This window comes from Oryzias melastigma, linkage group LG9 (genome assembly GCF_002922805.2).
Source record: "Oryzias melastigma strain HK-1 linkage group LG9, ASM292280v2, whole genome shotgun sequence".
NCBI classification, from domain to species: Eukaryota; Metazoa; Chordata; class Actinopteri; order Beloniformes; family Adrianichthyidae; genus Oryzias; species Oryzias melastigma.
Genome location: NC_050520.1, coordinates 22,288,261 through 22,359,709, shown reverse-complemented (window position 1 = coordinate 22,359,709; position 71,449 = coordinate 22,288,261). Strand labels below are relative to the sequence as shown.

Below are 71,449 nucleotides of genomic sequence, written 5' to 3'. Positions count from 1 at the left end.
GTTTTTTCACTACCTGTACTTGATGGAGCCACTTTGATGAGGACAACATTTCAAACAAGAAGACTTAAAGTCCAGATGGCATGACTCAACTTCAACTATGACCGGAAGATTACAGGTTTGATTCTCGCCTTGCCTGCCCATTTGTTGGACAAGGTACTAAACCCCACCTCGCCTCTGGTGGAAGGTCCAACAGAGGTTTCACGGTTCCACGTCATATGTTCGGCAGCGGGGCTACAATCAGTGTGTAAATGGGTGAATGGGACTGTGGCTGTAAAGCGCTTTGGGCCTTTGAGGAAGGTAGAGAAGCACTATACAAGTACACGCCATTTACCATTTTACTTTTTTGTCATTTCTATTTTGACATTTTACTCCTTTTTTTTATAGTACATTTATCTGCTTCATTGTGTAAAAGTAGGAATAGAAATAGATCTGTCTTGCACTGTCTGAATTGTGCTTTGTAAAAACGGTCAATCTTTCTGTCCATACACTGGTTTTGAATATTTTGTCATTTAAATTTAAGTAGTTGGATAAGACATAGCAATGGGCCATTTGAAATTAAATTTCTTTATCGGTATAGGAATTAAATGGATTTGCACAAATGGGATTTATGCTCAACTGTTCACACCATGAAAAAAGAATTACCATATTTTCTGCACTTAAAAGCCTTAATTTTCTTCGAAAAATAATCAAACACCTTATAATGTTTAGTACCTTTTTCTGGTTACTGATGTTGCAGCGATTTTGAGAGGTACATGACGCTCTTTAAAACTGTGACTCTGTTTTTCTTTTATGACTTCAAAACAAGGTTGGGTGTTTTTGTAAAAACGCTAATGCGGCTAACATAGCATGTTTTTTTTCTGCTTTTTTATGTGTTAATATCAATGTTGGGAGTTAGCGTAGTCACAGTAACATTAGTTTTAGTGGTATAATTTTGTTTTTTAACATATTGTTGTTGGGATTTTTTTTAAAAATGCTAATGTGGCTAATGTGTAGCATATCAGACTATTTTTTTTCTTTTTTTAATGTGTTAATAACAAGGTGAAGAGTTAGCATAACCACAATAAAATGAGTTTTATCAATATATTTATTATTTATTTTTATATGTTGAAAACACGGCTGGGAGTTGCCAGTATTGTGAATCCTCAAATGCGTCAAACGCTAAAATAGCTAGCATGCTACATACATGTTCTAGAGTTACTATGAACACAATTAGTAAAGACTGACTGACAGGCTTATTTCTGACACTTTTGTCTCACTTAATGTGGCTTATAGTTCAGTGCTCCTTATATGTGATATAACTTCCAAAAAATACCATTCAGTGACAGTAAACCTTATGGATTGAACATTAAATTTTTTGTCATTATAGTCTGTTGATTGGGATATATAAGGAAAATAACCAGAAGCATTTATGTCAAAGTAAAGAGAAGAAGTATCCCATAAAGACACATTACAAAAACTTCCTTGAGTTAAAGCAAATGAATAAGACAGATGACAGAAAAGACTTTCAAACTCAAAAACCCAGAGACACCAGGAGCAAACCTGAGAAATATGGGCTGTGATGAAAGCTTTCTCAATGATTACTTGGGAATGGAATCGTTCTGGACGCAGCCTTTTCAGTATAAAAATTTAATCTTGTGAAATCATATTTATGGTTCAACATTTATCACTTGCTTTTTTTCTCTCTCCAGAAGACAGCTTTTGGTAAAATAAAAGAATGAAAAGTTAATCAAATTTCCCAGAGGATTTTCTGATCATTAGAAGAACACCAGTTAGAGTTTTACCAGAGAACAACTTCGATTGGAATTAAATGTTCAGAAACAAAAAAAATAAATAAAAAACAAGATCTTTTTTTTATTACCACAGATTTGCTACTCCTTTTGTCTCACAATTCATTACTTTTCTGAGCCTCTTTTCTTTCTTTCTGTTGAGCGAACGTTTCTCCTCAACAAGGGAGCAGCAGGGCCGAATAACCAATTAGGAAATTGCTCACCACATGAATTACAGTTTTTGCTGATCTGGCACATTTCCAGTAACTGTGGCACTGGTCTTTATTCGCTGGTGTTAACAGTCATATCATACCAACAGGCAAAACAACATTAGTATGTTATAAATATTTGTGCTGCATGGGCAGCTTATTATCCCTTAGATATCCCAAAAGAAATAGAAATAATCCTCCTGGCCTCCTATTAGGCTTCAACTTCAAGAGGCTTTTTCACATTCAAGTGCAATGCACGTTGCTGTTTTTACCGCATACAGCGTGATTTATATTCATCTCGTGAACCTGAAATGATGGAGCCAATCAGGATGTTATTTCCACAAATTTGGTTAAGATAATCTGAAAGTGTTGACCTTCAAGTAAGGTGGGCATAAATGTAATAGATTAGAGTGTAATCGAAAGGTATTTAAATGAGACAAATCTGCAAATATGCTACGTAGTAGGAGTGTACCTATTTTACATTTCTTTCTGAGTATTCAGATGCAGAAGAATGAGACTCTAATGACGAAAGTAAATGAAAACATCAGAGTACATCAGGCTGGTTTGGTGACATGCTAAAATAAGGATGGAGACATGTGATGGCAGAGCTGAGCTCAGTCGAAGGAGGTCCACGTTAAGAGTGGATGCAGACAGAGAGAGTGGCTTCCCCTTTTTTTATCCCTATTTACTGTCTGACTATTTGTTAAAGAGCTAAACAAGGTAAATCACAAGACTACACTGTAAATTACTTAACATTATATTAACATTTGAAATTTTAAAGTTAAAGTTTGCAAGATTGATGTTGCCTTTTTCTTCTTTTATCCCAAATCTCTCATGTCAGTTGTGTAATTTATTTCATCGGCTATTGTTGAAAGCCGTATTGATCACTCGACCAGCAGCTGTGATTTATAGTTTGGTGCTGATAATTAATTAAAAAGCTAATATCATAACTGTTTGTGAGCCAAGTTAACATTTCTGATCCCTATTTAATACATCAACAATGTTGTACTTGCTTTTTTTTTTTTTTTGCTTCGTTGGCACAACTCTTAAGAACTTATATCAAAAGTTTGCCAGTATTGTTTGCCTGTTTTTCTTGTTTGGTCCTATATGAAATGTATCTACTCTGCACGGTTGCAACCTGAAAAAAAATTGGCAATACGGTGCAATTGCCCTTTCTGTGGTCATCGATTCTCTATCTTTTTTTTTTTTTTTTACTGACTAGTATTGGCAGTGGCTGAGTAGCATGGTGCGGTTTAATTACCCCTCAAATAAATTAAGCATGGTGTGTCCTGATTGACTTGCAGTCCATGGAAATGAAGGCACAACTGCACAGTTGTGATAAACAGCAGAAGTTCCACCAAAGTTTCAACACTAGAGCTCTAGCAGCAGCTAAGATCATTTCTATATTTTTAGCTGTCAGCCACTAGAATATTCAATGTCAGAAGCTTTCTGTACAAAATAATTTAGATGGAACCTGGAGAGAATCTGAAAAATAGTCAAATTTGAACCATTTCCTGATTTTTGCAATTATTAAAGGTGTAAAACAATGAGTTTCAGAATCATCTCTTTAGTTCTATAATCTGATTTCTGGAAGTGGACGGTAAGTTTAGCTTTAAAACAAAGAGGAAAAAACCATAACAAATTTTTCAAAAATCAGTTTGGTGCACACTTGAAGAATTGGGGTGTTCCACTTGCATTTTTGTTCAGAAATCTGTTATTTCCTCCTGACTGAAAAAAATGTTGTCCAGCCATTTTTTTTCTTAAATTCATAAGAAAAAAACTAGAATTCCCAGAATCTCACCCCTTCACATTTGGTATAATTGATTAGCCCTAAACGTCCTCTGCAGAAACCAAAGGGAGACAAATATTGCGGTTTAGAGATTCCGAAATTTACATTCCTGGTAGTCAAGAGGATATGGGCAAAAATAAATGGTAAGTGGCATATATTTATAATGTGGTAATGAAGAAAAGACACTTCCTGTCTTCAGAACATGAAGCTTTTTTCACTTGTGTGCCAACTACAAAAAGGCGAGCAAGTTATCTTATATATAAGGAGCAATCAGGCCACACCCTCAACTACCACAAAGCTCCAGAGTGAAGATAACACCACAATACGGCGTTTTACTATCTTCTTAGAAGACCCAAACTGCTTGACAGTCACACAGGCATTCATGCACTGAATGTGTCTATCACCACCTATAACCACCAGGAGCAATGTGCGATTCAGTGTCTTGACGCATGGGCGGGCAGGGCTGGAATCAAACCTACAATCTTCCAATCAGAGGTCGACCACTCTACCAATGCACAATCAGATACTGAATGCTTGAACAACAAAATTGTTGCATTTCCTTTTGTTTGTGTGTAAAATGTTACCAACATACATACAGGAGAAAAATATGATAAAATAAGGTGTTTATTGCAAAATTGTCCTTTTTAAATGAAGATTAAAAATAAAAATTCACTTTGCTATTAAATGCTTTACTTTTGAATGAATACATTTTCTGCATCAAATTAAAATGTTAAATCAAATCGTATTATAACACTGCATGGATGAAGCTAATTACAATAACAGACCTTGACACCTTAAATAATGAAGCATTGGATTTATTTATTTTTCTTTTTTGAGGAGAAAAGGTATTTTGTGTATGTTTTACCTTTCCTTTGCTCATGGGGTTATCTCTGTGAACCCCCACCTCCTACTTCAGTCCATAAACACTGGTGTCAGTGTGCCTGGTGGTTCCAGGTTCTTTAGGGATCACTGAGATCATCTATGAATATTTTCACATACGGTGTTGTGTGGTGCTCACTAGCTGGTACAAAACCTCCAAACTCTGGATAAATGCAGGCTTATAAAAAGAACTAATCAAATTTTTCCGAAAGGTCACCAGTTTTCACAAGATAAATCTTTTTTTTTCCATAACCAAGATGTGGATCACTGCCTTGTTAGGAAATTATTCAGCGCCATCAGGAAAGCTGTTTTCCTGTAGAATTAAAGTGTATCGGTTCTACCTTTTCTGTTGTATCTGTTCAGAGATAGATTATCAGGTTATATAAACAAATATTGTGATTGAGTCTGTCTGTGCTGGATATATTTTCTTGTGTGACTCTCTGACTCAGATGACAAATTATTCAGCAAATTTGCATCGACACCAGAACCTTTGCCTGTTTTCTTTAACCCACCCCCTCCTGCTTTAGTGAAATTTGAACTACTTTCTCTCACTCCCCCTCTTGCAGGATATGTACACATCCATTGATTTTGTGTCGGCTCCCATCTTGCAATTAATCAGGTAAATAGGTTTTCAACAAAGAAAGTTGCCAGAAAAAAAATTGGGTCAAATTGGCAAAAAAATAAAAAACGTCATCTTCTTCAAATGATTTCTCTTCGACTTCACAGAGTTGAAATAGGATATGGAATAAGAACAGATTTTGAAGGAAAAAAAGATGTTTGTCACAGTGTTGACAATTTATAGAAGTGTAAAGCAAACTACTGTTCAATTGTTCCACTAAAACTCACCCTTCTCTTTGTGTGAATAAAAGTAAAGGAGATTGTTGCAGCTCCAGAGCCTTGGAACGGAAAGATCTTCTCTCTTTCGTACACAATGGTCTGGTTTTTTGGGGGAAAGGAGATAACAAAGACTCTTGTCTCTAAGTCTTTGAAAGTTTGTGTCAGTTACAGAGGGAGCAGTAAAATGTGTGACCTGTAATTGAGGGCTTTAAAAGAAACAAACTTTATGTCTTTATTTTCACTGACAGACTCATCCTCCAATTGTCATCCCTTTGCTGGCCAAACTGAACGAGGACCCTGACTGTCTTAAATTCTTTGTTTTGTTTGTAGAAAGCCGTTATGTGCTGAGACACTTGCCAATTCTTATCAGTACTGCTAAAATCTAAAATGCTTTGAAAATCATGACAGATTCAAAATCTTCTTTCAGATAATGTTGTGCATCTTAAAATGTGAGGCAAGATTTCAGCTGACCTATGAAAAAATAAATAAATAAAGGGAAAAAAATTAGACAAGAAGTGAAGCTCTACACATCACCATCAACTACTGTGGGTCTTCATTCTGAACCAATGGTTAAATTCAAGTCTTTTCTTCTCAACCAATAACATTGTTTTCCAGTAACCCATTAACACCAGTGCTCCAGTGTTTGTGTTCTTTGATTTATTATAACTTTTTAAACATTAGCGTTTAAAGCGACTCTGTGCCGTTTTTCTCCTTCAGAATCTGCTAGAATAACATTGATCGCATTAACAGTTGAAAAGTTAGAGTAAGTCAAAGATTGTGTGTTTGAGCATAGCCTAATTAGTCATTATTATTATTATTATTATTATTATTATTATTATTAGTATCTTTTTGACAATGATATTTTGGTATTTGTGGTTTCTCATCTGATATATTTTACAGCAACTTAACAGCGGTGAGGCTGACCGGGAACAAAACTGCATCTTATCCAGATGTGACGCGCGCTTTCAAAGAAATGCTGTTCATTTCTTAATCTCTTGTTATGCCGGTACTTCTTTTCCTTTGCAGCCCCTAGTGGTGAAATTGTGCATTGCATCTGCTTCTTTAAATAACCATTTCTCGTCACAGGAGTGTGCTAGAAACTTTTTTTTTAACATCCTTATATTTTTCTCTCTTCATGACTGGGTCAGATTGAACCATCTGGCGACCCGGATGCGAGCCGGATGTTTGACACCCCTGTGTTAAAGGGTTGTTAGTAAAATTGTGTCTTTATCTTCTAGACAGTTTTGCCAATCCTCCTCTAACCTGTTTTCCACCAGGAATGTTGCTTTGCCATGGTCTGGCCATCAACCACCATCAACATCTTGCCTCTGGGGTTTATTCATATGTGGTCCATGTTTATCCCAAGGATCCAAGTCATTATCTGCCCAGAGCCTGACCGCCAAAGACTTTTTTCATGCACACCTTTCTGTATCACAAATAAATCTTTTCTAACATTCCTAGGATCTCTCCTTACTGAAATATCATTGAGATACGGCTTTGGCTTGTCTGTGATGTGGAGTAAGGACCAGCTGGGATCTACCTGTAAATAATCCTTGTCTTTAAACGCATCTGTTTGCTTCCACACATCCTCCTGAAGCAGAACCCGCATTGACCAGCTCAAAAAAAAAAAAAAAAAAATCATTCTGCATAGCATAACATATTATCTGTAAACAGAAATCAAAGTAGTTTCTGCTGCGATTAAACCGTTAGTTGCAAATCTCAGTTTTTCTGAGTATTGCTGTTTGATTGGAGGCAGCACAGGACTTCTTGGAATCCCAGTGTGATCTTCCAAGTACAAGCGTGTGTGTTACTCACATAAGGGAATACTGAAGTTTGTATTTTTAGGTCTTTGCCAAGGGCTGTTGTACTTCCCTGGGTCTGTGGACTTTATGTATGCAGTCAGGCATACAGAAGAAAGGTGAACAGGGAAGGGGAGTGTAAGAGAGGCGGGGTAACAGTGAAGATAGGAAATATAAATGAACGTGAAAAAAAAGATGCTGAAGCATCTGTTTTACCCAAATGTCAGCCTCTCTCCTTCAGTGATGAACGCTAGGTTAGAATCCTAAAGCAGCGCTATGGCGGGAAAGATGGACTCCACATGCATGGCGTCCAGACCCCCAAGACCTCACAGCGTCTAAGCATTTATAGATGGCTTAAGCAAACTTGGAGCCAGGTCAAAACACCTTGTCTTACAACTACCTATTACACTGAACTCAAAAAGGGGAACATGAGAAGGATAAAAGGCAGAAGGGATGGCAGGGCAGCAGGGGAGGATGGATGGAGAGGTGCATGCAGAAATAACATGAACAGATGTAGCCAAGGAGAAAAAAACAGTTGTTGTGGGGTGATGTCCTGCTAAAGGTGATGAGAAGAGAAAGGGCTGTGCTCACCTTCTGGATTTGTGTGTGGAAAGTGCTGCAGAAAAGCAGTTAAAGGGAGAGAAACAGTGATGGAGGGAAACAGAGACAACTAGAAAAAAAGAGACATCTGAGAAATCACAAACCGGGCTGCTGAAGGTCATTTTTCTTTTTCTTTTTTTCCTTTTTTTATCACCTGATAAGTTTTCTGGACCTACAGCATATTCCCTGTGAATACTGATGCACAACAGAGCAGAGAGTTGAACTTCTGTTTGCCGCAGATGATACTATTACTCATCTTCTAGTGTAATACCGTCCACCTTCAACATGGACCAAGTTAAGATTTAATGAATTGAAATATTTACTAATTTAAATTGTAATAAACTAATCAAATTATAGTTCAGACGATTAAATTGAATGACCACAACCTGGCTGTTATTTGAGATTTCCTTTACTTTTTTTTCTTTTTCAATTATTTTCTCAGGTTTAAAGGTTTTTGGTAAATTTCCAAATCACTTTTATGTGAACAAGAATCTGTTTCCACTAGTAGAAAGCCAACCATCATTTTACACCACCTGTTTAAAACCTAGTGGTTAACAAATACAATCAAGTAAGTAATGCAACAACAAAAACAAAATAAACCAGTGCCGTATAGGCTCATGGTTAATTCACAGGCTGTTGCCAAATTTAAAAAATATGTCCCACTTAAAGTCTTAAAAATGGCTTCAAACATGAAATCCTTGCAGTTCATTAAACCATTTTTCATCTATTCTTTCATTAAGATTCGCTAATGCTGTGATCTACATCTGTACTTGGAATTTTTTTTCCAAAATAAAAAAACTGCTGCAGGCAAAAATATGAAATTCAGAGATAAAATATTACATTTGGAACACATTGTTTGTCCTGTTTTTGGATATTATTACAATAAATATAAAAAAAAAAGTTAAAAAAAAAAAAAGAGAAACACATTTTATTTTTCTTAAACCTTGTTGAAACAGTTGGATGTATGTTTTATAGGGTGTAATGATTCATTTTAACGATTCCAGTTATAATATAATTTGTGGTTGTCGATACAATTTATAGTTGGATATTTTAAACGATACGATTCGATACGATTCACTGATCTAAAATCGATCATTGACATCTAAATTCAGCCCACTGTTCTTATTTGTTCATCAAAATAACAGAACATTATGCCACACTGTATAGTCACGTCTTTACAAAATTCAGTGTTTCCACACACTGGCCCGCAATGATAGCTTGATCACTTTTTGCTGTCATGACATGTGTGTTGTCCACTGTGATGATACTTGATTGTTTTTACCTTAAAGTATAATAAACCTATCATGCCTCATACAAATAATATTTCCAATATTTCGATTAAAATTGAGTCAATAAAAAAAAACATATGCGCAAATAATAATATAGCTGATCTAAATCATTTTGAAACAATTGTATAATGTTAAATTTTGATTCATTTGACAATTTCCCTCAGACAGATTGATCTGATTGGATCGTAGAAACAGAAATCCATTAAAAAATAACACAAAGTGCTTTACATCAGAACAAAACAATATAAATAATATAAATGAAATGTAATCACAACCTAATAGTTAAAGTAAAAACTAAGTGTGTTTAGTATAAAGTCCAAATCTATAAAAAAAATGACAAAAACATAAAGAGCTTAGCAAAGAACTTAACACTTAGTAGGACTTTGGTTGAAAAAAATGTTTTCATTGTCATTTTGAGGACATAGTTGGCAGCAAAAGTAGCATTTTAACTGGGGGAAATTCCATTCTAGCGTAAATGAAAGAACCCTATTGATGTATAGAGTTGAATATGATTTCATCATTATTCAGTGACTGCCAGCTCACATTCAACTCACAGTGAATTACTGCACACTCAAATGTTGCATGGTCTTTAAAAGCAGAGTACTCAGGGAGCTGTTTCTTCCTTCGCTCAGTTTTTAATCATTCTGTTATAAAGGTAATCAATCCTAAAATTTGCTGTTTATTCACACAGAATTACTATTTTGTCATGCTGGCTGTTGGTCATTAAGAAACTAATTATTGTTTACTATGATGTTGTTTTATAAAAAGCCATGAGTCTTGTTGGAGCATAACTAGAAACATGTTCAGTTTGGGCTGAGTTGCATGCTGTTGGAATGAGGCCCATATCCAATATTTAAATCAATTTTCTGCAAATAAAATTAACACATATGCTCACACTCTTAAATTAAAAGACTGATTAAATTTCCACTCCAACTGTATTTGTTTCTATGGTAAAATTGTTAGCAGTCTTCTTTTCATTATCAATATGTAGCTTTGAGCCTAACTCAAATGTTTTTTCAGACGTTTGTTCTGTAGAGCAGCAGGAGCACTCTCTCCCACTAGCTTTTAGCTCCTCACAAGCGCAAGCTAACATTAGCATAGCAAAAAAAAAAAAAAGCTGCATGAGTCAGATGACAGCTCAAATGAGAAAAATGAAGACTTAGCTTTTCGTCTGCAAATGGATGTATCAGAATTGTAACAGAGAAAGGAGATTTTGGCCAGTCCATGACAGTTACTCTGTCTTTTAGTCTGCTCCTGATCCAACATGATATGAATAAAGAAATACTCGTAAACTTAGTTTAATCTAAATCCATTGTCAGAAAAATGATACAAGAACATGTTAAAAACACCAAAAATTTGATTTTTCCCAACTGGATTGTTTAACCTTTGGGGGTAAAGGTAAAAAAAACAGAGAAAACCTTTCTGAAAACATGGAGAATATGCAAACTGTAAAAAATTCAAACCTGGGATCTCCAGGCGTCCTAATGCAGATGACTGACTGACAAATTTATGATCACATTAGCTGACCACGCTGGATCTCCAAAATTTGCTCTGTCTGTGAGATCATTCTGCATCTTCCAGGCTGCGTGGTTGTCTTCCAGAAGCGCCACATCTTTACAGTTCAGCTACAGGACAGTAAGATCAAAATGACTCAACCTAAATCTTCAACATAAATAAAACCACAAACTCTATTTTGATCTATAGAACCGTGGAAACATAAGCATTCAGCTCTAAGGAGGCAGCTTTTCTCCATGTGCTGGAAAAGCCTTTTTTCTTTAGTCTGACAGAAAAAGTAAAGAGAACCATTTAGGTGTTTGGTTTATGTAAAACAGTTGCATCCACACTCTGCCATAGATCTTTAGGGGTGATGTGAGCACAGCCCAGTGGTTAAGGTTTGGGTTTGAGTGGAGAGCTGGTTTGCTTGCTTTTTGTGGCTCCAACTTTCCCTGCTTTTACTTCAACAGACAGGAGTGAGCATTGTCCATCATTATCATGTGTATATAAGAATATATTAGATATATTAGACCGTCCATGGTTTAACTACGTGCAGGTCTTTACTCGTGACATCCTGAAAAACAAAAGTAAGAAACTTAACTACATGTTTGCTTTTAAATAATTAATTAAATATCGTCTTGGCCATATTTTAAATCAATACAAGTATCGATAAATAATGTGAAGTATTGCGATATTTCACTGAATCGATATTTTTTTACACCCCCAAGAAAATATCAATCCTGTGAAATATGGTGATACTTTATTTGGCGATACTTATATTGATTAAAATTACTGCCAAGGTGATATTTCATGAATTATTTAAAAGCAAACATGTAGTTCAGCATCTTACTTTTGTTTTACACTTGAATTTTTCCAAAATTACCAAAAAAAGTAGCAAAAATTGCAGTTGCGCAATGTTCTGATCACTAAATAACTTTTATTTGACAACTTTACTTTTGTGAAAAACATATTAATATTCAGATAATTCTTAAGTCACAATTTAAATAAAATAGTTAAGTATTGTCCGTTAACGTCTAGAGATATATCGTGATAAGTATTGTATCATGATATGTGTATCGTGATACATGTCACATTGCTAAACTCTTGCAAATACACACCCCTACTACTTAGGATCAATGATTAATATGAAGTACATTATTTAAAAATAATAATATACCTGCCCTCATATCAGCAGGATGTTAAGACAGACACTAAACCAGAATTAAAGACAAAGATGCATAAACTACACAAAATGATGGTTAAAGAAAACCCTTAAAAAGATTCCAGATGCAGGTTCAAAGTAAAGACACAGCTGGACTTTTCTTCAGCACAACTCAAACAAGAATGTCACCATTAGACAAAAAGGAAACAGCAGCGACTAAATACTGATGGGAAACAGCTGAGATAATTAACTATCACCAGGTGTGACACTGACAGGAAGAAAAATTAAGCACAGCGCCGAACGAAAGACCTAATAGGGAACAACTCAAGAAGACTGAAATACATCCAGGGATAAACAGACTCGGAAGCAAAAGGTATTACAAATACACACCAAAAGACTTTTTAACTATCCCAGCTGTCAGTCAGTCAGTCAGTCATGAAAGGCTTTATAGATATATGCATGGAATTTGTAGATTTTGTTCTTCAAACATAAAAAAAAGCTAAGAAGCTGTGAGAGATCGAGCGGCCAATGAGGACAACAGAAGATTCATCCAAAAATGAAAAGTTTAATTTTCTCAAAAAAAAGGTAGATAATTTACAAACTGGGCCCTTAAAAGAGGTCAACAAAACAGAATTAACTCAGGCAATAAACTTGAACTTAACTTTAACCAACTGAACAGACCAAGTAACAGAAATGAACTGACCTAACCTAAGACACAACAGGGGAACATATATAGTGGGCGATCAAACCACTTGACTAACATGGGGGGAACTAAACACTTAACAAAGACAACACAAAATACTAAACACAAAAATACTGGTCTTCCAGGAGAAAAAGCAAGCAAAAGAAAAGTACACAAAAAGGATTAACAAATTAACAGCAACTCTTTACAGAATCAAAGTAAATAAACTTTAAATTAGTCCATGTTTCCCCCCTGGAGACTTCTGGAGGTGGCGCCTGCCAATTGCCCTGCTACAGCATTTAAAGGCTGTGATGGCGGCATTTCCTCCTTTGGCCCAACAGCACAGCTCCAGGAGCAGAACCCCAGCCACACCCGCAGCAACCAGCATACACAGCACTGGTAACTCAAAACAGGTGAAATGAATTAAACAACCCAAGATGATGAAATCAAAATATATGTCTTTACAAATAAACATGAAATAAATATATATTTTAACTCAAAGAAATGTTTGTGTTTATTTACAAATGAATTTTAAATGTTAAATGTATCAAATATGTGAAATAAAAGGAAGTGTGAAGTGTATTGAGGTTACCACCATTTTGTTGTGGGTGTGGCAGAGTATGCTGCCGTCACAGAAGCATTTCAAGAAGAAAATACCTTCACCCTAAGTAGGTGCTTCCCGGTTATCAACAAATTGACTTCACCTCATAAAAAGGCTTCTGTGGAGACTCTAAGATGGAAGGAAAAGATAGAGACTGAGCCGAACTTGGAGAGAGGGTAAACGTTCCATGGAAAAAGTGAGAGGAGGGGTAATTAATTGAGGGGGTCAAGTAGACTGAAAGAGCAGGCGGTTGCTTGTTGACGCTCGCAGTTAATGGGAAAGACAAGACGGTAATGGACAAATGCAAAGCTGGTGATTTGCTCCCACAGAAACGATGCCTCTAAATGTTTCCTGTCAACAGTATATTATTGAGAATGCCTTTTATCGCAAAGTTAAAGGGACAGTTGGGGCAAAATGACAACATAAAGGCTCCTTTATGATGGAAATTCAAGCATACAAGTATTTCCTTAGCTATTACTATCCAGAACACATCATCTATTTCCACAGCATTCAAAAACATCGCACACTCTTTGTTGGCCTTCAGAGTCGAATGATTTATTTAAGGACCAAATTGCCTTTGAAAATGTGGATACATCTGTGTAAATAATGCAGAAAAAGCAGTGCAATTATAATATATCCTTTTAAAACTTTGAAGATGGGAACAGTCTAAATAAAATTCTAAATATTAACAGGCCACCTGTATTGTGTGTAATCCAAAAAAAAAAATGTTGGCTAAAACATCCCAGTTTCTGAGTATCTTTAATCTTCAGCCTGCTTGGAAAGGAAATCCACTGACACAGAAATAAATATGCGTCTTTAGGGAAGGGATTGAGACTGTAAGGAGGTAAAGAGTGGAAAAAATCCAAACATCTAGCATTCAAGTGACAGTAGCAGGTTTTAGTGTGGCAGAGCCTTAAATAGAGGTATGATATTTACTCTCACTGTCATTTTCCGTTTCTAACTCTTTCTGCACTTCCTTCCATCTGCATGTCACAACAATGTAGTCGGTGAGTCTAGCCAATCTGACTCAGAATCTTTTGCTCAGTTGTTCTATTATTTCATTGCAGATTTTCGGGCTGCTGTACTGCATGAAAACCTGCGCCACACTTCCCAGGTCTGATCCCATACCGCAGAACCAAGGTGTAATGAGTGGAAAGAAAAAAAAAAAAGGGAGAGCAACTGCTGGCAATTGCAACTGAACATTAGCTTGAACCAGGCCTCTCACAGACCCACTTATCTGAAAATCACCTGTGTTCTGCAGGCCGTACGGCCTATTATGAGCCAAACCAGAACTTCAGAAACAAATCAGCACAGTATAGTCTTCTTCCAAATCCAGAGGGAATTTCTGTTATTTTATTTAACCTTTATCTACTTATGGGGATAATCTTGTTAGGATATAATGCATTTTTTAGGCTCTGGCTCTTCTTTTTGACTTACCCACTGAGAATGAGAACCACTGCAGCATGTAAAAAGGAGTCGTTTTGAATTTTTATCTCCGTGTTCCTGTGATGTTTCTCCACGTTATTAATAATGTTGTTTTGGTCCGATAGGATTGAGTTTGTATGAATTTCCTCACTGAACGCCCCAGCATCAGTTCAATATCTGCAGTGGTGTTCCAAGTCTGCAGCAGAAGAAGAAGTTTATCAAATATCCCAAGAGGAAACGGAAGTTCTTTCAGCACTTTTGGTCAAACTACTTTTGATGCAGACTGTGCTTGAACTTTTGACCTTTAGCCGTAGCTTAACAATAATAGAAGATTATTATCTGCAAATTGACTGCGGTATTGATTTCCATAAAAGGAATAGATACGATTCAAACATTATCTTTGAATAACCTAAAATATAAAAGCTTTTTATGTTACAGTTTAAAGCTTTATAATCATAAAAATAAAAAATTAGTTTGAATTTACATTAAATATTGCGCTCATGCCTGGAGAGACACGTGTCGCAGTGTGCATTTCTGTGAGCATATACCTGTCTTTGCATGGTCAACTCAAATCTTTGTGGTCTATCCGAGCCAGCAGATTCATTTGGAAATGAGATTTGAGGCAATAATAAATATAAAATTATGTTACTGGGGAAGAGGAGAGGCGGGAGAGATTTTAAAATGATTTTGTCAGGGGTTGGTCCAACTCGCTACTGGGCGTTTGGAAGGATGCAGACAGACAGACAGACAGGCGTAATGGTAGCGACTAACTGTTTGCCAGTGTTTTAGTGCATTCAGGGCCCTTTGCTGAAAGCAGTATTTTCTCCACAGTTTGAAATCCTTTTCCCAGGATAATTATCCATTGTAGATGCCCATCGTCAGATAATGACTGCATCGCCACTGAGCTAGGAAATTAACAGGGACCCAGAGTGCCTGGAGCACAATGGAGGGACTGCCCCCTGTATCAGCACTCAGCTAATTTTAACCAAGGATAGAAACTGGGATGCTTTTGTTAATGCTTCTCTCTTGCTTATAAGAAGTAACATAATTTCATTTTGTGTATGATATCATCTAAAAGGAAGTGAAAATGAAAATAATGCATAAGAAGACCAGGGTTTGTGAAGGAAATGACAACAGTGCCCCCTTGTGAAAAGCTGCAGTGTGTTCTCTTCACCCAACAGCACATCAGCTCCCAAATGTCTTTTTCTTTTTTTAAATTCCGTTAATTCACACAGCTCAATCTTGTGCTGTCAACACACTTGAGTTACTTTATCGTCGCTCAAATATATGCAGGAGTTGGAAAAGATGAGGACTGGCAAAAATGGCAGAGGAATTTGGGTTATTTGTGTGAGGGATTTATTTTTGAAATACCTGTACGTGTGCCGAGGAGGGAGCGCCTAATAAAATGACTGCACATTTAAAGTGCAATCACAAGCTGGCATTATGTCCCCGGTTGGTTTTTAAGGGCGCATTACTGTGGCAGAGCCTTTGTTTTAATTAGCTTGGCAAGAATTAACACGTTTGTTTAGAGGTGGGCCAGTGTTCACAGGCTTGATTATAGGATAGTGTGGGCCGTATTTCAACTACCATGCCTTTTCGCGGAGTAATAAGTGCTAGCATGCAGACTGCTCATTTACATGATTTAATTCCGACACCTGTTGAGAGCTGACATATGGACTAAAAATCAGTTATATGATCAATTTACATATTTCAACCTTTAGCGGAAAACAAATATACCAAAAAAAAAAAAAAATAGTCTTCAAACGGTGCAAACAGATTTTAGAGGAAGCTTGGTGTATTCTGTTCACGACGCCTGGCTGCACACCTCACTGCAATTTATAACCCAGCTACACCCCATGTAATCCCTATTAGCAGATGCTTAAGACTTCTCAAAGCAGTTAACTGTTGTTAGCCTCTGAAGTATTAACCACAGCGAGAGATAGATGGCTTTATTAGCGCTGTTTACGCCATGCAAATCACAGCTTTGGGGCAAAATGAGCCAACGATGATGGCATCTGCTCTGTTCTATCCACCCTGCAAAGGTGCACACTTAACCTGCAAGTCAACATCCGCGGATCAAACACGTAAACTATTGGCAACAGTTCTTTTATCAACCCCCCGGGTTTAAAAAGGATTATAGGAAATTCTTCGTTTGAAAAGTAAAATAAGGATGAAAAAAGCAGCCGGGAGCGCAGAGATTCACTGTGTTCCCCGTCCTGCCGTTAACCTCTCGCACCTTCACTTTTTTGAGGGGTCAAGATGTGTACTTAGCAGCAAATGTGGACTACAGCTTTTATCTAGAGTCAGTTAATCCTTTTTTGTCTTTGAAGACAGTGCTCTGGCTCAGAGCCCGGCATCTTCAGCATGGAGGCTACGTTCATGAATTAAAGCCTCATCAAACTGTGGCTTAACAGAGTTGAGCAAGGTACACTAAATCAATACTAATAAGTCCTTCCTGCGATGCTGAGTGTCTCGGTGACAGGACCAGTGTCTGGTCGTACAATAGCCTTAAACTATGGCGTGTGGAAAAGGGAGAAATTTTCATTGTCCTCATCTAACCTGACAGGCTGTTACTGGGCTCTCTGACCACTTATTTATAAGCAGGCTTATTTATATGCTACCTGTGAAGGAGATCCTGGGGGAGGAAACCGCCTTTGTGGAAAGAGAGACTGCCATCATCTCTTTGAAGTGTGAGCATCTGTGTGTATGTGCGCTAACTCTGTAAGGCATTTTAAGTCGTACACGTTTGTGACACGGGGAGAATAAATTCTATTTATGGATTTTAAATATTGATGACACATGCAGCGAGAGCAATAGAGGAATCAGGGAAAAAAAGCTTTGAACACTCAGGTGAATGTCTCTATTGCTCTGTCCGGGCCACATCAGCTCTCGGTGGGAGTAATGATGTACGGGTCTGGGAGGCCTACCCTGCCCCTACCATACCAGCAGAGCAACATGAGGTCCCCGAGTGGCCGGCTCTCTGACTCGTGTCCCTTGCTGCAGCGGCAGCAAATGAAGCAGCCATACATCATAGGCCAACTGTGTCCTCCGAGGGGGTGACAGACAAAGCCAACACAATCAATAAAGCCTTAGCTCAAGCCCCACTTCTGTGCAGTCCAACTGCCTTACCTTCTTATGTTTTCCTCAAATTCTCTCCCTTTCTTTTTCTTCTCACCTTAAATTTCTCTTCCAATTTTGTCTCTGCTACCTTCTTTTTTTTCCGGGTGACATCATTTATCTGTGTCGGGCTACAGCTACTGTCAGTGTTATCTCTATCTGTCCTTCTACCTGGCCCTCGGTGAACATGCTGATATGCAGTGGGGCTGTCACTCTTGACAGGAGATGAAAAAGAGCTCTTCAGAAAAAGAAAGAAAAGGCCCGAGCCGGAGGATTACCGAAGGCCACTCCGCTTGTTAGTGGAGAGGTGCCGACATCAGACAAATGCATGCCTAATTTTTTCACAGGGGGGAGAGTGATTGGAGTCCTGGAAGGGCAAATGTTTCCCAGGTAGACAGTTTAAATGATAGAAGGCTTTGTGAACCACACACACAATGCTTTTTGGACGGCAGGGGGAATGCTGTTTGACAGATACAGTGAACGCCAGGGAGCAGTTAACTGTAATTAAACTGAGTGTCAATGTTTCTTCTACCTGCTTACAAGCAGGGGAAATGTCTCCTGTGATGAGGAGTAGCCAACAGCTTTGAATCATTCATTTTGATCCTCACTGAGGTGAGGTTTTCAAACTTTGAAAAGCAATGTATTGTCTTTTAAAATTTACTGCAAAGAGTATATTTGCTTCAAAGTCATCATTTTACTACAAAGTTGGCACCTTTCTTGTTCGTGTGCAAACGTTCAGCAAACCTCCAAACTAAGACTTTTCAACCACAAAAAAATGGCTTATTTGACCAAAACATGTAAAGTTTGACAACTTTTAAACATTTATCACTGAAATCTTAAAAACTGACATAAATGTAGCTGTATTACAAAAATGGAATCCAAAGAAAGTAAAAAAGAAAAAAACTTTTTTAAAGAAAAAATGTCTTATTTTCTGTCTTTCAAGAAAAATGATGAAGAAAGTTTTTCAACATAGAAGTAATTTTAGTTTAAGAAAAATGTCTTTGTGTCAGAAAGTTTTTTCTCAAACATAATAATTATCGGTAAGAGTATTTTTCTGACCTCACTGGCAGATTTGTTTTTCCTGTTCAAAGAAAATTTTAAGAATTTTTGACTTATTTCTAGGGGGTTGTGTTTTTCAGTGTGAAAAACACTAGTAATGATCAAGACATGCAGTGTGCATCAGTGTTTATAGCATAAACTTCCTAAGTTTTGTTTTAGAAAAGTGAGTCAAATAGAAGATGAGTCAACAAATTAACATAGAAAGTCATCATTTTTGGCTTAATCCTGTTTAAACTTAGAACTGCAATAGTGGTAAATACTCTAGCCATTGTTTGTGTCAATAAATGAAATTTGACTTTTTTTTTGAGACAAAACACTACATGTGTGTGTTGAAGAATTGCACTACTAGACTGAAATAGAAAACAATTTGCCTTCAGGAAATGCCAGAGGTTGTATACATTTTTACTTCACCAGAAACACAAAATTGACTTATTCTGTATATATTTTGTTGAATATTTCTATGCAGAAATACCTTCAACACTGTCAAAATAAAATAGTATCTACATGTGTCACACAGCAAGTTGGCTTTCATGTCATCTTTTGTCTGAAACAGAATATCTTCTGTCGTGCAGTGAAAAAAAAAACTTTAAAAAAGTCCAGCCATCTTTGACTGCTTTTCCCACTTTACAAACTATATTTCATATATTCAATAAGAGGTCTAGAAGTAATAAAATTATTTATATGAGTCTAAATCCTTTTGCTTCACACTCTTAACAATAGAAAAAACTTTATTTAAAAAAACAACAACAAAAGAAGCACCAAATGATGCTGTAATTGTTGGTTTAATTTTATCCAATGAAACGTGGTGACAACAGTGTAACAGAAAAATGTCATAAATGTGTTGTGTGGTCAACTTGATTTAATTTTATTTTTAAGGAAAAATTGGTTCTTATGGGTTAAGGATGTCAATTTAACTATCTCAAGACCAAAGCTAATATTTGAGCTACTGCACAAAACATGAAGTCATTGGGCCAAAATGTGCCGTACACGGATGTGGATGCCAGGTCCCAAGAGGTTAAAGTTCAATAAATATCATAACATTACATTTTTATTAATCAATCGAACAGTTAGCTTTTTTTTGCTTATTTTTGAATCCTTGTGTACTGTAGAACGTTACTAAATTTTGATATCTGAAGAGATTTCTTGTTAAGTAAAAACAACTTGCTGCATGAACAGACACTTTTTCCTACTTTAAATTGTTTTGTTTTTCTTAAGATTAGTGTTCGCCTATTTTAGGCTACCTCTTGTTGCAGTGATACAGGGTCAGTGGTTTGCTGGAGGCTACCCAGCACCTGAAGGGCACAGGGATAGTTTGTTAGAGTTGTTTAATTATATTTGAAAAAATCTCTGCATTCTCTAAATGTTTTGTTTGTGTCATGGCTGTTGAGCTTAAAGTATTTGTTCCATTTGCAAATCAAACACCGACTTCAGTCACACTTCTTTCATGCTGAGATATGAGACTTAAACTTTGCTGTTTTTTTTTGTTTGATGTTCATTTGTTTGTCTGTATTTGTACTTTGGAGAATCACTGTCAAATCTTTGCATAGAGGCAGTAAATCTCCATTGTTGTGTCTAAACTGTTTGGAGTACTTACAATTTATGACAACATTTAATCTATACTTAAATACAGAGACTTGAAATTAAGTGTAAAGTGAATAACTTACAACACTTTAGTGTTTGGGAAAAGCCGAGGCGCCGTCTTATAGGCTTTATGTTGCAAAAGAAGTTTAAACCTCGTCTGCTGCTAAAACTGTGATATCTCATACGTGTGGAAGGGAGCTATCCTAATGTAACCTTTAATACAAGCATACAATCAGCAGTCTGCATCCCTCAGTCTTTCATCTTGCGAGTTAACACAAACTCAAATGAAATGACAAAAGAAGCTCCGACTGATTGAGTTCAAGGCCAAACATAGCTGCTCAGAAATGCTGGTTCACATGTGTGAGTGTGGAGTGGGTTTCTGTGCAGCCAAGCTCAGACTCCGGTCAAAACACGACGACTGTAGGGGTCAGTGTTATGCCAGCTGGGTCAACATTTTGCTCTGTCTTTCCATTCCTCTAGGCATTGATTCACATGTGTGCGTTTATTTGTTTTAGTGTGTGTATGTGTGGGAGTAAGTAAAAGATAAGCAGAAAGATGAGGCCATGAAGAAGAAAAACATAGTGAAAGAGAGAGCATGACATAAATTTTGGTCGTTTTTCTTAACAGCTCCTCCAAGAAAAGAGAACAAGCAAAAACACATTACATGAGTAACTGTGTTCAGTTTATTTACTCAGCAGCATTTACAAAAACCTGTCCCTTTGGGTACTCTGAGGAATTCTAGAAAAGGTGATTTGCGAACAAGAAAACCATGTGTTCACACAGAACATGCAAATGAAAATGTTGTTGAGTCGTTTTTGCAGCTTTAGTGTTGAGTCACAGACACTGAAGCAATCTTCACAGCAACAGGAAATATAAAAAATACAAACAATACTGTGAAGCCTTTAAATAATACAACTCTTCTTGGAAGCTGAAATTACAGGCTTTTATCAAGAACACGAAACCACCATTGAATGTGGAGATACAAAACTTTGACACCCACTGAGTGTGAAGGCAGTGGCTCTGGCTTTCCTTCTGGCAGCCGATCAGACACACTGAAGGTTGGGATATCTTTGCAAAACAAACTGGCGTACAAGGAAGATTGAAAAACGTCTTTATACCTCCTCTAAACTGGCCCAGATGGCACTGAGGGAAACTGCATTTTTATTCATGGGCTGCAGATGGAAAATGTTTTACACTATTCAAATCGCCGCAAAGCAGTTGTTGAGATTTTGGAACAAAGAGGATAAAAATGAGAAGCAAGGCTTAAATGGGTGGGGCGGAAAGTGCAGGATCTACACAGTGAAGAGGCTCCAACCTGCACATCAATCACTGGTTTAGCCAATCTGTGCAACGTAAAAATAAGACGAAGCAAAGAGATTGTCTTTCGTGCACAAACTGGAGGAACGAGTCAGCAGGCTAACTGTCACTTATGGCTTCCTTGTTGATGCACAGGAATGCACACTGTATATCGGTTCTGACTGTCACCTCACAGGAAAAAAGCAAACAAGGCTGCAAACATACATTTTGCGTTCTAATCAAACACTACAGTAGATGTGCTGTATGTGTGTCCATGTAGAGCAGTGAGGATATTTACTGACGAGGAGAAATAAAAAAAAAAGCCAGAAGCAAGGTAAAGGCCAGCGCAGACAGGTTCAAACAAAGAGAGGCTGTCATGCAAAGCAAAAACTGGATTAAAGAGCAAAGCTGGAAAAGAAAGGAGCGTTGCATTACCACCGAGGAGTGGATATATGGGATGGCTGAAGCACACAGCAAAGGGAGGGAGGATGGGACAGAGTGGTGGATGTTCAGAGTGAAAGACAGAGTGGGAGGGAGTTCAGGAGGGAGACAACAAGGATAGAGAGGAAAGAGAGGAGGGAGGGAAAAAGATCAGTGTGTTTATGGAGGAATGTGACTGTATGGGAGCTGGGATGGCCTTATCGCTCCGGATCGAGTGGTAGAGAGGGATCCGGAGGGGAAAAAAAACAAACTTTAAAAACCCTTTTTTTTTTTTTAAACACTTTGGTGGTGGTTTGTCAACAGCTACAGAGATTTGGGCGACAGCAGTGGCAGCCATTGCTTCTATGGAGATTGGCAAAGTCTAATTAAGGTAAGTCCGCTTTAGTGAGACTTAAAGAATGTTTTTGACCAAAATGTTTCAAGGAGGGCGACTTAAGATTTCATAAACAATAAGAAGTATCTGCGCTTAAGCAGAATCTATTCAGTTTTCTTTAATAAATCATAGCTACTTCTATAAAATGAAAGATCCAGATGAAATCAAAGTCACAGCAGGAGGACAATCCAAGTCTTTTACTTCTAAAGGTTTAAAAGTTTAATTTAAAATAGTCTGAGGAGAAATGTGCTGGCTGTCCACTTTTTCTTTTTTTGTTCTCTCCAGAAGACAGTGGGAAAAAAACATTGTTTTGAGGAGTACAAAATAACAGGGGCTAGCCTGGGGCTTACTTTAATTGTATCACTGGATACAACAGTTGGAGGAAACAGATGCTATTAAAAACTCAGCTGGTTATCTCAGGTGTTTAAACAATGAATAAGACTTCTGTCCACCCACGCTTGTCCCACCCACAGTTTCACATTGTTTTCCAGCGTCTTAATTTTCACACGAGTTTTGCTGTAATTTATTTTTAAATGAGTGGGAAAAAAGTGAACCGAAATGTCACACCTGTGTACAGTGGGACATCTGTTGAGACTCGCCGAGATCATGAATTATTCCACTTTGTGCTTATAACAGGGTGAACTGGGTAAGTACAAGTCACCTGTCCTGGCATGTTGAGTTCTGTTGTGTAACATTGTCTAGTGAATTACAGGGTAGGGTCAGCATCACAGGGAAAGAGTAGGCATGGAAAAATGGGCAAAGGGTTTTGTTCTTTGGTCATGAATGCATAGGTTGAGAAAAATCAGATTGATGCCAAAAAAAAAGATCCCCCAAGATTTCTTCACTTTGTTCCATTTATCTGCTAAGTGACAATCAGAGTGAGCTGTCATGACCTGCTAAAGAGCACACTTCCTAAAATAACTGTCCCAGATAACCAAATACTGCAAACTCCCATGAATGAACGCTCTGTCAGGCAAATGCAGCATCTCTCCATCTTCCTCAGACTCCAGAATATTATTGCAAAGTATGAAACTTTTGGGCTCAGATTTCCACTCTTTTCTAAATAAAACATGTTCACATCAGCAACTGCTTTTGTTAGATGTCTGAAAACCTGAGAATAGAGCAGAGTTTTTCCACATGAACAGTTTTGTAATACAAGGTCGGAGTGGTTTTATTTTGGAGCTGGGCACTGGTAGCGCCTGCTGCTCATATTTGCTTTCAGGATGATATAGACTCCTTAAAGTGAGATCACTGTGTATCCTTGTACTACTACGTAACACCACACATACACACACACGTGCACACCCTAACACACAGCCACAGCAGATTAGGAGGATGGGAGGATGGTTATGCTCGAGAATGACAACCTTATCACTCAGTCTTCAGCTTGCAGGTCAATGGGCTCTGCAGAGAAAGGCATCATTCTTTTCCACTTACCTATGAATATCATCATTCTGTCACAGCGTATGAATAAATATTTTAAACGCATAGCGGAATGTGCAGCTGCAAGTGAATTGGCAATTTAGGTGAGCTTGTGTTAAAGCCACTGACTGGCAGAACTGTAAAGGCTGCACATGTAGGACATGTTTTTTTTTTTTTACCTGACATTGTCATATTATTCTGAAATTGGAACAGTTACTCAAAAAACGGACTTATATAGCTGAAAACAGCTCTAGAGTTAACAGAAATATTGTTTATTTTAGTTATTAAGTTTTATAATTGAGAAAAAGCTTTTATAACTTAAACAGACATTTTGAAAAAAAGGTGAATTGTCCAACCCTTTAACACCAGAACTCCAGTGGTTATGTTCTTTGATTTACTGTAACTTTTCAACAATCAATTTGATTCCAGCAGATTCTGAAGGAGATTATGGGCTCGTGATCGATTGACGGTTGAAATCTTACAGTATGTTGAGATTTTGTATCTAGGCGTCACCGACGATGCCTCAGGTGTTAAAGGGTTATAAGAAATAATGAAAAAGTTACAAACTCATGGATATTTAAAGCCGCAAGTGGGATAGTATGATACTACCAGCCCATCCCGCATACTTCTTCATGCCATCACCACTCTAGCAGCTGCTACGCCTCCCTGTTCTCATGGCCTTTACAGAAAACTAATTGACTTGGTTTAAGTTGCATGTGATAAAATGATGTAAAAACATTTTTTTTTTCTGTTGGTTTTATCTCCATAGCAACCATTTTCCACACATCAATATTATTTTCAAAAGAATTGGCAAATGCAAATGCTTGGATTTCATTAGCAACAGAGGTTGCTGGCTAACCAAGTCCACATTCCTAATATGTTCTTACCCTATCCTATATTATTTTGTTCAGCTCTAGCAAGGGATCCATGCATTACATTTTTATAGTATTCCAATAAAAATGTGCATGTCACAGAAGAACGCCATTTTTGCAAGCATGATGAAAGCACCTAGGACAAGTTTTAATTTGTAGCTAGTACTAAACATGTTTTTTGTTTTTTTTTTTCAAGATGGCTGCCTCTTCTCAAGGTCAAAGGTCAACGTAACTCTAGTTGTAGACTTAAGCTGGCGGCATGTGTGGGAAATTTTGTGAAAATCGCTTGAACTAAAGTTTCCTTTTCCCATTTTGTGGGAAAATGTGAAAATTGCCAAATTTTCCACGAAATGACGGCTAGAAAGAAAAATAATAAGAATAAGAATAAACATTGTGTTTACAATATAGACGTTTTTGCAGCCATGTTGAGTGTGTCTCTTGGTTATTTTGTGTTCTACTACTCACTGTTCATGTCTGTTTGGACTTATTCCTTTCCCTCAAGGTCTTTGTAGGTCTTTTTGTACCGTTTTTTGGCAAAACAAAGCAATCCTTGCAGTCAGTGACTGCTAGTCCCTAACAAATAAGAAATAAGTCTATTTAAAAAAAAGAAAATTCCAGCATCTTGTAGCAGTATACTCGTAATATTTACTTACTTTGTCTTGAGTTTGGATAAAACCCTGTGAAGTAAATATTTTATGATAGTAGAGCTAACCATGTTGCTCTGTATTTAATGGAATGGACACACAGCACTCTCCTGATCCAATTTTGGAAAGATTCCAGGGCGCACTGTAATTGTAAAAACAAAGAGACAAGTTGTACTAATCAATCTTGCACAAACAGATCCAGCATAATAAAAAAATACAAAATTCAGTTCTTCAACATTTGATTTAATGGCTCCTCAAATTCATGAGCATCAGCTCCAGTTCATGTTGTAACTTTAAATGCTCCCATTAAAAATACATTTTCCTCTATTTTCCATCTGCCAAGTTTATGCAAATATTCACACTTCAGGAGCAACGCTTGTCTGCCATATAAATTTAGCCAGCAGTGCAGACGGACTCCTTCTCTATTAAAATCCAAAGAGGCTGATTGCTCGGTTGACCTTATGTCTCATCATAACAACATTTGAATGCAATTTAATTTCAACAGGGGGTTCTTCACTAAAAGCGTGGCCTCTTGTCAAGGATTCGGCCGTCCGTCTGCCAACAAAGGACACTGAGATCAAAATAATGAGTTTTAAATGTTTGTTCACATAGCTTTTGATCAAACCTTTTCTGGATCTAGATCCTTGTCAACAGAGGATACATTAGCTGCACCGTGGCCTGTGGCTATCAGTTCGTAATATAATGTGAGCCCCTCAGAATATAAATGTTTCTTACACTCTTTTTCTTTCTGCTCATGCCTCTCACTCCACGCCTGGTACTCCATCTCTCTTACTCTGGGGCAGTAATGAGTGTTTGGTGCTCTGCACTTCACCATTGAAGCCTTACTCATGCTCCATCTCCGTTACAATGCACTAAAAGGATTACCCAATTAGCTAATATTGGATGTCATTGAATGTGTGTGTCTGTGTGCGCTTGGTCACTGAATGGATGCAATAGTGGTGAAAGTGAAAGATGGATGAGTGTCTCGATCCCACACTTCATTCCCAGTTGATGTTCCTGTGCAGGCCATATTAGTCATCCCAGCAGCAGAGGCCTGTGAGTGTGTTTGTGTGTGTTCGAGAGAGAGCGCCAGGGAGAAACTGAGGCTTTGACGGGCTATAGAAGATGACAGAGAAGAAAGGAGAGTATTACCTCTCAATAATTCAATCCCACAGTCCATCATTCTCTAAATCATGCTCTGTTGTCATATGTGAGCTGTTTCCTCGTCTTCTTCTCATCTTTTTTCTTCATTTAATTTATAATGTCTCTCTTGGAGTGATAGAAAATGCCTTCTCCATTGCCATTAACCATTGATTACTTTGTGTGAACCATGGATCAGTGCCAGTTATCTAATAGGTTACATCATTGGGACAAAAACGTAGTATGTTGGATTTTTGTTTCCTGTTGATGTGGGAATTTGCTTAAAACTATTAACACCAACTAAATTAAATTAACTTAAAATAAAAGTAAGCAAGTATAGACATCCTTTAATCTCTTTTCTCTCAAATGAAATGTTATTTTATTGTTATCCCATAAAATGACAGAAATAATCTTACTATTTGAGTGAAAGTGTCTTGTAAACCTTGATAAAAATGTTTTTAAAAGAAATGATGTCACAGTCAAAACATCGTAATTGACTGGCAGAATGTGCACGTGTTTCTGTAAGAACATGTCCTTTAGACCAGTGTGTAAAAGTGATTGCACTACTGTTTTAAAATTATCAGCCTCAAATGTGGATTTGAAGGTGTAATTTAAATGTTGAAATACTAAAGTTCTTCTATTGCATTCTTTGTTTTATAAGTTTACTTAAGCTGAAACAGTTGTCTGGGATATGAGGATAGACAGAATGCCCAAAGCCTTTAATTAAACATGAACCATGTAAGATATAAGACGTGTTTTCAAAACGCACTCCTTAGCAAATGACAATAAGCTTGAGATTAACCTAAAAAAGCAGACATTGAACTAGATAGATTGCATTCATCTGTTAGAAATTACCATACAGACAGTGGAGCCATCTGCTGCAGTGGCAGCGTGTGGAGGTACAGTGTGAGCAACAGTGAGTTTGATGGTCATTGTTAGACAGGTATAAATCCTAGACCTTTATATCACACTGCTGCCTCACACTGGCTGTGTAAATGGATTTGCCATGCTTTGTGGGTGTGTGTCCATCTGTGTGCACTTGACTGTGTGTGTCTCTGGCGGGTTGATGCGAGGCGGGGGGGGGTGTATTGTCAACTTGTCTTGTTTTGCGTCAGTCGGGTCAGCTGGGGCTCAAAAGTGGGGCCGACTCCCCCGCCCTAACGCTTCAGCGACCCCCACCTCAACCCGCCCTCGACACTTCACCCAGAAGTACACATCACCTCTGCACACAAACGCATGCTAAACGAGCATGATTTTGTACCGACCAACACAAAGCCAGTCAGATATAAGATTAGATGTATGCGTGGAGCCACACGCTCACACAAACCCACCCTGACCTCTGCAGACACCCTGAAAAAAACAGTCCACTCTAAATCTGGGAGGTCAGAGTTTATCAGCTACTTTTTATGAATTTGTAAAATTGAAGCAATCGTAGAGCTTTCAAATTACATACATTACACATATAAGTGAAGTGGACTACCTTTGAGCAGAAAGTTTGTGGGATTGTGAAAGTGAATTGTCTGTAGTGTGGTTCAGACAGCCTTCAAGGTCATAATAGAACTAATGGAGGAACAAAAGCTGTGAGCTGAAAGCATCACTACAGAAACTGTTACTTTATGAGTGAGTCACACGGCTGTGAAGACACGTTGCTGTAAAAGGTTTTAGTCTGTACATTTTAGCATTAACCCACAGAACATTGAGGTTTAGCTTTAACACACTTGTTTCTATCGTTTCCAGTGGTCTTTTTCTTATTATTATGCCATTTTAAGCCAAAATTTAAAAAGCGTGTGTTGTTTTTTGACGGATTTTCTGCAGGAGATCATTAGAAGCACAGAAGTTAGCCTCCACTAATTTCCCATCATTTCTTTATTTACACTCTCTCCCACTAGCTTAAAGCTCCTCATCTCCCCCTGATCCAGCATGATTTGAATAAAGAAATACTCATAAACACAATATTAATCTTAAAATATATTATATCAGCATGAGAAACATGTTAAAAGAACATGTTAAAAAAACACAATTTCAATTGAGTGGGTTCTTGAGTAAAAGTTCTATTGAGTATTTTTTAACAATAGGCATAAAGTTTCTGTGGACAAAACCAAGATGTTAGATTTACTTGTGTTTTTCTCTCTTTTTAGTAAAAGAGCTGCAAAGCCTGCTCTATTGTTCCTATCCAGTCATTTGGAACAGGGAGCTCTGTAAATTTTCTTATCTTGATGTTTATTTGTTGTCCATGAGGTGCTTTGTCACACGCTTTGGCAAAAGGCCTTGACTGAACAGTGACTCTGTGTAACAGTGTGGAACTCATGCGGCTTGCACAACTGTGTGGGAAAGCACGGCTCCGTGGGCGCATAACCGAACAAACAGCCTAAAGGCGGGACGGCTGTAAATCTCTGCAAAAGTTGGGCTCTTCAATCCTCTTATTGAGAGGACTAGTCATTTATTTAACACTCAAATATGGTCTTGGACAGTTTAGGAGAGGATACATCAACCAGCGCACAAGAGTCCACACAAAGAGGGCACACTTCAACAGACAAAGAGTAAGAAGATAGAGAGCGAGCACCTTTTTCTTTTTTTTTTCTGTTGGATGAACTGTTTGTTCAGGGTGGGTGCAGGGCACCGAGGGGGATGGATGGGTCGAGGGAGGGACTGAAAGGATCAGGGGGAGAGGCAAGAATGAATAGTTATTACACAGTCAATGCACAAACGGTAGGGGAGGGGGTGAATATGGGCAGAGAGGAGGGAGGGGTCGCAGGGAGGGTGTAAAAGATCTTTTGTGAAAAGTGGGAGTTAATCACTTGAGCGGCACACGCCGGTTCTATAGGAGCACATGTTGTACACTGATTCCCCTGAGAGGAGTGGGAGGTCTCTCCAACACACACAACTGAATTTACATGTCAGTTATGATGCAAAACTTGGCACAGGCTGACTAGACAAACAGCAAGACCCGCCCCCTCCCAGAACAGTAAGCGGTGCCTCCTGGCTGTAGTGATAGTGTTTGCATTTGCTTTTTTATAGACACAGAGACATACACGTCACATCAGGACTGGGCAGATGAATCTGAAGAGGCTTTGTTAGAGATGGATGCCTAGTTTGGCCTGGCAGTAAGTAAAATCTATAGTTTCATTACTTTGGTCCCTTGCCGGTGGTGGATGTTGATATCTGAGAGTGATAGTGAAGTCTATTGTGCAGATTTAGTGGCAGACGTACAAACAGACAGATATGGCTGAGCCACAGTCAAACAGAGGGTCTTTTGAGGCTATTCAGGAATAATTTCATGTACGTTTTTTCCCCTAATTTTCTAAAGGTTAATAATCTAAATGTATTTTTTAAAATAATTTTAAAGTTTTCTACAATAGCTATAATCAAAACTAACATTTTTTTCTCTATTGTTCTTCCTTGTTTTCCTCATGGTGGCTTTGTCTGCCCTTTAGGTAATTTTACTGATCAGTAAACTTCCATTAACTTTGAATTTTCTAGTGTTTTATTGTTTTATCTGTTCATATAGGAAGATAAAAATCACACATTTTTGTTTCTTTACAAATTTTCCAGATAATCACAAATTAACCCTGAACTTAATGTAGAGTCACACTAAAATAGTAGGCAGTTTGTTCCATGCTTTGTTGCTGTGGCCATTATAAAATGCTTAGGGGCTTGAGGACCAGGTGGCTCGAGGAGCAAAGATCAGTCAGTGTGAAGCCCTTTGCCATTAAAAGTCACCACTGAGTCGACATTTCCCCGGTGGGTTGGAGATCATGATGGCAACATCTGGGGTCTGGTGGAGCCCTGACGAGAGTGAGAAAGCATCTCTTTGACAAATTTGTCAGCGAACGAAAGTGTTTTTTTGTTTATTCTGCTATAATTAGAAAGATTCATGCATTAATGTATGCATGCTCAAACTTTACTTGCAGACTGAAACCAATCTGTCAGCACAGAGTTCTTGTAAAATGAAAATAAACAAAAAAATACACTGCCAAGTGTTGTTTAGATGGCCCCAGCAGCCAAGTGTTGAGTTGGCAGTAAGTGGCTTAATTGCCAGTTTGCTTTGAGGAAGGGCACCCAAAGGGTTATTTGTCAAATTCAATGGCAAAGTCATAAATCTCGACTTACAAAGCCAGGCAACAAGCCAAGAAAAAACCCTTTTCAGCTTGCTTGTTTTAAATACACCTGCCTCATTAATGCAGGAGCAGGAAGTAATAAATATATACAGAATAAACGAGGGAAAATCAGATCTGACACTTCCTATTTCTTTGGTTTAATGTGTGTACCTGTTATCTTTGTGTTTTGCAGATGAAGCCACTGACAGAACTCCTCTGGTGTCATGAGACATGTCTGCCAATGACTCCTTTGTAACTTGACCATCTGGACTCCAGCCCCATCGCCCCATCCCGCCCTCACGAGGGCTTGGGGGATCATGGGTAGTGTCAGTAGTCTCATAAACGGTAACAGCCTGAACAGCAAACACTGCAAGGCATCGGACTACAGATTAAAAGAGGGATCAAGCCACCACAGAAAAAGTGGCGGCTGCAGTCTTGATGGTTTGCTAAAGTGCGGCTTTTCTCAGAGCTCCTCCTCATCCAATCATCACTCTAAAGGCCTGTCTCACTCCAGGTCAGGACGAAGTGAGGATTTCTTTTACATCAAGGTAGACCACGTTCTCAGACTGGAGATAAAAGCATAAAAGATGACAAAAATATACTGTAGGAGGCATCTAACACATTACTTTGTGGAGAAAAATGTGTTTTTCTGTTGTGTCTAACCTTGTATTTTTTTTTTTGGTCTGACAAAAGGTTAGCAATAAACCAAAGCCTGCGTACCACAAAGAGAGAGCGATGGAGGAAAGAGCAACCAAAGATGGGGATTTGGCCAGACGACAGCAACCAAAACTGCTGCTCATGCCAGGAAATGTGGCAGAGAGAGTGAGTGTGCTGACTTTTCTCTCATAGCAAATGCCGGTGTTACAAAAAAAAAAAAAAAAAAGTTCAGATTACACTGGTATAACAGACTGACAGTAATGACAACAGCAAATTACGGTCATCTTCAGATTTGTTATCTAGGAAAAATCCTGAGAAGACATCACAAAGACTAATTCTGAAAAAATAATCCTAACTTAAGTACATTGTGTTATTTATTCAGTTCATTTATTTCTTTATTTTGCATATTTCTAGCATAAGGTTTTGAGTGTACATACTAGTCATTTGTCTCAAAAACAAACAACTCGCTGTTATACAAATGATCGAACAATTAATTATTAACTTAAATAAGATTTATTAAGTTTAACGAGCAAAAACAATATAAAAAAGAAATTAAGCCATCAACCAGCCATATGGACCGATTCATAATAATTAAATATTACAAATGGTATTTTTTTTGTTAATGCTGCTTTCCACCCACGTTCATTGATGTGTGATTCAATTTACATGACTGTAAAAATACTGTCAAATTATACAAAATGAAATGCATGGAGATGTTTTGGTTTGAATAATTCCACAGATGGTTGCAGGACTAGAGCAGGGCTTGGCAACCGTAGTCTTCAAGAGCCCCAACCTTGTCTGTTTTCCAGCTATTCCTAGACGGTTTGATGCAGAGTACCTAAGAGTATAGTCACATATCCCAAAATGTCACAGTACAGCGACCTAAATGCAAGTTTTCCAGTCAGCAGGTGGCGTTGCAGTGGCATTAGTAATCGGGAGGCGGTAATCGAATTTTTGCATGGAGGCCCTGGAGGTTTTGAGAAAAAGTAAAAAATGTACAGCGACCGGACAATTTTTCATCTAAGAGGTTGACATTGATCAGTGGCTTTAATCAGTATTTCGAAATTGTAAGGGAATCGTACCTGGCAGTCCAATGTTCACCAGGGATGATTCCGTTGCGAAATCGGGCGGGCTGATCTCTGGATTCACCATATGTGAATGTCTCCAGACGGCAGCCATCCATTAAGTGCTACTGGCCACCAGCCGCTTGGTAGCCTCGGGTTATATAAAAAGCAGGCCGTTCTGCTCACCTAACGGCCGCCTGACTGTCTCCATCTATATTCTTGATTACACCAACGATTTTCCAAAAAAGTGAGCGGTGTTATGAAATCTTGACGATTCTGCCAATGCCTCCCCAACACGTGGTGTCAGGTGTATTTGTGACCATAGCCTAAATCAGGTGTGTTCCGTCCATCAGGATGTGGAATCAAGAGAAAGCTGGGCAGGGAAAAAAGGAATATAGGCAGAGGTGAGACTCTTGAGGATCAGGGTTGGCCTGACAAGATGTTTGCCTTATTTTCACAAGGAATTGTCTGGTGTGTTCAGGGTCAATGTAAAAAGAAAGCCATGATGAGAGCTTTTTTTGAAGGAGTACGTTAGGAAATTACAATGTTAGGTTTCATTTACTGTTAAGATTACTGAGTTCACAAGAAACATTTTTGTGATATTCCAAAACTGATAAGAGAATTTTTCTTAAAGCTCAAAGTTTATTGTGCACTTGACTCCCTGTGTGAATAGCCGTCTTATTTTGAGGGACGGTTAAGCTCAAAACTCCTAACATCTGCACAGCAAATGATTACCTCCAAAGGGTGCCAATTTGGGAGCTTAAAGGAGGATTTTGCTGCTATCAGGCAAGTACTTTGCTGCTGTTTGTAACAATGGGCACCACTATATCCTTCAAATATAGTATGCAGACATGGTCTTGCAATATTGATCCTCCCACTGAACTCTTAAATAGGAGCAAAGCTTTTTTTTAATACTTGAATGTCAAACAATTTATTTCAAAGTATACTTTGACATTTAAGAGTCATGCTTTATTATCTGGACATCATGAAAATATGTAATTCTCATCCTGCATGATTAAAAGACTTGAAAAAGCTCACGAGTGCAGTGGATGAGAGGGGAAAAAAACCACAACAGGTACTACAGTTTAATAGGCAGCAACCATTCCTCATAACCTGTGTCCAACCTTTCCAGCTTATTAATCGCCCCCTCCCAGATTAATGACTAAAGAATGCCTTGATCTTCTCAGAGAAATCATTTCTGTGCCAAGAATAAATGAGCTGACAGCATTTTCTTAGATTGGCCTTCATTTATCAGGGGAGGGATAAAGGTAAAAAAGAAAGAAAAAGAGAGAGAAAAAAAACAGAACAAGGGCCAGTGAGAATTTGACAGGTCGGGAGAAAAGAATAGGAAAGGCATCCTAGCCCTGAAGTCAGTGAGAAGGAATGCTGAACTCACAAGCTTTAGCTTTATACACTTCAGCAATAGCTCATATTATTAATATCACAGAGAGGAGCTATTCATCTTCCTCCAGACAGCACATGGAGGGAGAAGTAGGGTGCAGAGGAGAAGAGGAAAAAGTGGAGGTATGCTACTGCTGGTGACAGTCGTGGACAACACACCATGTGGTGTATAAGTTCATCTTGGAAATAAGTTTTCTCTTCTTCAGACAGTCTTGGGAATTTCTCCTGCAGCAATAGGTGGTTGGCTTCTAATGCTGTCAGCTTGAAGTTCATCAATTCTGCACGCCTCGGTTGCTGCTTTCTACAGTGAAGAGGCACATTGGAAAAAAAAAAAAAAAAAACACACACACACATCCCCACTCTTTTGTACTGAATTTCAGAGTGTGACACTAGACACTGTTCCTCTGTGAAAACAGATTTTTAAAGTTTCATAATGTTACACTCCTCAATTCTTCATCTTCAAAGTACAACATTTTGCTGAGGAAATGTTAAATCTAAAAGCAAACAAAGAAAAAAATCCCCCAAAAAGACTGCTTGTGTTTCATTTTACCTTTCAGCCCTCTGGTAAGAAGTCACCGATCTATTCCACTGCCTTTTCATCTGTGAATCCCACCGGAGCATCCTGCAAAGAGGCCGGCCACAACAGCCTGGATCATATCCTTTGTCCTTTGAGGAAAGCAAGCAGTTCAAATGTTGGGAACAAGCAAGAAACCTTAGGTTTTTATCATTATTATATTGGTCATAAGTTGCCTAAAATTGGAACACCAAATAACAAAAACGTGTGGTACAATCTTTGTCTTTCAGGGACTCTTTCTGACTCTGGACGGAACTCCATGTCCAGCCTCCCCACACACAGCACAAGTAGCAGTCTAAGGGTATCCACAGCCCCCGTCTGTCATGGTAATAGCAGTTCAGCCATCGGAAACAGCCTCAGGAAAGGACAGCAATCCAATTTCTCTCAATGGAACAATGGGAACAGCAGTAACTATGACTATTACAAGACTGGTTTAAACTGCAGCGTGTTGGCCTTCAAGGATGGTGTGGATGCAGGTTCCCCGCTACATACAGATGAGTCAAGCACTCTCCCTGAAGCTGCGGGGGGTATTAGATCTCCTCTAACTACAGACGAATCCCTGATTGAGCATCTGGAACAAAGACTCCTAGAGAAAGAAACTGAGCTACAAGAACTACAGGTACTAATAATCATCAATTTTTAATAACCACATGAAAAGCAAAAATAATAAAGTTTAGAAAGACCCAGTTGTCTTCAGACTCAAACATCAAACTACTCAATTTTCAAACAGGTAAGTTTTGAGGAGAAGGAGACCCACACCTGCCAGCTGTTTGAAGACAAACAACTGCATTGTGTTGAAGAGATGGAAGGACTGAAGCAGCAATGCTCTGCCAAGTTAAGACAAGCATCACAAAATGCAGAAAAATCCCATCAGGCACTGCAACTGCAAGTCTGCCAGCTTCAGGTCAGTTCTCCCGTGACTGCTGTCAGTCTGTCTATTGTCAGTATCCTTCCAAAACTTTTTTTCCAGAAAGCAACTCATCAAAAAACTGTTTGTGGACAAAATGACCACAGATTTTAGTAAGGGTGTGTATTGGCAAGAGCCTGGCGATTTGTCATGTATTGCGATACACGTCTTGAGATACAATATGCATCATGATATATCCCAAGATTGTACCAGAACAAGTTTTCACTTTTTAAAGAGTATGACTTAGAAAAAAACTAAGGCCCAATCTGAATTCTTCCCTTCTCCCTTCCCCTTAATTTGAAGTGGCAGTTGAGGTTGAAGTCTAAGTCATGTCTGGATGATCATTTTTAAATTTCACCCTCCGAACAGAGGGGTCCACCATCGCGAGAGTAATTCAGCACTAGTAAGAAGCGCTTTTCTCCACGTGGCTGCGCTCTGAACCACAGACGTTTATGTTTAAATGTTTAAATGTAAGTAATGACTTCTTGTAGTAGCATGACTTTTTAAAGTTATAAAACCACTATGTATATTCAAGCGTTGGAAGCTCCATGCTAATGCTAGCGGACTGGCGATTATTGATGACATCATCGAACGAAAGTCACTTCTGAAATATTAGACACTATTTTTTCATTACCCTCCGTTTGGAGGGATAAATTAAGGGGAAGGGCTAAGGGGAAGGGAAAGGGGAAGAATTTGGATAGGGCCTAAATCATACTAAATAGTGCATGTCTCATACCAAACAAAAACCGCAAGGCTAACTGAATCAATAAAAATGTAACTCAAGCTGGTTCTCACTAGATCTTGTTGTTCTGGTGTAGTGTAGAGCTGCGCGAAGTGTGCTGTGCTGCCAGCTAGCAGTCAGGGATTTAGGTGGAAAACAAAAGTAAGATGCTGAAGGACACTCATTAATAATCAAATATCATCTTGTCAGCATTTTAAATCAATACAAGTATGACCAAATACAATATCACGATATCACCAAATTGATTTTTCCCTACACCCCTTGCTTTTAGCCAATATAAAATATGTTTTTTTTTTTTTTTTTACCCCTTTTGCTTAAATGCTAAAACAACTTGTGCAGGCTGACAACATGAAACTTCAGGAAGATGTCTCACAGCTGACCCAAGACAAGGAGCTTGTTGAGCTCAGGCTGAGGTCCTATGAAAAGGAGAACACCCTTCTTGCACCGACACTTGAGGAAACACAGTGGGAGGTGAGTGTTTGTTGAAATCAAAGCTGCTTGTTAGTGCTTTAAACTTCTAAGAGAACTAAAGCCATATATTACTAAACTAACAAACATATGACAAGTGACCCACAAGCAGACGTTTGTTTGCAAATTAGGATTTCTTTAACAACTGAACTGCAAACCAAATCCAACATTGCAGTACCAGATTTGCAAGAGGAGCAAGTTATATGAATACCACGTGAATAATACAGGAATTTCCTCTTTTTAACCTCTTTATGGTAAAGGTGCTGTATGGGGGGTATTGCCTGTTAAACTGGAATAATACTGAGCAGTTTGTGGGCTGAACCACTGATAAAGTCTTCAAATCTCTTCTGCAACTCTCTGACAGCTCATATTGCAGGTTCCTGCAATCAGGTTCCTGATTGGCAGATCCTGTGAGCATGGGCTCTGCCACAATTTAAGAAAATGTCTGCTCCAAAAATTAGCATGCTGCTTTTGACTGAGTTCTTATACCCTGTGGACATTAGGGAGTGATAATGTACTGTTTTACTTTTTCATAATTTATGTTTTAAAAATTGAATGCCCACCAGTGATGCGCGGTGAGGTTGGTGAGGCAGTGATTCAAATTTACAATTTGAAGCCAATGTATTTGCCAACTATGGATTGGGTCTCATATCTCACATCAGCAGGTTCATATTGGGCCAAGGAGAAATATAAACATATGTAGCAGTTTAGTATGACTCCCAAAAAACACTAAGGTGAATGCTACAGACATAAACACAGCACCACAAAATATGCTACCTCTTTCACTCATGCATGCGTAAACACACACAATTCATACATTCGTCTAACCTTTACTTGTAAATTAAGTCCATACGTCTCTCCTTTTGGGCAAAAATCTCTGTGGCTTTGGCGTAAAAACCCTCATAGTTTTTCAAAAGTCCCTGAATCTCAATAAAGATGTGCTTTTCTGTCATTGGTCATCCATTATTTATTACTTCAAGTTTTTTTTAAGTTCAACTTTGAGACTTTTTTTTTAAATATTCCATCTGACATTTTTGCAGTTGGTTTGAGCAAAATACTAAATATCACCCTCTTATAAACTTTATTAGCAACCGCCAAAGAACAAATGTGAGCTCCTGAATGCCTCACCTTCTATCTTTAAAGTGTGGTTTTATGTTCGATCCAAACACTAAATAAACATGAAACACTGTTTTACAGAAAGTAAGAACAAAATGTTTACTATGTATAAAACAAAATGTAATAACGTATTATATTACTAGCATACACTGAGTAACTTAAGGCGTGGTCTCATGAGATGAGTTTGCATCAAACATAAGGCAGAGCTCAGTGAGGCCTCACCTCACAGTTTATACAGTTCTTGAACAAGAAATGTGCAAAATACAGCATTTTTTTTGTCATAAAAGCTATTGAAATGATTAGAATCACACACATAAGTTGCATTTATAGCTCAGATTAGGGGGTTAGGAATTATTTTCCCCTGACTGTACATCCCTGACGCCTGCAGTTGTATTCTTTTGCCAGTTGGGGATGTAAACCTCATACATTTTTTTTTCTTTTTTACTGTTTATATAATAAATAATTTTTTATGTTTTTATTAAATATTTTTTGTGTCACAAGTAACAGTTAACTGTTTGAACATGTATTCCTTGTATGTGTGTTCAGGTTTGTCAGAAGACAGGAGAGATCTCATTATTGAAGCAGCAGCTCAGAGAGTGCCAAACAGATGTCGGTCACAAGCTGAATGAGATTGTGGGTCTGAGAGCAGCACTAAAGGAAAGCACTGCACGGATGGAGGAGTTAGAGAGGCTGAAAAAAGACCATGAGGGGAGGCTGTACTCCTGCACTGTAGAACTTGAGGTTAGTTTGTGATTGATTCACGATGACGTCTGAAAGCAAATGTCTGCTGGAGTTCTCAGTAATGAGAATATTATGAAGAAAATGTGTATGATTTTATTTGAATAAATCATTTGTGTCTTAACATGTTTCATTTCCATCAGGTGTGCCAGAATGAACTCCAGCGCAAAAAGAATGAAGCTGATTGTCTGCGAGAGAAAGTGACTCAACTAGAAAAAGACATGGAAGGCATAAAAGAGGAGCTCGCTGTAGAGCCCAGATCTCATCATCTGCAGAACAGAACTGAGTTTCTGGCTCATTCGAAAACTCAAACCTCAGAAAGAGCAACCCAAGTTTCAGACACCTCCATCCAGAAACAGGAAGTGGAACCCAAGGACCTCCTCCCCACTGAATCCCTCCAGAAGGAGGTGGATAGACTGAGGCAGCAGCTCAAGGAGGAAAAGGCTGCTCAAAAGAGACAGGCCAGCAGCTTTGAGAATGAGAGACAGACATGGAACAAGGAGAAGGACAAGGTCATTAAATATCAGAAGCAGCTACAAATCAACTACCTGCACATGCACAAAAAGAACCAAAACCTGGAGAGGATGCTGAAGGAGCTGACAGCTGAGCTGGAAAGCCGATCAGAACTGGGCATCTGCTACGGCTCAGGACTGCAAACCTACGATGATGTTATTGCCACAGAGATTTGAAGAAGGCAGTCGCCCCTGCTCTCTACTTTCTGTAACAGGGATCTACGCTTGTTTACACAATGTGAATCCCCAGCAGGAGTTCTGTGACGGACACATTTGTGTTTCACTTTAGCTATTTATTAGAGTCTGCATAACCTTTCTAACTTTTGTCCATAAAGTTATTTAAAGTTCATTTGCCTAACTTTTCTTAAGATGTGTTTTCTAACAGGAGCAACTAATGTCCAAATCCTGTTAGTTCAAACAATGTATTGTTATGTCAGGATTATTGTCTGATAGTGAGACACACAAAGCATGATGGTTCCTCAGCATATCTTCCAGCATGACAAAATAATTATTTCAGCTTTTTTTTTTCCTTTTTATCACTAACCTTATGATCTCCAATCTGTTTTATCTTAGTGGGTTTGGGCATGGAAATACCTTTTTATACAATTATTTTTATTTTTAATAAAATGCATTATATTTGTGCGATATCACTGTAAAGCTGTAATGCACTCCAGAAAACACGTTCAAAGATATGCAGATGAAAATAATTATATATGTATACATATACACACACCAAATACCCCCACAATATCTCCTAATTCTTTATTGAATTTCATGTATTTCGTCACAGAAAAACTATCACTCCACTCGTATATTTTTATGCAATCATTCATTTTGGCAATTCCTGGAAACATAAATTAAACCATTGATCAACTTAACACTTGATTAACCAAACTTTATGCCTCGACTGACCAATTAAAGTTCATAGAGCTTTCAAGTGTCATGTTTATTTTTTGATACAGATGCAGCAGCACTAGGGAACATCAATAAAGAGAAACTTTATTAGGAAGAATTATAGAAGCAAAGGAGGAATAATTATGTCTTTTTTATGATCTGTCAGAACAGCATAAAATATTGAGGCTGACGTGTTGGAAAGAAGGTCTGCCTCAACTTGGAGGTGGTGTGCATCTTTTTTACTTGAGTCTTAAAACATCGATCATTAAGGGGCTTAAATAAAAAAATAAAAAAAATAAATAAAAAATATGTTTATATTGATACACTATTGTGTTAGAAAAACTAACCAAAAAAACATAGAAATTTAAAAAAAAGTTAGCAAATGAACAATTGCCCTCAAAATGACAATGTTTCTCATTTAAATATTTATCATAATTGAAATTGTGTGTTTAAATAAAACAACCCGACTATTATAATTTAAAAGAACATATCAAAACGATTGCTTGTTTTTCAAACCCTCATCTAAATTAGAAATCACTTAAACTCCAGCTTTTTCTGAGTCACTGATTATCATTCTCTTTTCATTCAGGACAGAAATGATCCAAATATTGCTTTCCCTTCCCGTCTAATTATCTCACCTCTGCCTTTTGACAGTGTTTCTTTCTTCACACCGCACTTGCATTACAGCTTTTGTCATAAATGGGCTGACAGGACCAAATCAAAACGGAGATCAAATTAAGGCTCATTGTTGGTGTGTGGCTGGCTCTGTGACTGAAAGAAAGAGAGGACGTCACAGAAGAGATAAAATGAATTGGTTTGGCATGAAAGAAAATAAAAAATAAAGGAAGGTTGGAGATATTCAGAGCTTTAAATACCAAATAAAACATCACTGAGACTTTAACGATTCAGTGAGATTTAGTAAACCTCTTTTACAATACATTTTTGACATCTTATAAGCTGCATGAATTGTGTTCAACTTATGCCTCCAATAAATTTGACATTTGTTGATTTTTGTTCCAACAATTCTTTCTTTAGACTTTTAGAGTTTTATTCCAGCACGTCTCAGTATGATTGGCAAGAATTTGGGCGGAGGGCGCTGGGTGACCATCGACATATCCCAGCCTGCACTGCAGTAGTTTGACGATAACGCACTCATTTCCTGTTGTGATTCTCCTGTGATTCGCCTCACAGTTAAGCACAAAAGGACCTGAATTCATTATCAAGGGGAGGTGCCGCTGCGTTCCACAAATCTACTGCTTACACGTAGAAGGCAAACAAATGGAATACTTTCATAATTTAAACAGTCATAGGAATGTTTGTGTTCTTTTAAAACAAGAGTTTGCAGGCTGGTTTGCAGCCCCCAAGTTACACTGAATATTCCACACTGTTAAATAATGAATGAGTCAATAACACTGTATCAGTTTCTACCTTGCCCTCGTTCTTCACCGTACAGTCATAAACTCAAATGTGCTATAACCCAACCATATCCCCTAGCAATTAGTTACTCCAAAATACCAGGGGGCTAGTTATTCAGGCATGTATTTCATATATTATTGGTTTACTCCAAGTCTTGTATGCAGACCAAGTTTTAGCAAACATAGCCTCTGCAAATTCCCAAGCTCCTCTCCAGTCAGCAAGTAATTGGAGAGGGAGTCCCTGAGGGTCCTCATATACTTCTGAACTTGACATGGCAATGGAGTTAGACAGGAGCTGGTGTGTGTGTCGAATGTGTGTCTCAGTGCAGGAGATGGTTAGAGTGCTTTGTGTAAATAGGCTCTGCAGCCTTTGAACGTTTGCTGGTGGGCTTGAAAGCCATCTGGTCCCTTAGCCCTCTCAGCAACAATACCCGTGATTATCCATATCTGTGGGGAGGGAGTCGTGCTCATGGGGGAAACGGTTACGGGGAAGAAGGGGTGTCGGTGGGTGCTGGATGAATGCCAATTTAAGTCCTTGATGCTCAAAATGAACTAATTAACTTTATCTCTCACAAAGAGAGAAAGTACCTTTGTAACTTTCACTGTTCTATTCCTTTAATTAACAAATGTTGCTTGACTGTTTTATAATGTGTTTTCTATTTCTCTGCTGTTTAGTGTCCTTGGGATTCCTGAAAAGTGCTTCCAAGTTAAAAAGAAAAGTATATAAATATAAATATATATATATATATATATCAAAAATTTTGTTATATATGTATATACACAATGGGGAAAAAAGTATTCAGTCAGTCACCAATTGTGCTTCTTCACAAGGTTTTTGGTATTTTGGCCCATTCCTCCATGCAGATCTCCTCTAGAGCTGTGATGTTTTGGAGCTGTCACTGGGCAACACGTTCTTTTGACTCCCCCTAAAGATTTTCTATGGGGTTGAAATCTGGAGACTGACTAGGCCACTCCAGGACCTTGAAATGGTTGTTAGGATGTCACTCCTTCGTTACCCAGGCAGTGTGTTTGGGATGACTGTCATGCTGAAAGACCCAGCCACGTTTCATATTCAATGCCTTTACTGATGGAAGGAAAATTTCACTCAAAATTTGACAATACATAAAAATATTAATTATTTATTTTACATGGATCAGTCGTCCTGGTCATAACAAATGCTTCTACAGTGAAAAGATGCAACATCAAAATTGAGAGGAATACACTTATTTTTAATATTATTTTATTGGTTTTTTTATCACTAATAAATGCAAATGCCCAAAATCCCATTTAATTTTTTATACTGACTTTATGCACAGAGACAAAATGATCATATCCTGAAGTGATAATAAAACGTAGGTGGATTGCACTGCTGGGATTAAGCTGAAAGAAGAAAAAAAAAGTATGTTTCAACAAATATTTGTTAAGAACTCTCAAAAGCCTTTGAAGTAAAATGTGTTTCAACTTACGGAAATAGCATTCGTCTGAAGATGTCCCTCAGTGTATTCAAATTCTGAAAAGCAATTAGGAATTTTCAAATTAGTTTCTCTGGACTTGAAAGAAAATGCACAAAATAATAATAATAATGGATACGGATGTTGACCTCACCTTTCTCTGTAACAGATTCAAATTGAGAAGCACTTTGTGAGGCGTTCTTTTCAATTTTCAGATTTTTGACTGGAACAAAGAGAGAGTAAATTAAATAAGCTACATTTCAACATTTTTTATGTTGAAATTAAAGACCCACTCCAATGAAAATTGTATTTTTGGTGTTTTCAACATGTTCTTGTAGAGTTTTCTTCACGATGGAGGACATTTATTAAGAATATTCAGATTAAAAGTGCTTGGCTGAGTGTTTCTCTATTCAAATCGTGGTGAAAAAAGTTTAAAAACATGTAGTTTCTATGTACAAACTATGCATGCTCCCTGTGCTGCTCCATTCAGATGCATCCACTTGTAGAAAAAAAGATACATCAACGTCTTAATTTTCCTCATCTGAGCTGGAATCTGAATCACAACTTTACAGCTGGTTAGCTACAATATTGCTCACCATTTTTGTTGTGCCACTAAGGTTAGTTTGGGGTTGTGATGGGCTGTAAGCTAGTGGGAGAAAGTGTGAGCCAAGGGATGATGGGAAATAAGTGTAGGCATACACTGAGCCTGCTGTTCTGCCCACTATTCAGGGGAAAATTTATGTCGCTCGGCAAAACTGTTTTATTTATTTATTGCTTTTTTTGGCCTAAAAGCAGCATAATCATAATTAAAAGATTAGTGAGGAACACTTTTACAAAGATCAAAAAGATGACTGGAGTGGGACTTTAAGGGACAACATTGTTTTTTAAGAAACTTTCTCAGCTGGGCTAAAAACAATAATTTGAACTTTAAAATAACATGGTTGAAAAACAAAATATTAAGCAAATAAAAGCAAAGTCAAGGATATCTGGTTGTGAAAGTTTATCTGCAAGTACTCATTCTTTTTCTTAAAATGAAAATATGTGGTTTGCTCTGAAATGTTACCAAAAAAAAACAGAAAAAAAAAATACACTTTTTCAGTAAAAGGGAATGTTTTCTGCCTTGGCGCCTTGAAGTAACATTGATTGTGGACCAGTGCTTTATAACAAAAAAAATAAATAATAATAATAATTGAACTGAACTGATAGTAAGAGACATTGGTGAATTGTAATGGTACCATTGGTAATATTTTTGGCTTCCATCATAGAATGAAGGATAGAAAATTATGTATTAGAAGTCTCTAAGTATATTAAACAAACAGGCAAAATAAATAAATACTTAAATAAATGAGTACATCATTAACAATTTAAAAGATCACAATATGTCATCAGCCACTATAACCCTACAAAAAGTTTTTACGATTCAATTCAATTTTATTTTATTTATGTAGCCCAAAATCACAAATAAATTTGCCTCATTGGGCTTCATGCAGGTAATTTTACAGATGCAGAAGTTAGTCATGAAATATGAAAAAATAGCTGAAGACTGACAGACTAAATAAAACTGGTTATCCCTGCCCTTAGACCCTCCCGGTAAGGAAAAACTGAGTCATAAAAATTAAAATAGGTTGAAAATAGTGTGATTATTGTGAAAAAAAATCTGCTAACAATAATAAAAACACAGTTATTAGACTAAAAAACAAAGTTACAGTACATCCTAAAACTTCCATCAAGTAATCGTGTCTGTTTCCCAAGTCGTGTTGGTTTGCTAGATGTGATTGCTCTGTTTTAAATCAAGGTTTTGTCTGTTCTTTCCATAGAGATACATTATGGTTCTTTCTTACCATTGTAGCTGTCCACTGTCACTGCAGAAACCGTGGTGGGTTCATTAAAACGAATGATGAACTCCTGAGGAAACATCCCGGTGGACATCCAAAACGTGCTCATGTTTCTGATTGATACGAAGGAAACAATACATTTAAAGTGACTTACTTTTGTTAAAAGCATCAATACCATAATAATTGTTTTAAATCCAAATTGTACCCGTCAACTATGTTTTCGGGTGGGTGACTCTCATCGCTGGAAGACGCCAGGACGACTTTGGCACCAGAAGAGCTGAAAGAAGAATCAATCATCCCCACGGAGTTTATCAGTAACTATTATCGATATAAACAAAAGCAAAAACGTCCCAAATGACTAAAAATTAATCAGTTCACTGGATTTGGCTTGCAAGCTAACGCCGTTGCCAAGCCAACGACAGCGTCGCTTTAAATCTACGTCACGAAACCACTTCCGACGCACGTTGCTCGCTAGCTGTTTAGACATTAGCAATAGCTAGCATCGCATTTACGGTTTCCCATGGCGAATGGGTGTAAAGACGTGTTGTTTAGTCGTGGAACTGGACAGGTGGGTTTATTTCACACTTGTGTATAACAGCAAAATATGTATTTGTTTTTTTTTTTTTGCTCGTAGACTTATTAGCTGTCGATGTTGGAAGCTAAACTCCAAAAGTTTAGCTAGGTAGGTGGAGAACAAAGAGCAAAAACTCAAACTTTTTACGAAACCTTGGGCTTCCTTTTATAGAGATTTAAGTTTTTCATGTTACACTAACACGGAAAGGAATTACTTTGTTGTTGCTGCTGGCAGAATCCACTATAAATTTGTCATCCTTCCTTGTCACTGTGCAGCAGGTGACTCTTTCCTGCTAGAAGCAGCTTTAACTGCATATTTTAATGGTATAAATTGTTTAAATGAAATAACGCCGGCTCTATGTTTACTAATTTCTCCTTTTCTTTCTATCCTAGAGTGATGACTCAGATATTTGGGATGACACTGCTCTCATAAAAGCATATGACAAAGCAGTAGCATCATTCAAGGTAAGTTTGTGTTCACTGTTGTACTTGAGGAGTTTTTTTTTTTTTTGTCTCCCCTCAAACATTTTAAGTTTAATTTTGGAAATGTGTTAGACTGCCCTGAAGGGGGAAGATGATCCACAAGCTTCCAAGAAAAGTCTCCCAGGAAAGAAACGCAAGAACAACAAAAAGAACCAGAGCAGAAAAAGAAACAATGGAGCAGCGGAGAAGGAGGTATAGAAAGCTATAAATGCAAAGATGCAGAATTTTATATTTGCAGAATATATATTTTGTGCTTTTACCTCTATGCTTGAATAATGCATGATTCTAGTTGGTTTCGAGACTAAATGTAGATTAACATAGAGAGCTTTCTGGGGGTATTTTTATTTTTGAAAGATAGACTTTTTAAGTTACCTATTGTTTGTTTTGCAGTAAGTAAATACATTGAAAGAACAATGGCTTCAAAAACAAGATAAAAATAACTGATAGCAAATAGCACTAAGAAAAGACACAAATAACCCAATTGGGTGTCTAGTGACTAATAACTGCCAGCAGTAAAAATGATAATAATAGTAATAATGGAGTGGATTTATCTGTGCTTTTTCAGACACCCAAAGCTCTTACAATGTCTATCCATTATTAATTTACTCCTCGTTCATACTTGGTGATGGTAAGCACTGATGTAGCCACAGCTGCCCTGGGGTGGACTGACAGATGCGTGGTTGCCGGTATGTACCTGCAGCCCCTCATACAATCACAGGGACATTCAAATGCATTCACACACCAGGGGAGCCACACTAGAAGCAGGGAGGGTTAAGTGCCTTACCCGATACGTGACGCTTACTGGGGGAGCAGGGATCGAAGCACCCATCTTTTGATCATTGGCCGATCTGCTCAACCTCCTGAGCCACTTGCGCCCCTAAGATCTACAAAATTATTTTTTAAATTGTGTACGACCTAAATAAAAGAAACGCATTTAGAAAAATCTTAGTGAGTCGTCATGAAAGCGAGTAGTCACAAAATAAAACTTTAAGCTTGTTCAGATGATATTTCACAGTATATTTCTGTTATTTATGGAGAGAAAATAGACCCAATTAATGGGTGAATAATTCTTGATTTGTGCATAAATTAGGATTTGTGCGTGCATATTCTTGATTTGTGCATGCCTACTTTAGGATTTGTGCATAACTTTTGATTTGTAAGTGCGTAATTCTTGATTTGTGCATAACTTTGGATTTGTGTGTGTGTAATTCTTGATTTGTAACTGATGATGAATATGTTTTGTGCATAAGTAAAAATTATATAAAATGTAAAAAAAAAATACAAAATACAATTTACACATGCACAAATTAAAATGACAACAGCTTGAAACTAATTACACACAAAAATCGTTTAAAAAATATGCACAAATCACCTCTTACGCACGCGCAAAGCCTAAGTTACACAAGCATCACATCGTGAGACTCTTTTAAATCACTGATTCATCCGTGAGTGATGTGTTCAAGTACTACTAGAATGCTGGGTCCTTAGAGTTTTCGTATCAACTGTTTTAAACTTGGATTATGAATAATATTTGGTGAAACTTGAAATTTTTCCACTTTCTTACACAGATATGCATGATAATTAATATAAAAAAGTCTAAATTCAAAGGATTCAAAGGATTTATATTGTCAGACCAGTGGACAAATTAATGTCACTGGCAGAGATTGGAAAAAATAAGCACTACCCTGCATTATTTTAATCTAACTCTGCTTGATAAAATTCATGTTAACTTTTTTTCATAGCAGCAATAAAATTCTAAACTAAAATTCATGGCATCATTGAAAACAGCTAAGGTGCGTGAAACTTATAAAATTTCAAACAACGAAAAGTGAAAACATGATCCTATATTATATTTTCATTTCCTTTTCAGACAATTTATTGTTGGTTATGTTTGTCTTAATTTATGATTTTCAGATTTTAGTTTTCATGAAGAAATTACAGTGTAAAACTAAATCTGTTTACATGTAATTTTTTTAGATTCAATCATTGGCCATAAAGACCAGACTGAGCATAAAAAATAAACGTTCTCTTAGAAATAAAGGACAGCACAGTTATAACAGATTTTTTTTTTGAAACAGAAAACTTTTCCATTAATCAGGTAATGCAACTTTAAAACTATTTTTATCTGATGTTTAGTGGAAAATATTATCCACTTCCATTTTGTGTTAAGATCATTCCTATTCCTGTGGATAATATTTACTTGTTTCAAGTTTGGAATCTTACAATTCCCTTTAGGATACTATTAGAATAACAGAATAGGAAGTGTGAACGTGTTACTTAAATAAGTTTATTTTTTATGTTTTATTTATACGCTTATTTCACACCATATATTATATATCTAAGAAAGTATATATATTTTAAGTATTTTATTTCCTCTTTCTTTTTTTGAGAACAACAGTAAAAATGGAAGTAAACAACTGGAAAACCGTATTTCCATTGGAAAATATCTCTTCTTTTAAGTTTAATTATAAAAGGAAATAAAGGGTTAAATTGCTTTTCATTTTTGTTTGACAGTATCCCTTTTATTGTTACTTTTAGCCTGACTTTTCCCTGAAGAAATCCTAAATCAAGCATGTTTTTCTAAGCCTGAAGGTGACGGCTGAATCATTTATTGTCTCTGGCAATCAATCCTTTACTTACATGGTCTGGTGCAAATCCAGCTTATTAGTGTCTATGCAATCTGTGACTAATGCTGTATTGAGTTTAATTTAGACCAGAAGAGAGCGCACTGATATGCTCTCAACTTAATTATGCTGTATGTTGTTTCTTAGTGGCAGGTTGGGGACTCCTGCAGTGCTTATTGGTCAGAAGACGGGCAGCTGTATGCTGCCACCATTTCTTCTATAGACTGGAACAAAGGCACCTGTGTAGTTGTCTATAAAGGTTATGGCAACGAGGAGGAGCAGAACCTTGATGACTTGCTTTCAGAGATTTCAGAGGCAGATGAGGAATCTCAGCTTAAGGTACAGTAGTATGAGGGATTACATTTATATCACCGTTTGTTTCTAAGTATGTATTTTTTTTTACTAAATGTACCAAGTACATTAAATCAGTTTTAATTTACTGCATACTTATTATTTTTCTGTGAATGGGTGAGTTAGTTTTGCAAAAAACTCGGGACTGACATTTTCAACAGCTACAAACTCATTTTACTCATTTAAATGTGAAAATAAGTAACGAATGGATAGATTTTGTTCTTTATTTTGAAAAGAATGAAATGCCAGATAAAATGGCTTTACTTCATTCTATTTATTTAAAGAGAAAAACGATTCATGTCGACTAATTTTACTAATTAACGGCTCCTTTATATTTTACAATGTACAAGATGTTTTTTAAGCTATAACAGTTTGGGAATTTTAATTTAAAATGTAAATTATTACAGTTTATTTAAAGGGTTTTTATCATGCATAAAATTTTGAGCTCTTTTATAATGTTAATTCCTACAAGAAAACACCCCAAAATCGGTATTTTGCTTCATTCACGCATCTCTGAGCATTCTCCTAAAACCCCTCTGTCTGTGAACCTGCCCCTCCCAAAACTCTCAAAAATGAGTGGGTTGTATTCTTAACCCTTTTAGAGTAACATTGTCCATACTGTATATTACCTTTGGAACTCTGAGGGACAAATTTTAAATGAAATATGTGATATTTTCATGGGTTTTCTTTCCTATCCAGAAGTCAGATGCCTCGATCCCTAAAGCTCCGCCTGCTGCTCCGTCCTTTTTACGACGTCATCCTAGAGCCAGTGTTTTATAAATCATTCCTACCTATACCCACTGTGCATGCGCACACCTAAATTACATCAACTTAGTTCTGGACTTTAAGGGGGGCTCACTATTTAACTTCTTGGACTTGTAAATACTCAGAAATGCGTGAGCGGATCAAAATACGGCTTTGGGGTTGTTTATAGTGAGGAATGAACATAATAATACACCTAGAAGCTCCAAAAGTGGTATAGGCCACTTTAAAGGTACATAAAGTATTTTTTGACCAGGTAAGATTGAGTTTGTTTTGCATCTTTAACATCAGGAACATATCAGTCATATTGCTTGAACATTTGCAGGTAAATGAAGCTGAATCGTCCACTGAGGAAAGTGACCGGTCGAGCTCATCAAACCTAAGCAAACATCAACCTCACAGTAAAACCCAGAAGTCTAAACCAAGCAGAGATTCTCCTCCAATGCATTCTCCTGGTTTCCCCGGGTTTCCTCCTGGTCCACCTCCCTCGCATATGTTCAGACAGGTACGAAGAGAAACTTCCTCTCTAAAGTTCCTGTAAGAAGCTGAAGCTAATTTGAAAAACAGAAAAACATTTCTTCAATGCAGTCTGTTTAATCACACATTGCCTTATGACCTGACTTCTACCAGAGGAAAAATCAGCAATCCAGTGATCCGGGACCTGTACCTCCTCCCTGGCCTCCCATGATGCCCTTTGGCCCACCTGTAAGTTAAAGAGTGCTGCCACAAACGATTATTTTAATAGTCGACTAATCACCGATTATTTTTTCTGATTAGTCGATTAATCAGGTCATGCGCAAAGTCGATGTAAACCACACATCTTAACCATCTTTAGCTTTAAGCTAACTAAAAAATAGACGTATAGCATCACCTGTGATAATTCTAGTGTGAATTGTGTATTGGCCGCTGAAGATGCTGAAATTGATAGCTAAAATCACTGAAGCTAATAGCTGAAAATTCTGAAGCTGATTGCTGAAAACGCTGAAGCTGATAGCCAACTAGAATCTTAGTTAAATGTGAAATTAGCCTAAAAACAGAAAAAAATCCTAAATTAGCCAAAATAGCTAGCATGTTGCTTAAATATTAGCTAAGTTGGAAGTTAGCCTAAAAAACTGAAAGAACTTAATTAGCCAAAATAGTTCGCATGCAGCTGAAATATTACCTAAACTCCTAAATTAGCCAAGAAACCCTTAATAAAATGCCCAAATAGTCCAAAAAGCTAAGCTGATAGCCAGATAAAATATTAGTTAAATGCCAAATTAACCTAAAAATTCCAGAATTAGCCAAAATGGCTTCCATAAAACTAAAATATTAGCTAACTCCAAAATAACCTGGAAAATCTCAATAAATGTCAAAATAGTGTAAAATAGCTAGCATAATGACATAATAACTTTCAACTTTATTACACTCTGACTCCATATAACATAAAGTAACGACTAATCCACAATTAAATTAGTTGTCGACTATTTAATAGTCGATTAGTGGACTAATCGTGGCAGCCTTAAAGTTAAAACACAGTTTCAAGAGACCAAATGCAGAAAGTCTTGTTTTTTTGGTCTGTACAAACTAGACTGTAATCAGGACAAACAGATTGGCCTGCTAGGCTAAAAGCAGCAGACAGAACACATATGTAAATGAATGTATGTATATATACAGTATCACATTTCTGTCAGGAATCCATAATCTTCAGTTTGATCACAGATGGTTTTCTCTGCTTCAGATGATTCCTCCACCTCCACCCATGAGTCCTGACATGGTGGATGATGAAGCCTTGGGAAGTGTGCTCATATCATGGTACATGAGTGGATATCACACAGGATACTACCTGGTACGTACGCAAAGCCATGATGGAATATCATAGGAGGTCACATGCTTTGTGTCATTGATTATTATTATTTTTTGTTCTTAATTTAAAATAAATGAGTAAACATTAAAGCTTTACATTTATCTGCTTGTAGGGGTTAAAACAAGGACGCAAAGAAGCTGCCAAGTGGACGAAACTGCACCACAAATGAAAGTTTGACCCCAAACATTTGAGTGATGTAACCCCTCCCATCAGCAGCTCTTCTGCCTTTGAATGGCTGTCAGTTCAAAAGTTCTTGGATTCATTTGTAAATAGAGTAAAATAAAGACTATTACAACAATGTTTGTTTAGTGTTTTTTAGAAAAATATGAAGACTTGAAAATAAAATGTGCATTTTGATCAATTTTCACAATTTTCTTTTTTTTCACATTTTATACATTTTAATAATCAAAAACAATCGTGGAACTTTTTTTTAAATAATCAAAAAAAAATCTTATTTGTCTGAATCTGTCTTGCACAACCCAGAACATTCAGGTTAAAATCTGACACTCTAAGTAAGTTCTTTGCATAAATATCTAATGATAGGGATCAAATTGCATTGCTAACATAGAAACTTTATTGCAATATATTGGTCATATTCTTCTTTTCCATAAATAAATCTAATTGCACTGTTGAACTATGTGAAAATGCTGTTTTCCTTTAAGAAATTCCACACTTTTGTGGATTATTTCTCCCCGTTTCCTCAGATTTCCACAGGTGAACTCCTAGTGACTCACGGTGACTTTGACTTCTTGGTTACCTGTCTGACACCTTTCTGAACCTAATTTGGCTGGGCAGCCAGATATTGAAAGTGTTGATGTTGTCAGAGTTCTTTCATCTTAGGTTGCTGGAGGCGAGCCTCCCTTGGGCACTTCAAAGAACATTTTCTGGTATCCCACCCTCTACTTAGTGCTGCAACACACTCCTATCTTGTAGGAAGACAGTTTTGGGTTTTTTTTTTTTTCTTCAGCATTGTCATGTGAAGAGCTATCTTAAAGTAAAACTAAAGAGGCACTGCAATTGAGCTGCAAGTCTCACCGCAAAAAAAACTTGTTTATACCTGTGATAGTGTGAATTTTTTGTATCAGCAAAAATAAAATCTTTCTCAAAAAGACTGATGATTCTTTTTCCAAACTGTTCATAGAGCCAATATACAAATGTGGTACTCTCATCAATTTTACAAATGGATGCTGAGGCTGAATTGGATTGAGAGTCATGGTGACGCATGTTTTACAAGGACAAATGTGGCTGTAATAGCAAATGTTGTCCAGCAGAAGTCAGAATAGTGTAATTTGCTTTTGAAACATCTTTCATGAATGCAAAAATGCCTGTTTTGGCTCCTGCATGCAGTGCGTGTGCACACATCTCTCTTTATTGATGCTTTCCAGGCTACCCATTGAGTGAATCGTTGCGGAGGATGCGCTCCACCTGTCCATTTTCTCTGAGATTTTATTATTGTTTCTCATCTGTCATCCAAAATTCAAATGTTCTTATTTTAATGTTTCAATTTCAGGACTGAGGGGAAAAAAACTGTCAGTAATAGCTTAATTTTCTCTCCCTTCAAAGTGAAATCATACTTTTTTTTATTTATTTTGAAATTTTAGATAATCCGTTTGTTAAATTTTGCACAATTCTAATTTTCTTAGATCATAATGTGAGTTTTTTTTTAATTCAGAATCCTGGAAGCTTCAACAATCTAAGAACACAAGGAGAAAAAGACGTAAGGCGGCAGTTACTTTCAGCATGTTTATATTTAGAGTGTGGATAAACCACATGTAATTACAGAGGGAACAGCTCCACTCATTCTGCTGAGCCTCACAGCCTTTCATTCCGCAAAAGAAAAGCCAAGCAGATTTTTATAAAATGTCTTCTGCTGGTGATTTGCTAAGCACTAACACCCTCTTCTCCTGGTTCCAAACTTGCAGGGCATTGATCATATTGTGTGCAAAAGGGAGGGGAGAGAAATAGAATAGGCTTTTGTGCAAGGATGCAACAATATGATTGTGCATATTTATATTTTCCAATCTTCCTCCAGCAGCTCTGCAGCCGTTTCTTTCTTGGTAAAGAGTGGCTTCTTTGTTTGTGCACTGGCTGTGGTTGACGTTTTATAGCCCACTGTGACCGCCTGCCCGTATTTACAGCTGTATGTGAGTCTCGCCGTAGCTAACGGCTGCTTTTGTTGCACATGTGTGCGAGCAAAAAAAGAGGGATGTTAGCAAGTCCGGAAGTGTAGTTTGTGAGATTTACAAAATCAAATGTGTGCTATACATGAAGGGCGATTCAACCAAACCTATCGCTTCCCCACAGATGGGTTTAAATCTGCCTCAGCAAAGCCTAAACATAAGCCAATTGCATGTCTGACTGCAGCAAAGTGAGTCGCCCAAAGGGCCCCAGTGGAGCCCAGCAAGGAGTTAAAAAAAGGGGGGGGCTGACCTTGCTTAGGAGAGCACTTCTCCCCTGTGTGATTGTCAACCCCCACTTGACCAGAAACACAAAAAGACTGTAAACATAATCTGCATTTTGCATAGTCTGGGAAAGAGATACACAAGAGCAATCGCATTGCTGCACAAGCTGCATGGCCTTCGGCTATTTACTCACAACATCAACAGACTGTGATTTTTAACCACCAGACCTCCGTGACTAACAGTAAAAGTGGTCTGCATAAGCCTTCTCTTCTCCTCAAGAGCGTCGCACAGTAACGCCGGTCGTACTATGGATGATATATGTTTGAAACTACAAACAGCTCTGCTTCCAGAATATGTTTGTTCACACAGGAAAGCAACAGTTTGGACTAACAAGCTGCGGTTTGAGTCATCGGGAGAATTTTTTCTAGAAACCCTGCAGCCAGTTTAGCAATCAGCCAATTTATGTGCACAAAACTATTGCTTTTATTTGCATAAGCAGTAGATAGCAACGTTTAAGCTGTTTATTCAGACTGACAAATTTAATAACTGTTCCTTTCTCAGAGCTACAACATCACATCTCCCAGTACCACTAGAGCCAACCTCTGCTTTACATGCTTTGACCTTTTGTGTTTGCAAGAATGATCTGCGATCACCATCTGACCTTTCGGAATTCCAGTCACAGCAGGTTCCCAAACATTCCCTGACCGGCTGAAGTTATGATTCAAATTCCTGCTGGATCTTCATGGCTCGCTGCAGACGCTCATAAATAAAATGTTTGGGTTTTTATTTTTATTTTTGTGGGAGAACAGCCCCTGCTGCAAGCTCCACAACACCAGAACGGGCTCATTGAGGAAGTTCTTCAAAGCTAAAACAGTGGCCAGCACACCGGTTAGATGAAAGCGTAAAGGAAGCCGTTTGTGTTTATCTTCATCCCAGCTCATTTATGGTTTTCTCTGTTTTGTACGTCTTCATCGTGTTTCTCAGAGCTTGAGACACATTTTCTACTGTTGCACTCCCAGTTGTAGGTTTTCATTTTTTTCTCCAGCTCATTAACAGAGCTTCCTTAGTGGTACTATTTTACTGCATAATGCAGCACATTTTAGGGTTCATTATTCTATATTTTCAGAAAGTTGTAAATCTGAACAACAAATTTAGCATCTAGAATCTTACTGTACTACAATAATGTTGGGAGATATCTTGAAACACAATTGGTTTCTTGCTAGTTTTTAAAACAAATATTTAATATTATGTCAGAGCAATTTCTGAATTTTCTCTATTAAGTCAGAAATAGTTTTTTATTGTCACAATACAATTTCGTGTTACTGATAAACTTATTTGTGGTGGATCTCAGTTTTAGATTTAAATCCAATTATGGCAACTATGTATATGGTTAAGAAATATTGTAACAAAGTAAGAGTAGAATTAAACAAATTCACTTTCAAGCAACAAATCAAACTTTGAATGTATTCAACAACTATTATATTTAATGAATGTAATGTAATATGTGAATGGATTGCATGCATAACTGTAAATATACAAATAAATTAAATGTAAATGTGTCACTTTTAAGTAGAGCTTTATTTTTTTATTTTATTTTATTTTTTTTGGTGATAGTACGTCTAGTTAAGACTATGAATATCCTCACTGACAAAAGATTGCATGTTTTTTTATTTTGCTACAATTTCTAACTTTATATCTGAAATAGGTTTAAAATAATAAACAATTATACCAGTGTTTTGCATTTTTATTGTAATATGCAATTATATTTAAACTTCAAATAAAATGAACAAATCAATCAAATTAATTCTTATACTCAGTTTTTGATGAGTGATTTTTTTTAATAAAATCAAATACAAATATAGTAGAATGACTGGTTTTGTTTCAATAAAAGCCATTACATTAAATCAAATCAAATCAAATACAATTTTTTGATATGATTTGATTAATTTCTTTGTTTTGATTCAATCAAATCAAACCAAATCAAATACAGATGTTTATTTGACCGATTAATTTGTTTCATTTTGATCAAATTTAAATAAAAACGGAGTAGATTAGTTTTATTTCAATCAAAGCAATCACATCAAAGCAAATCAATCCAAACCAAATACAAAGTTTAGAGTTGAATTAATTGGATAATTTGTTTTATATCAATCAAATCCACCAAATAAACATAGCAACTGAGATTGATTCGTTTTATATATATCAAAGCAAATCAAATACCAAGTTTTGATATGATTTGATTGATTGACTTGTGTTTTCATCTAATAAAATAAAAACTGAGTAGATTAGTTTTATTTAAAACAAATCCATTATATTAAATCAATTACTATTTTGATTTGATTGATTGGAAAAAAGAATCAGTTATCAAATACTTTTCCCCTTTATTTAATGATGCCACAAGTTGGATTTTTTATTTTATCCATTTATCATTTGCATGAACGTCTCCTTTATCATAATCTCAGATATTTAGGATTCATTTCCCAACTGTTTTGGGTGAAGATACATTTTGGAAACTTCTCCAATTTATCACAGGATCCCATACAAAACAACCAACCAAACACATCCTCACTGTCCTATTTTTACTGAAAGAAATAATGCAGAATACAGTCAGATTTTCTGAGTTTTTAAAGGAACCCTTCTTGCTATGAGGTAATAATGGATCATAGGAAGCCACTGGGGTCTCCCTGCTTGCTGGATGCCTTGTTGAAGTTGGCCCACAGAGGGCTTCACATTGCAGCAGTAAATCTGCGCCACCGGTAGAGGGCCCCGGAGACGGGACGGCGCAAAGCCGGGTCCCAGCAGCTCCCCACTTGGGATGTCCCCTCCGTCACAACTGGACGCCCCGCAGTGTTTGGGAAATAAAAGTTGGCTCCCTCTCTGCGTGAAGTGACCTTTTTGTTTGTAAGTCGGTGCTTCCCTCTCCACGCGTGGGAGGACGTTCCTCTGGTTCGGATCTTTGTTCCTCACCGGGATCAGCTCTTCTCGGAAGTTTCTTTAAGGTGTTTCCTCCATCTGGATTTGGCTTAAACTGACGGAGGATTGTGAAGTGTCCTTCCCGAGAAGTTCTTGTGTGGGAGGGAGGAGGGGTTGCGGTCAGATGTTTTGTCGGAATCAAACAGCGAGGGCCACCGTGGCCCGGGGCTCCGCTCTGGAAATGGAGATACGGCGAGGAAAGTTCAGAAAGAGCCTCTTCACGGACACATCACAGGTGGGTCGCTCCTGCGCGTGGATGATCACCATCATCTCTCACAACACACAACAGCTGCAGGCGCTTGCTGCGCGTCTGATCTGACTTTTACGCACATGCGTGTTAGCGCACGGGAGATTCCTAACGAATCTGCACAAACATGAAAGTGTTTTTAAGATTATAGATTATTTAAAGGCTCTTCATGCTGAGTTTCAACTGAACCATTTAAGTTCAAATGATTAATGCAAATAATTAGCTATTTTATTTTATTTTTTATTTTTAATGATCTTAAAGGCTTTAATTGTGTGATTTGATGTGCAGCACAGTCCAAACTCTTCTCTCAACATATGCAGCTTGTTTATCCTCCCAGCTGTTTATCATTGGATCAGAACTGCTATCCTCCACGTTTTCCTTTGCATCTGCCTCCCATTAGCCACCGTTTTTCAGAGCAGGAGGAACTTAAACCAGAACCTCTAATTATATTTCAGTCTACTTATTGCTGCTTTAATGGAAACTCCTCCTTTTCCCCAAACTCCTTACACCAACTTTCTCCTCCAATTACTGTTTTCAACTTGTTCTCTTAAACATTTCTGTTGCTTTCATCTGGTCTTATTTTGTGAGCCAACTGGGTTCCAGTTTAAAGTCAACTTTTGAACATTTATGGTGCTTTTTGGTTTTGAGGGGGTTTCTTTAGCCAAAGTGGATTATAAAAGGAAATATTCTGAAGGAAATGGGACTTCATTAGAAGGGTTTGCTAAATGAATGCTAAGGATGCAGTATTGATCCTTTTCTCTTCTCCAAATCAGTTTTTAACACTTTAAAGAAAGGAAGTGACGAGACCTGTCAGCTTTTGCTCTTTAACGTTTGTGTCCTACAAAAGCATGGCTGACCCCTGGTTGATCATTGCAGTGATCTGCTGCCAGATTAATCTGATCTGATGTCTGAGCAGTCTGGAACTCATAACGGATGCACCAGCAGTGCATGGCATCGCTCTAGACACATGATCTCATATTTTGTCAGTGTTATTCATAGTTTGAGTCATCTGACCAAGTTTGTTTTAAAACCCACAGTATTAAACAGTTGTTTATTTTAAGGCAGACATGTTTTTTTTACACTTGTCTTGAAGTTTTGTGGTTTTTTTGTTCTTTTTGCTTTTAAGTGAACCTTAATTTAATAGAAGTAGTTGCAGAATTTTCTACATCCACATTTAAAATGTTTTTTATTTCTTCATTTTAATTTCAAATACACATTACCTATCCCTTTATATCAGAAATCATTGCTTTTTCTTAATTCTATAATCTGCTTCTCGTTCAAGGTAAACTCTGTTTTAGTCTTTTTCACTAATGCTAATGATCCTCTTTCAGAAACTGGGACTTTCCGCTCACTCTTTGTTCAGACTCTCTTAGTGGAAACAGTGTGTAGCATTTCAATGAAATGCCCTGAAAGCCCCCTGTATTTCTTAAGCCAAGGGACATCTTGTTTATATGTTTGTACCCGTAGTCCTCCTGTGTAGAAGTTCTGTCAATGTTTTTTCCCCAAAAAATATATATGTCTTTTTCAGTAACTGAAGCACAGTTTAACATTCTTCTTAAGTTTCACTACCTGTATTCTAAAGTAAATAATTATATATTTAAGTTATTAATTCAAAGAAAACTTCTAACATCCTTTTAAGATCTATTCAGAGGCCCCAGTGGTCTTTTAACTATGTTTATGACATTTTTAGCAACAACAAAAAAGTGTTGTTTTCAGTGAAATATCGCGATAATTCATTTGGTGATACTTGTATCAATTAAAAAGGCTGCCAGAACAACCTTTAATCAATTATTTGTGAGCAAACATGTAGTTCAGCTTCTTAATTTTCTTTTGTTTCATGATTTTTTTTTTTGTTTGGTACTGTCTTAGGATATTTTATAATACGTATCGCATTTGTACCATTTGTATCATCAGACAACAATACACACCCCTATTTTCTAGGACATAGTTTCTGCATAGCACCACTAGTTCATCAAAAAATGCATATAAATGGTTGGTATCACTGTTGCAATGCCACCATTTCTTCTCAGATTCTTCTCTAATGATAGAAAAAGAAAAACATCACTGTGAGTGTGCAAAGGGGCATGTTTGGAGATGGCTCTTCAAATCAAACCTATTTCAGTCGACAGGCTTTGACGTCATTCCTTAGTGTAAATAAATGATAAATGTTTCAGCCCCTGAAGAGTATTCATCCATAAAAGGCCTAGCTGCACCAGTGCTTTCCCTCTGCGTCACTGAAGGGTCCGGCGCTGAAGCGTTCTGCTGCGTCTGCATCAGCAGAGGATGGAGTAATGTTGTCAGTGACTCTCACAGCTTTCGGCAAAGTCCGTTCTGCAGCCCTCCTGTCGTTTTCATGCCTGCCGCGCTCAGTGGGAGAATATAACACTTATGCTTCCTAAATCTCTCCACTTTGTTGCACAAATCTGCACACCGCCTCCATCCACAGCAGCTCTGCTGTTTCAGCTGAAGCCGCCCAAGCATGCAGCGAGATGGTGCAGTTATTATTAGGGAGGAGATGGAATGTGCTCCATATCAAAGCTCTATTTCTGCATGTTTAGCTGAGAGATGGACCACACTATAGTCTACACACCAATAGACCAGGAAGTGGTTCGGTGTGTGTGATGACACGCCCGTCCACCCACATTTTCCCAGCCTTTGGGAGTGGATGGCAAGGTCTGAGAATCTGGCGACTCTTTTGAGTAAAAGGTTCAACAGCTTTGTGGTTGCTGTGTGGTTGGCTTTGGTGTTCTGGCGTCCTCCACCCTGTAAATCCACACATTCTCACAACTGGGCTCCAAATTTAGACATAACTACAGCTGCATTAGTTAGTTCTATAACTGAACACAAATTCCATTGGATTACAAGAAAAAAAATTGGATTTGTGTCAAAATCTTTCACTACATAAGAGAACTGGACAGATTGACCCCTCCTCCTGCGTGTTTCAAATAGGAAATGCTTGCTGGTTCCAAAAAGCCAAACTTCTATTAAGAAATAAACAGCTGTTACTCAGGTCAATATATTTGTCAGAACAACCATTATTGCTCCGATACCCTTTTCTTAACATCTTCTTATTAATCCTAATTTTGCTTCATATTTTTCTACTTTTTTGTAAGTTATTCAAGTTGTAAGTTGGCCAATAAGATGCCTCAATTAAAGTATGTGATCCTGCGTTAAATGTTTAGCACACACTTTCAGTGGAAGGGGTGCAGACTTCCAACAAGCTCACATGTTTGAAGGTACTTCTTAGGGTTTTGTTTGTGAATATAGTAGTTTTTATTGCATGAATGGATGCATCATTGTGCCCCCCCCCTCCATGTTAGTTGACTTAATATTTAGTCCACTTGAACAGATTTACAATTCACAGCTGAGAGCCAGCCTGTAAGCCGTCTCATGCTCGGCTGCCTCCCACATGTGGTTTCTGCTGGTGTTCAGAGTGAGATGAGCCAAGCCTGTTCATGTAAGTGCATCCCTTCTTCCCTGCATACAAAAAAACTGTGAGAGGTTAAACATGTCAACTCATGGGGAATAAGAAAACAACCCTTGGGTCTCACTTTCAAGGCATCTCTGAAAACCAAGGAAACAACAAGACCATCGTGGCTCTGAATCCTTAAAACAGCCAATGCTCTAAAACAGGGAATGCCAGAAAGAGGCTGTGAGGCCTGAGGGTTCTAAAGAATGGATGCACTCTACTTTATTGTTTTCTTGAACAAGTGCAGTGCCAAGACAGGCCTGGATGGAGTTGTATGTGTGTGTGTGTTTGCACCCTGAGGGCTTTCTGGCATATTGAACACTGCAGGGGTACAGAGGAGATGCCAGGGAAACGTTACCCCTTCTAAGACCCTCATTCTTTAACAAAGCTGGACCACTGGAGCTTTCTGCTTGAGGGCCTTGGTATGCTGAGAGATATTCTAACAAGGAAATATTTAACTTTTTCCCTTTAAACGGGCTTGTGTTTGTATTAAGGTTTCCGGGCATTAGTGAATGAATGAAGGAAACCTCTTCTTTAAATATCCGTAAGGTAAAATTCAACCAATGTTCTGTTTGTGTTCATTCAACAACAGTTGGTCCATTTTAAATGTATCTTAAGCAAAAGAAGAGGATAAAAAAGTCCTTGATGTATACTTTAAAGCACAAAGCAAACTTTTTTTTAAACATTTAAACTTTTTTCAGTGTCAACCTATGTGTAAAAGGATCACTTTCTCTGTGAAAGACGTAACCAGATACATCTGATCCTTTCATTGTGTTCTTGTTGCCGAGTTTCACAAGCTTAGAATTTTTCTCTCTATTGACCCCCCTCCTGTCCTCTCCATCCACACACACACTTGTCCTTTTACCTTGGTGTGGGTTTACCCATGAAAATGTTTTTTCTATCCACGTATCTTTGCTCTAAAGCAAAAGTAGTACTTTGTGGAGGCCAAACAAAATGTTCTCAACACTTCAGGTGTCTAAGAAAGGTTTATCGTTCATCAGGGACTTTCAAGTACATCAAATACATGCACAGTGGAGGATATACGTATTTGATACCTTACTAGTGTTGTAGGTTTGAGCACTTAAAAAGAAATTAACAGTCTGTCATCCTAATGGTAGGTTTATTTAAACAGTGAGAGATAGAAAATCAATAAGTTGACTCTAAAGAGTTGATTTAAATTTATTTGCATTTTCTTGAGGAAAATAAGTGTTTGAACCCTCTTGTTGGAAAGACTTAGTTCTTTGTGGCAAAATCCTTATTTTAAAGCATAGAGGTCAGGCGTTTCTTGTAGTGAGTGAGCAGGTCTGTGCACACATTAGGAGGAATTTTGGTCTTCTCGTGTTTGCAAATTTTTGTAAATCATTAAGATGTTGTGACTTTTGCTTGACAACTCTAAGCTTTATAGCTCCGAATTCTCTCTATAAAAGGTTTTCTATTGGATTCAGAGACTTGTGGGCCACTCCATGACCTTGATATGCTGCTATATGGTTTTTAAATCCATTCCGGTCGTACATTTCTAGAATCTTCTTACTTAAAACCACTGAGAGCTCTTGAGTCTTTCCCATGATGGAGAGTTTTAGTCTGACTGATTCAGTGGACAGGTGTCTACAGGTGAGGGGTTCAAATACCTATTTCCCCTCAATAAAATAAAAATAAATTTGTATGAATGCTTTAAAATCGATTTTTAAAACAAAAATTGTGATTTTCTATCTCTCATTGTTCGTATGAACCTACCATTACGATGACAGACTGTCAATTTCTTTTTAGGTGGACTAACTTACGAAATCTTCATGTGGTCAAATACTTATTTCCTCCACTGCACAAACATGCACATATTATCAAAGCTTAAATGCTGATTTCCTGTTATGCTTTTCTTTTAGCAGTTTGCTTCACATGCTGAAGCATGGCACCTCTCCAGTTTAATTGTCCAAATACCCCATATTTGCTCTGAATGTGTTTGAATCTGCAATAAAATTTAAATATAGAAAAGTATTTTTAAGGTTTTTTCTAAGATGGTTCAAAAACGAATTAAATGTATTTCCTCTGAGGAAATTTCTCTAAATTATCTAGGGGTCATGTGTAAAAACGTCTGTCTTTTCTGATTAGAGCTTAATTAGCCAACAGTCGATATGCGTTTGTCATTAACTACTGTATTTGGGCCTGAACAAGAAGCAGACATAAATAGTGGAGGTGTTCACGTGCAGGAAGTGAGTCACCCTCTCAGATTCAGTTCCCACGTGTCAGCCCCTTCATACATGTCCGAACATTTACCAGGCACCCCTCCCTGCCATTCAGTTCTGTGAATGAATGCTGCCATGGATGGATTGTACTTGCTGCTAGTGGTTTATGAACCCTGCAGTGTGACGCATGCATATGCTTTCTCAGACTGTGACTAAGCAGCAGCGTTTCCTTGAGCAAGACTATTGTTAAACACAGACGAGCTTTGTTTTACTCAGCCCACTGTCCTGTTCCAGGCCGAGCAGACAGACAGCAAGATATTTCATGGACTTTTTAATGACTGAAAATCTCCAAGATCCTCATCTGTGGAAACTTCCTCTATGCATCATCAAACTTGACTCTGTTTTATTTACCAGCAGGTTAAAAATGAGTTTGTAAAGCTTTTGGTCTGGATTAGCTCTAGAGTGGAACAAACAGCAAGAATGGGAGTGAAGTGGTGTTAAAGAGGTTTACTGGATTAGTTCTTAAATGAAGCATCCAAAAAAATTGTGTAATTTCTCCTGGATCATGTAAAAACACGCACTGCATTAGCTCTAATCCTGGTTATCTGCCCTCTTGAGCTGAGTCTTTTATAGTCTACACACTTTTTTCTCAGGGGAGCCACACTATTTGGGCCATACCACTATGTCGGTTCAGGTCTCCCGATGAAGCAGGAATGTAGGTCCTTTTTTTCTCTGTATTTAAGTCCTAACCTATTTTCCTGATCCAGATTGAACAGAAAACAAATCCTTTGTCTTTCAGTCCTGGGTGATTTACCATTTGTTCTATTTACTTTTTTGTTTTTTGTTGCAATTCTTGACAGAAGTTTAAACCAAGTGAGCTTTGAACATAAATTGACCCTCGTCATCTTTATCCACTGAAAGGCTTTCATTCATCTATTACATCCTCAAATTCCATTGCGGTGTCATTTATAGTCCATTTTCACTTTCAGCTCACTCACACAAGATTCCAGTTCTCACGTTTTTTACGAGAAGAAGACTGGACTGGCAAGAGAAATATTGAAAAGTGATGACATTTTTTCCTTTTTTTTGCTTTGTGTCTTGCTGAAATTATTCAATCTGACGTAACACAAAAGAGCAGGGTGGTCTTAGTTTGTCTTTTACATAAACGAAAACCGGATTTATTTTTTTTTAAACAATGGCTATTGAAGTTCTGCTTTGAACTCTGTTTATATTCTAGCAGTAGAGCTCAAACACCCACCCCACATGTTTCTTGTGTTTTTTACATGTTTCTTGAGGCATTTTTCTCTATAAACTGCCTTTCTGAGTATTTCTTTACTCAAATTGTTGTGAATCAGGAGCAGTCGTAAAAATGCTGTTGGAAAAAGCTTGAAATTGTGATGTCTAAGTTAACGTCATCTTGCCTGCTCTGCTCTATTGTGATGCATCCCCTTGTAGATGACTAAATCCGTGTACGTCTTTGTTTTCCTAGTCTGAAGTGGCATCTGACTCAAAACTGTAGGCTGGTTAGCTAGCTACCATATTGTTTGTCATTTTTGTTGCACTGGTAATGTTAGCTTGAGGTTGTGAGGGGGTGTAAGCTAGTGGGAGAGCATGTAAACAGATGGATTATGGGAAGGGGGTAGGTATACTTAACCCCAGCAGCCCTGATCACAACTTAGAGGTGATTTTCTATTGACCCCCCCCCATGCTGCAGAAATTATGTCCAAGAAAACTACAGTTTTTTAAAATAACAATGATCAATAAAAGACCACTGTGAATGTTTTTAAAACAGATCAAAAACTGATCTAAGTGGGACTTTAAAGGGGTTATGTAAAACTTCAATATAGCAATCCATGCTTGTATCACTCTTTCAGTTAAGTTGAAGAACTGAGGAGCACACATATCAGGCCTTATATCCTTTCTCTGTGAGTCTCCTCTTTCATTTTCTGCACAAAGGAACTCTTTATCTCTCGCTTTTTGCATCACATGACCACCTGACCACATTGTGAAATAGATGGAGTCAGTGTCGGGCTTTTATGTGGGGGAACGTGCAATGAAGGCAATCAATACTAACAAATGTTTACAGGTATGTGCCTGATTGTATAAAGAGTAGGTGTGCTGTACATTCCTGTTCTTGCACTGATTCAAACTGTCATCTTCTTTTTGTGCAGTCTGTCTGAGCTCCCTTTGAAGCACTGAAGTCCCCCGCATTTCTTCGAGTGATTTTTGTCAAGCGACTAATGTGATGTAGAAGTCAAGGTTAAAAGAAAACAGTTAGTTTCACGTTGCTATGGCTGCCAAATGAGTTTGCAGTCAAAAGTCTCATTTGCAATTATAGACAAAGAGTCACTTTTTGTCATTCTGGTGTAAAAACCATGTTGCTGAATGGGGTTCTGGAATGAGCAAATGCAAAGTGTGTTTGCTTTTGTGAATGTTATGCAAGCTTATGACTTCATGGGAGCGAGAGAGGCTGTCGTGCATGTCCACCTTTTCTAAAACACGTTGGTCCTTGCCCAAATGTAGCGACTCATTGTGTGTGAGTACTGGGCTGATGAAGCAGGATGTGTGTTGTCACATATTGCAACATTACCGGTATGTTTTTTTTTCTTCATTTGTATTTCTCTATCATTTCATGTTCTCTTAGACTCAATGTTTGACTGTAAAACGGGACAAGACATCTCTACTCAAGTATTCATTTAAAAAGACAAAAAAAAGAACTTTTCTCAAGTATTTTCAATATAGAAGCACTTTTTTTAAAAGTATATTTTTTAGTTTGTATTAAAAATGCATTAGTAGGAGAATTAATAAGTACATGCATAAACTAAAATATCTAAATTAATGTAATGTTCAAAGATTGTTTGCACTAAGTCTTATGAGTCTTTTCTAAATAAATGATTAATCAAGTTGCTGCTGATGCTTAAATTAGAACATTTGCAGTTGATTTAAACCACATTTGTGGGGTTTATAAACCTCAGAATTATAAAAAAAAAATTCTTTCAAAATTTTTAAGAAATGTATTTTTGCTGTTAGCTTTAAGTTAGCTATGATGAAATAATAAAAAAAAAAAGTTTCAAACATAGTTCAGCTTTTCCTAAGGGGAGACCATCTCCTGCCTCATTTGCTGCTGATTACCTGCATCAGGTGTGTTCAGCCAATAACGAGCTTCAACGGCAGATTAGTTGGAAAACATGTGGGACGCGGCCCTCGAGGCCCATCTCTAGAACTTAACTGAAAATGTAAAATTGTTCTGTGCATTAGTTATTTTCAGTGTTCTTCATTGTGCATGACTTAATTCAGCTTTAAATTTAGATCTTAACAAATATAGTCTTCTGATAGATTTGCACAGTTAAAAATCTTACCTACAAAAGTGAACACAGTCCTTCAGTCCTTGTAGGAGAATTTGCCAGAGATCCTTCTTCCTGTCATTTCTGGCAAAACCCTTAAAACTACAGAAATGTTATGATATTGTGACAGCTTGAGTTGTAGTTTCCTGTGTGTCTCTGGGCCTGATGTGTTCTGGTACATGTATTGCTTTAGCAGATGACCAGACTTGCGTCTGGGTTTTTAGTCTTTGAAATGTGTGTTCATTTCAGGGGCCAACCTCGCGGTGTGGCCTTTTATTTAAAGCATAAAAAATGTGAGTAAATAGCATATAAATGTGGGTCAAATCCGCCAGCTTGTTTTGAACAGCCTGTTTTCCCTCTCATTTGCCTCTCTGTATCCGTAACGTATCATTTTTGTTCTTTTATGCTCCAGAAGTGAAAATCTTCTTGTGTGGCATCAAAAGTTGGAAATGAACGTTAAAACACTTCTTGTTGCGCTAGATGAGGGGTTGGATGCTGCTGTTCTTGTTGTTTCTCAGTAGAGGGAGCCATTGCTCCATTAGAAGTTGAATAAAATCTATATTTTTCTCTTCTGTTCACCTTTCCGATTTAGCTTTCACATTAAATTCAGTTTGAGTTTTTAAACAGTCATCTCAGAGCATCATTCTCACACTTACCTTCCAATGAATTGCCTTGTTGCCCACATCCTCCTCAATTCACGCACATCTGCTGATCCGGCACAGCCTGAATACCTCTGAGAGCAGAAATCGATGGAGATGAATTTTCTAACGAGCCAGTTTCTCTTTCACTGAGGTGTCTGTTCCTTCAGAGTGATGACTTGCTGCAGACTCGTGCAAACGGCTGAGGCAGCGTTCTTGAAAGTCAGCGCTGAGTCTGGGATGCAGCTAAACTGTGTCCAAAGATGACCACTGGAGTCATTTTTTTTCTTGTTTTTCTTCTTACGCTTCAATGACCAAACTATTGGTGCTTTCCCTCACAGAAGGGTTATCTTTCCTTAAGAAAAACATTTCTTGCTGTTTCACAGCTCCACACCAGAGTTTTAATTTCCAGATTACTCGAGCTTCGATGATCAAGAGTGGAAGTGCAGACATTATTGCCTAAATTCAAAGATAAATCTAGATCATTGAGGCAGATTTGTCACAGTGAAACTGATGCTGATGAGATTTACAGCGTCGTTCCATCGCCTCTGTGCTGAGCTTCACTTTTCAAACTGTCAGAGCAGTTTTTTTAAAGCTATAAAACTGAAAACTGACCTCTGGGGAGGTTCACTCTGAAACTTCTGGTTTCACAGCTCGTCATGCACCGGTGTCATTGACACGAACAGATGTAAACCAGCGCCTGTGTAAAACAGTCATGTAATGAGCTTTGTGTTGAGTCAGATATGATTTAAGTAAACTTTTCTCATGTCAGCAACCTTAAAATAGTATCTGGCCTCTACTTTTACCGAACATGTAGGAAAGAAAATCCAAATCTTTGTGTCATTTTCAATGTAGGCAAAAAAAAGGAGCCTTTTGCTTGGGTAAATCAAGTTTTTATAACTTCTATGTGCATACACAGACGTATAAAGATGCACACATCCTTATTTTTACATAATTGAATCAGAATCACAGACATTTTAAAAGCTTTCCTTGTTTTTTAGTCCAGTTTGATTGTGTTTTTGCTTGTTTATGTCTCGACCACGTTAGATAACCTTTATGAGAGTGGGTGTGCTCTAATTGATGTGGTAACCTTTTGTTTCAGAGTGGGATAGGATGACAGTTTGGTTTCTTTGTTCTGTTTTTTTTTTTTTTAGCTGCTTGAGGCCCCCACAATGTTTTCCCTGCCTTAAAATGTTTCCACACAAAAAAGACAAAACACATTTTTACAATTAAAGCAGAAAATGCCAGCTTTCTAGAGCTCATCAGGAGTTGAAAATACCCTTTGAACAGCCGTTTATATTATTTTTTTATGCTAGATCTTAACATAGAAAGGCATATTGAGTTTAGTGAAAGGTAGGAAGTAGATACGACTAATTGTTACACATTTCAGGCCCTGTGGCTCATATTCTTTAATTAAAATTCTAGATGAAAGGAGTCCCAACTAAAGCATGCAGATTGGCAAAAACACATTTGAGAAATCTTCACATTGTGTGAATAAAGTCACCTTAAAAAAATGGAAAATGATGGACCATTTTACATAAAATGGAAGAAGCCTCTATACCTATAAATTAAAGCCCGGTGTTAAAGTCGAGAATCTTTTTGATTCAAGCTATATCAGCTGCTTCATTATGAAATCTCAACAACTTAAAGGCAAAATGAAGAAGAAAAAAGTAAGTACCGGTAAGGAAGGAAATGAAGATGTCAGACTTTTAAATTAGCCTGCTATACAGTTGAGTTTTAAGGGACAATACTGCATATTTAATCCTGCAGCTTTATCTGGAAGTTTGTAAGATTTGGTTGCTTTGTCTTTTAGAAATTATAGAACGAAAACAGAATAAGCAACATATTTTACACTCTAAAAGGTTTGTATGTTTTGATTGACAACAACACTACCGTTTTCTCCAGTGCTTCATCTCGAAAAGAGATCTTCCAAACATAAAGGTATGACATCACCTCCACAAACAGAGCTATCAGGGACATCAACAATTCCTTTACAACAACAGGCAGGAACGGAATGTATTTCTAGAGTGACATATGCATGAAGCAAACCAGATCTCCAGACGTGATACCTGAGAAACATCAAAAAGGACTGGTGTGTCAGAGAAGTTTTGGAAAGTCCAATTAAGCGTCTCTTCTTTCTGTGAAATCACCGTCACTTGTTTTTGTTTTAAGAAACTTTAAAAAAAAATGGAATTGAACGTTTTTCTTAAGATGCTTACAGCAACAATTATAGAAAATAAAACTGTTTTTTTTTCTTTCTTTTTTTTTAAATGTCATAATAAGAGACCACTGAGAACGCTTTCACAAAAGATCAAAAGATGACTTGAAATGTTGGCATAAATGGTGAATTTTTAGAAAAAGTATTGAAGGGTTTAGTTTAATGTATTAGTTCATTTTTAAATAATGTTCTGACATGTGCACCACTTTAGGCTGGAGGGTTAAAGCGCACGAAGGATTAAGGAGCTCATTTAAAGGATTTTAATAACATTATTAGCGGTAAAGCTGCTAATTCTTTGAGCTGCAAGAAGCTATAGCCAGACATTTTGAAAATGGGTTTCATAAGCTCCTCTCACAAAAACAAAAAAGAAAAAAAAAGGAAAAAGATTCCCATGACTTCATTGGGACCAACCCATGAATGTGATGCAAAGAGCTGTAAGGGTTGCTTTGAGTTCTCATGAAAATGTTTGTTTTCAGAAACTCTCACGGTGTTTTAACTTCTAGTGACAGATAAGTAAGAAACATATCTAACTTAAGGAGAAGCTCCACATACTTATTTTTTTATCTTCTTGGTCATTCATGTAATGTCATATGTCTGCAGTGAAATGGGATTTATATTTTGCCATTATGTAGGTCAAGATTTCTGGCACAGAGGATTCATAAGATTTTTTTTTTTTAGGTTGAAAGATGATTAATAAAGTTAAATTGTGTTTTTACCTTATCTACGAGTAATTTGTTATTAAAAAAAATCATTTTTACAGTGCTGTGATAGAATTTAATGTGAGTCCACCACCTCAGCTCTGGCTATTGACTGTATAAGAGAACTGGACCGAGCTGGTGTGACATCACCCATAGAAAAGGCCTTACTTAGGGCTCCTGCAAAATGAAGCCAATTAAGTCACCATTTTTCCCCAATGCAGGTGTCGCCATTTTGGAACCAGAGGACAGTGATTGGTCTGAGTTGGTCTCAATCAGCGTTTCCATGGCAACTGCTGTTGCCAGTTGTGAGAGAGCTTGTTGGAAGTCCACGCCTCTTCTATTGAAAGCCGGCCGGTCGGGAGAATCTGTCAATCAAACATTGGAGGTGGGGCCAGAGGGCACCACATGCTTTTCTGAGGAATACGATTGGTCGGCTTATAACTTGAATAGCTTGCGATCGTGAAAAAAAGTTAGGATCAGTAAGAACATGATAAAAAATTATGAGAGCAAGAATGACTATTCTGACAAATAGAACGACTGAGTAATAACTGTTTCTCAATAGACGTCTATGTGATTTTGGCTTCTTGGAGCCAGCAGGTGCTTCCTATTTGGAACACGAGAAGGGATCACTCAGTCCAGTTCTCTATATACAGTCAACAGCTCAGACTCACATGTTTTTCCTCCAGTTGATGAGGTGTATAACCGGAAGTTTTCCATATTGCTCCTTACATCCTTCTAAAAACAACAGAGCTCCGGGTATTGTCCTAAAAGCTGCCCTGCCCTCTGAGAGCCCTTATAATCAAGGGTCAAGTCCGTGTTTGTGTGTCTCCATCCCCTCATTTGACCAAACTTCTGAGCTGGTATTACAGTATTGTGCAATGCATTGATTTCACAACCCTCTCACTGCAGCCAATTGGCTCATCTGCCTCTGATATAGTCACAGACCTCTAATCCATCACACATTTCGTTAGTATTTATCTTTAAACATTGCAAATAAGCCAAGGGGTGTTAGTAGGTCTTTGCAAAAAACTAACAATCTAGACTATTGAATGCCAGAGTTTGCTTAACACGCCGTGGCTCTGGACCAAGAGCAAGCTTTGAATACCAGCCTTGTATTTACACCAATGTTTATTTTATGATTGTATGTTTTATGAAACCTTTTGTTTTGTTTATCTTTGCGCATGGGGTTTACCTGCAACATCTTAAATGCTCCCTGTTAATGACAGGAGGAGAAAAAGGGTGTCTGATTTTGGAATGTTGTTTTTTTTTGTGGTATTCACTTATGCTGTTAGAGTTGAGCCTTTTCAAACAGAGCTTTTCCATGTGGCGGTTGAAACCAGATTTCTTGTTAAATTGATATTTTTCCAGTTCAGCTGCATGCCAGATGAACTCTCAGAAGACGTAACATACGCACTTGGACGTGTGTATCCAGCTGATGTGCGTTTTCTCCCACAACTTTTGAAAAATCCCTCATTGAACCCCTTTGACCCAGCTTCTGTGCGCTGATCCACATTTTTTTTCTTCCACCTCAGTGACAGTAAAGCTCCTGTCTGGCTGTATTTTAGTGTCTGTGATGAGTTAGCAGACTGCTTTAGAGGCTTTTCTGAGGGAAATGACCCTGCTTATACTGGCACCCCTGATTCTGCTCTCTTGAGGTGAAAGTTGCTCCTCATGTTTCACTAGCAAGTGCTTTAAAAAAAACTCACGAGGAAGATTTTATGGTGATGAAGAGCCAAATGGGATGTAAATAGAGAATGAGAGGGAAAATTAAGGTTTTGATCCTCCTCAGATAGACTCCCCTCCAGCAGAACCCATGTATTCTGATAGATGTGACTCAGTGAGTAACACTCTACATGACGCTGGTTTCCTGTTGAGGGGTCCGCTTGTGAAGTGCGCACGCAGATTGCTCCCTCTCCCCCACACCACATGGAAGGATGCGCTTCTCCCTCACAACAGCTGTGTCGGGACCGGCTTTGGCAGGCTGGAGAGGAATTTAAATGTTTTTAATTCCTTGCTTCTGCATTTTTTCGTGTGCGTCCTGAAGATTTGAAGCAGGTTGAAGTGAATCCTTCTGACTGAAAGTCACACGGATTAAACTTCTTGGTTTGACCGCCAAGGGTCCGGATACTGGAACAGGAGACTGGACTGCTTTTGTTTTTTTTAAGCATTTAATTTGTTTGAGTTTGAAAGCAAAGTGCCAACTTTGCACCTTTATAAATCGTTGAAGTGAAAACAGGCGTGCACGTTTTCACATACAAATCCGACAGTTCTATTTTTGTCTCCAATTTTTTGC

General features: G+C 37.7%; 4 protein-coding genes across 12 annotated transcripts in view; 3 read left to right on the top strand and 1 right to left on the bottom strand.

The window, feature by feature from the left end:
- The first annotated feature begins 12,093 nt into the window (after nt 1-12,093).
- Nucleotides 12,094-39,951, top strand: lzts1 (leucine zipper, putative tumor suppressor 1). 6 transcript variants are annotated; one of them, XM_024275286.2, is made up of 11 exons: nt 12,094-12,197; nt 14,175-14,221; nt 29,496-29,581; nt 30,768-31,122; nt 31,268-31,396; nt 34,254-34,413; nt 34,501-34,889; nt 35,001-35,174; nt 36,259-36,390; nt 38,050-38,244; nt 38,385-39,951. In XM_024275286.2, the coding sequence occupies exons 4-11, from the start codon at nt 30,892-30,894 to the stop codon at nt 38,928-38,930; spliced, it is 1,956 nt and encodes a 651-aa protein (XP_024131054.1). In that variant the 5' UTR covers nt 12,094-12,197; nt 14,175-14,221; nt 29,496-29,581; nt 30,768-30,891; the 3' UTR covers nt 38,931-39,951. The 6 variants fall into 6 exon arrangements, with proteins under 6 accessions (XP_024131054.1, XP_024131053.1, XP_036069491.1 ...); XM_036213597.1 differs by lacking the exons at nt 12,094-12,197; nt 14,175-14,221 and adding exons at nt 21,404-22,396; nt 28,949-29,017; XM_024275285.2 differs by lacking the exon at nt 14,175-14,221 and having other exon boundaries at nt 12,134-12,197.
- A 2,334-nt stretch (nt 39,952-42,285) lies between these two features.
- Nucleotides 42,286-44,696, bottom strand: hspb11 (heat shock protein family B (small) member 11). 2 transcript variants are annotated; one of them, XM_024275291.2, is made up of 5 exons: nt 44,554-44,696; nt 44,355-44,461; nt 42,668-42,736; nt 42,529-42,572; nt 42,286-42,442 (listed from the first exon to the last, which is right to left on the bottom strand). In XM_024275291.2, exons 1-5 carry the CDS (start codon nt 44,643-44,645, stop codon nt 42,350-42,352), a joined length of 405 nt encoding a protein of 134 aa, XP_024131059.1. In that variant the 5' UTR covers nt 44,646-44,696; the 3' UTR covers nt 42,286-42,349. The 2 variants fall into 2 exon arrangements, with proteins under 2 accessions (XP_024131059.1, XP_024131060.1); XM_024275292.2 differs by lacking the exon at nt 42,668-42,736.
- An 80-nt stretch (nt 44,697-44,776) lies between these two features.
- smn1 (survival of motor neuron 1, telomeric) lies at nt 44,777-51,287 on the top strand. The gene is made up of 8 exons (XM_024275290.2): nt 44,777-44,916; nt 45,315-45,386; nt 45,477-45,596; nt 48,176-48,367; nt 49,467-49,646; nt 49,772-49,846; nt 50,862-50,969; nt 51,100-51,287. Exons 1-8 carry the CDS (start codon nt 44,869-44,871, stop codon nt 51,154-51,156), a joined length of 852 nt encoding a protein of 283 aa, XP_024131058.1. The 5' UTR covers nt 44,777-44,868; the 3' UTR covers nt 51,157-51,287.
- Nucleotides 51,288-56,114: 4,827 nt separating this feature from the next.
- The window catches only part of rtkn (rhotekin), a 48,193-nt gene continuing 32,858 nt past the window's right edge, over nt 56,115-71,449 (top strand). Inside the window, exon 1 of one of the 3 annotated variants that reach the window (XM_024274786.2) lies at nt 56,115-56,597. In XM_024274786.2, coding sequence (XP_024130554.1) covers nt 56,487-56,597 — 111 coding nt within the window. In that variant the 5' untranslated portion in view covers nt 56,115-56,486. Of the gene's footprint in view, nt 56,598-71,093 lie in introns of those variants that run through there. The other 2 variants (XM_024274789.2, XM_024274787.2) reach the window with 2 other exon arrangements.

Bases quoted from the DNA above. Each gene is read 5' to 3' on its own strand.
- hspb11 (XM_024275291.2), bottom strand. From the start codon at position 44,645: ATGATTGATTCTTCTTTCAGCTCTTCTGGTGCCAAAGTCGTCCTGGCG. The intron at 44,462-44,553 runs GTACAATTTGGA...CGTATCAATCAG, and splicing joins CCCGAAAACATAGTTGACGG to AAACATGAGCACGTTTTGGA. The intron at 42,443-42,528 runs GTAAGTTGAAAC...TTCTTCTTTCAG, and splicing joins TTCAGACGAATGCTATTTCC to CTTAATCCCAGCAGTGCAAT.
- smn1 (XM_024275290.2), top strand. From the start codon at position 44,869: ATGGCGAATGGGTGTAAAGACGTGTTGTTTAGTCGTGGAACTGGACAG. The intron at 44,917-45,314 runs GTGGGTTTATTT...TTTCTATCCTAG, and splicing joins TTAGTCGTGGAACTGGACAG to AGTGATGACTCAGATATTTG. The intron at 49,647-49,771 runs GTACGAAGAGAA...GACTTCTACCAG, and splicing joins CCTCGCATATGTTCAGACAG to AGGAAAAATCAGCAATCCAG.
- lzts1 (XM_024275286.2), top strand. From the start codon at position 30,892: ATGGGTAGTGTCAGTAGTCTCATAAACGGTAACAGCCTGAACAGCAAA. The intron at 31,397-34,253 runs GTGAGTGTGCTG...TTTACCTTTCAG, and splicing joins CAGGAAATGTGGCAGAGAGA to CCCTCTGGTAAGAAGTCACC. The intron at 36,391-38,049 runs GTGAGTGTTTGT...ATGTGTGTTCAG, and splicing joins TTGAGGAAACACAGTGGGAG to GTTTGTCAGAAGACAGGAGA.